A 69,698-nucleotide genomic window follows, 5' to 3' on the forward strand; every position below is an offset into this window, starting at 1 on the left:
GTCCTTTGGGCACTTTGCATTGACACCAAGAAACTTTTGAGATATCTGTGAGCCAGACTTGGAATTTTTACCCCCACTTCTTAACCTCATTTTTCATATCCATCAATTGCATTGGTACCAGGGTGGAAGGCAGCAAGAGCATTAGAGGCTTTATTTTTCACTCTTTCTGTGATTACGTGGACAAGCTTTTTAAGGACAGTTCAGATCTTCTCTGTACTCTGGAAATTAAACCTAGACATCTTATATTAATGTTTTGGTTTGTTTTTTTTTTACAAACTGGAACAAATTACCACAGATGGTGGTAGGTTCTCTATCTCCTGTTGTTCTCAAACCCTGTCTGCCATTCTGGGAGATGAGCAAATAGTCAAACACACATTACAGTGTGTTTGCAAAGGTCAGTAGAGATCTGTATTGGCCAAAGGGTCAGATGGGATAATATACCAGTCCTTCTGGCCATAAAATGTATTTTAATGCTCTCTGGGCCCATTTTAGGAAATTTACAGAGCTTTTGTTGGTAACAATAACAAAATTTGAGGAACATTATAAAACAATTTTACATCCCATTTCTTTAGAGAGTACCTCATAGAGTCTATTAAACAGCCTTTGAGAGCTATAATTAAATGCTTTGAAAGATGTTTGGGACAGTTTTGTTTCAGGCTTCGCCTCCAGCCTCTTTGGCTTGAAAAAATGCTTGTTTCCAGGAAAGTGACTATTGCATTTAATTGAAATTAGAAGTTGACTGGGGAGGCTGCCGGCTCCAAAGCACCCTGGTGCTGCTGGTGCTTCTGTGAGCTTGGAGGAAGGCCTGGCTGCCTCTTGTAATAGCTAATAAAAAAATAAATTCCTCCTCTTTATTTTGGATCCTCCTACAATTATTTTTTTCCTCATTTTTGCAATCCCCTTACTTAATTTGTCTTGGAGTAAACAGAAATACCTCACCCCAGCGAACCCAATGGTGTCCTTCCTTTCCAGTTGGTCAAAACATGTCTGAAGGATGGCATGATTTCAAAATGCTGTCGCTGCTGGACCCAAGGAATGAGAAAACTCCAGTTCAAGAGTCCTGAAACAGACATTTGGAGACTTACAAAAAACAACTGGAAATTCTTCTTCTTCCTGCCATCGGAAATAAATGTCAAGTGCAGGGTGGCAGCATCCCCTGCATCCCACCAGCACTGTTGCGGTGGGGCTGAGCCCCCATAGGGTGGGCAGCCTCTCGGCAGCCCCTCAGCTCCCCCGGGGGCAGCATCAGCCTCTGCAGCTGCTCCCTACACCAGGTCTGGGACAGCCTCTTCTGGCAGGGAGAGCACAGCCACCCCCAGTACTTGGACTAGGCCACCAAAACGGTTAAAGTGTGCTAAGCATCACAGCACTGAAATTCTATTTCAATATAATAAATAATAATAAAAAAAAGGGGGCTTATTTCCCTCACCTTTCAGTTTCTGGGGTTTGATCTTCTACTAGATAGATTTTCAAGCTTTTTCTCAGTGTACGTAACACCTTAGTTTTTAAAATGCTCATGGCTCCAGGAGCTGGGATTTTAATTAGTGCAAATACCGTCAGCCTTGCCCTAATAGGATGCGGCTGGGAGCCACAGCTGGCCCTGGGATCAATTGCTGGTGCCTGCATTTTCTCCTCACCTGGGTGCTTACAAACCGCCCAGTCACCCCCCAGGGCGAGGGGTCCCCCTGGCTGGGCGGGCAGCGCTCTGGGCAAAGGTAGCCTTTTGCCAGCGGTGCCCTGCGTGCTGTGCCCTGCTCGTGCCCGGCTGGAGCTCCCTGGCTTGGGCAGAGCCGGTCTCAGCATGGGATGGCCAAAGTCCGGCTGAGAGCAAATCTCTGCCAGGCAGGTTTCCCTCCCCTGAGACTGCACGACCCGGGAGGGACTTTCATCCACCTGAGGTGGCCCCAAGCAAAGCTCAGCCTCCAGCCAGCCCTGCCTGATGGCTCAGCCACAGGGTCTTGCTCCCCTTCAAATCCTGCCCGGGTCCAGCCCTTCTGCCTGGCAGCTGCACCCTGGGTGAAATGAGTTTGATTGGTCTCAGCCCACGTTTTAGCTGATTATGTCCACAGCACGAAAATCAGCTGTGCTGTGTGGAAAAGATGCTCCTATGGCTCTGGGACAGGGTAGCGCAGCTGGTCCTGTTCACCTAGGGCTAGTCAGAGGGGCTGTGGTGGGCAGTGTGACAGTAACTGGGATGTCCCACGTGGCCAGGAGGCACAGGCTGGATGCACTTCTAAGTAGCTCCAGCAGCTCTTGGCCTGGGATAAGCCCTCACTGAGAGACTGCTGACCCTCCCAAACCAGACCCCCTCCCATGGACTTCGAAGGAAACCCCAAAAGCAAAAAATTAAGGGGGAATGGGAAGGTTTAGTCAGAGGCCTTTCTCCTGGGGTGAGAGTGGCGTGTTGCAAACAGGAGGTGGGAAGAAAGAGCAGGTCACCATGATGAAGGAGGAGCAGATGGAGGTAGGAACTGGCCCTGATTCCACTTAAATTCCTGGGGGAGACTGAGGCAGAGGCGATGTTCACATATCTGTTTCCCAGCCTTCTCCCTGAAGCACGCTGCATAGCCTCCAAGCAGCGGGCACGGGCAGCCCAAACCCAAGCCCCCCATCCCAGAGCACCCAGCGCACCCTGGCCCCAGCGATGTCTCCAAGGCAGGAGGAGGCGAGGGCCGCTTTTGCGGGGGATGGAGAGGCAGGGCAGTGCTGGTAGAGATTGAATCTAGTGATTACTTTAAGGGATTTGCTGTCTCTTTCTTTATCCCTCTCTCTCTCTCTCTCTTTTTCTTTCTTTTTTTTTGTTTTCCCCTTTTCCCTCCCTCTTATCCCTTTCGTGGTGCATTTGTCTTCGAGGAACCTGGGGTGTTCTTTTCATCAGTTCAATCTCTCTCTGGCACTTGAGTCCTGATTGGCTGAAGGACTTCGGGAAAAAAAAATCTTTAATTAAGTAGATAATCTCTTCTTAGGAAGTTCTGCGGCTCCATTTCACCAACCCCCTTTAGCTCTTACTTTAGGATTGGTTACCCTTTGCAGAAGTTGGGATTCAGGGGGCATACGCCTCTTCATCACACCAGGACCGCCGGGTGGAAAATAACTCCATCCCTTCCCTAATTTTGTTGTGGTTTTTTTTTTCTTTTTTTTTTTCTTTTCTCTAGTGGTGGTGGTACCCAAGGTTTTTTTTAGGATCTCTTTTCTCCCTCTTTATTTGGATTTTGTATTTCACATGGACCCTTATCTGGGCATCTTCTTCCTCACTCCCTTCTTCCAATCCTGCTGTGCCTGGTGAGTATCGAGAGCACCTCAGTCTGTGTCACAGGCAGGTGCTCTTCCCGGACACCCTAAGGAAATTCCTCTTCACCTTCCTAAATGTCCCCTCTTTCCCACTTAGCTCAATTCTGGTCTTTAACGGGACCAGATATTTAACTAAGTCCCAACACACTCATTGGCAGAGAGGTTAGATCTAAGAAAGTCCCCTTTTTCCCCTGCACCTCCCAACAATAACTATATGGGCCAAATCCTGAGCTGGGGTAAAACAGAGTAGGGGAGAGCGGATGTGGAGGATTTAGCCCCTCACTTCCGACTGGGAAGATAACCCAACGGGAGACCCAGGGATTTCTGTTTTTCCAGAGGCTCACAGTCAGCTTGTCTCTTGTCTTAATCAAATCAAGTGGGGCTTCTCCCACGCTCCCCGAAGAGGACAGTCCCTGATTAAGAGCTCAGAGCCAGCAGGGGTGAGTGAGATCCACAGGAGTGTCACTCCGGATGAGCAGCCTGAGACCCGGGCTCCTTGGCAGGCACAGGGTCAGGATTACACGTCTGAAATGCATGTATTAGAATTTCCTGGGGAGAAGCTTTTGGTACAGAGATTGCTACAGCTTGGTTCCCAACCACCTGGGTCCCTTCAGACTGGTTTGCCCGTGCACAAACCTGCGGTCATCTCCTGTGGGCCTCTTGCTCTGTGCTAAGGGAGGTTTTACATTTATTTCCAGAAATGTTTTGTAAGGGTGAACAGAAAGAGATTACACTTGCATCAAATCTCGTATCATTCCTTGCGGAGTATATCTATCCCATGCCCAAATGGAGATGGACTCAAATAACCTGGCTCTGTAGGTATTTTTTCCTATGTGATTTTTATTGAGTACCCAAACTTTATTCTCCATTTCTGTGATGCCCTGGGGAATCTGCTCAGCGGGTTACAGACTTATCTCTAACAGCAAGGAAAGTCTTTTCCCGTTCAATTACTAAAATCCCCTGCCTCCCCCATAGCAGATCTCTAGGGTTATTACCACGGATGGAGAAACCAAAATTATAGAAAGAGAAACTCATGAGTAAAAGGGAACTCATTCCTGTTAGGCTGGGAGTGAAATGTATGTTCTTTCAGAGTTTTTCTACTCCCTTCATTAAAAGAATGTGCAACAATTTGTGTATGTCTAAATATTATATAGTAGCAAACTCAAGATAAATCTCCCTTCCAGAACAAGGGGAATATGTATGTTATGCAGTGAGGCTAGGCAAGAACTCTTGCTGATTTTATTTTTATTTTTCTGCTCTTCCTGTGTATATCTCTTGCTTTCCTCAATATAAACAGGTTTAAATACATTAAAAGATTAAAAAAAAAAATCAACATTTTAAAGAAACAGTTCAAAGGGGAGAAATCTCAGAGCACAAAGTAGAGTTAAATACAGAAATCCCAGGCATTTTCAATGGAAGTTGGATGTTTAAATTCCCCGTCTGCCTTTCAGAAGTTTTTATCTAAGAGAAAAGTTTACAGATCAAGATAGCCCTGCTTCTCTCTGCGTGTTGCTCATAGGTCATGATTTCCTGAGAGAAAGGAAAATTGCAAACTTTATTCGAAACGATCGTATTACAGACCCTGTCCCTTAATTCTTGAGGAGAAAAAAGCAAGGTTTGTGGGAATCATACAATAATCCCGCTTGCAATTTTTGCTGGTCTTCTTTATCTGATCCAACAGCTTAAAACGCAACAAGATTCTTTTTTCCTGTGATTTAATCACGAGAATTGGGAGTGGGGGGCAATATAGATGAACAATAATTTTTTTTTTATATGTATGTGGCCACTTCCCTTCTCTGAGTGTGGATTAGATTCTGCTGTGTCAGCTAGGTTGAATGGTCAGCATGTTTCTAGATGAGCAAAATTTCAGGGTTGCATTTAGGAACTAAAAAACAAATAAATAAACAAAGAAAAAAGTAAAGCTCCAAATGTTAACGAGTTGCCTCTCGGTCTCCTATCCAATGGGAATAATGTAACAATCTCTAATGCAGCAGCTTGTTTCTAAATGTTTTTTTACACTTCAGGTGTGGGATTGCCTTCAGTGTCCAGTGTCACTGGTTTTCTAATAACTTGGGGGAGTTTGTACTTGAGAACGAAACTCAGATCCGAAGTGAAATTGTATCCATTTTCTGTATTTAAAATAATGACAGTAAAGATCTAAATACAGCTTTATAATTTTCTAAAGAGCTGAACCAGCAGCACAGGAGCATGAGTGAGTCATAAGATATCAAACAAATACTTTAATGGGAGATTTGATAAGGCTCTTGGGGCATATTAAAGTGCGGAGTGGGGTGCTGTTATTGGTTAAAGTTGTAACTGAGCAGAAATTATCAGAGGCTTATTAGTATTTGATATGTGTAAAATATAATGCGACAGCTGCTTGGCAGGGTTATTTGCTTTCGGGTTCAACAAAACTACGATAGAGAACTCCTACTATAGATATTCATTAGCTTTGAGATAATATCCTAATATTGGATGCAATGAAAATCACTTGCCCTAGATTTGCTTTTTACTTGGATGCATAGAGTTGCAGTGAGGGAAGCAGCGTGCCCTGCCCAGGGCCCTGCATGGGCTGGGGACGGGGCTGAAGAACTCGGTGGGACTCCTCTCTCTACCTGCTGAGGTCTGTCTCTGCTCCGCTTCAGTCCATGTAACACTGTCCTGGAGTTTGAAGGTGAAGGGAAAGGGGTTTAGATAGCTAGAAACCCTGTGAGCTTTCTTGGAGAAGAGAAATAATTTCAAGCGTTTCCTTTCATGTGTGTGATTTCAAAAAGTTTTAAATTTTGTGGTGTGGCGACACCGAAGTCATGGGAATTGGGCTGATTTACACCCATTGTGGATGCAGCTAGCTACTTAGTTTAGGACTACATTCTGCTTTCCTTTACAGTGGTATGGAAAATTAGTATAAATAAATAAAAATCACACTACAGAGACAAAAATGAAGAGAGATTCATTTTCATAGTGACTCCTATTTGCAGCACAGAGTTTACTCTAGTGGCATTGTCAATGCTGCACTACATCTGGGAACAAGTGGCTTAATTACTCTCTGCCCTTGCTGGAGACTATATCCAGAAGAGAGATGCATTTTCCTTAGCTAGATCGTATGAGCAAAGACAAAGCGCACAGATTTTGTCTCCATTATTATCTTTCCTTCCCTCTCAGCATAAATAAGAAAAATTTCAGCTAGCCTCCAGTCATGCGACAGTCCCATCTCCCCTTTTCCTGAAGCTGCAGGAGTTAAATATGGGAGGTCAAGTGTACCAGTCTAAATGAATCCTTTACTTGTCTAAGTCCTACAAACCCGCACAGCAGCGTGCCTGCCTGTTGATCAGAGAGCTCAGGGAAAATGCCTTCTGTCTCTCCGACTTAATAAAAATGTTTAGAATATCCTGCTGGGAAATTGCTACTGTACCATTTGCTCAGCTGCAGATGGTGAATTGGCATATCCTGAACTTGGCCTTTTTGTGAACCTTGAGGTTTATCCCGGGAGGAACAGATCCTCTGCTTCAATGCAGTTATGCCAATTGACACCTGCTAACAGGCTGGTTTGCTGTAAATCCTGAACTTGTGGATTACTGTCCTCCTCCTAAAGCCATCCTTGCAACTGCTCAGATGTTCCTAATCCAAGATGAGGCCAGCAAGGGTTTGAAGCAAATCCTTCTTGCACACTGTGAATTTGGCTTTTCCTACCCAGGTGGGAAGCAATGCAGCTAGGGTGTATCTCTTGTTTTGGCCACAAAAGCAAGATAAGAGAGGACTTGCAATTCTCTAGATCTTGCCTACACAGGGGCATTTTACCAGAGTTTTCTCACAGCTGCTACCAGGGGCTCAGATTCACACTGACACCATCCTGAGTGTGGTCCCCATAGCAAAGCGCTTAAGGTCAAGGCAAAGAACAGGAGGGAAACCAGATGGAAAAATAACTTGTTCATGCTGCTACCCAGTTGCGTTAGGATGGGGACCCATGGAGCTTACACAGTCTGAATAGCCCCAGGTTCATGCCCCTGTGTGATTCAGGTCACCCGATGCTCTAATCACCCGGCTACAGATGCCGTCTCTCCAAGTCCCAGGAAATATTTAATTAGCTGTACAATGCAGAAGCAGCTCCCAAAGGAAAATTCCTCTGCAAAACAGCCATCGACTTCGTGCTAAAGTACCCACGGGGGCTGGAGCGCAGCCGGGTCTGAATCCCAGGCCTGGAACAAAGGGAAAGGATCTCCTGCTCTCACAGTGCCCTGGCACAGCCCTCTCCCTCCCGTTTTGACCCAGGGGAATCTTTCCCAAAGCAAGCTTCATCAATATGGACACAGTTCCACCAAAGAAAAAAAAAAAAGTTAGACTTGCCAGAGTGAAACTTTGCAAACTACTTCTCTCAACTCTTTCTAAACTGTGAGTAATAGCAAAGATCAGGTTTCTTGTGATTTTGACCAAGCTAAAATAACGAGACCTCCTTTTTGTGGTGTACCTCAGCGAGGATCTCCATGAGGGCAGTTCTAGCAGAGGTGCAGTGGGCTCGCTGACCGCAGGAGCAGTTTTCCAGGGCAGGGAAACATCCTCTCTAAATCTCTCATGTGTCTGACGCCTGGGCACCGGTCCTCCCACCCTGTCTGCCCCTGTGTCCATGGCAGGGCTGCAGCATGGCTACACTTTGTTCCCCAGCTCGGGACAGCAGTGCCTGCTTCTGCCTGTGCTCAAGCCCACCCTGGGATGCCCCCACACTCTCCGTCCTGGATTTGTAGCACAACAGGACAGTGCCTTTCTCTCCCTTACTAAGGATACCTGTGGCTCCAGACAGCATCGCTTGAAAACACACAGGGAGGAAAAACCATACCCTAACCTGTGCCCTTCTCCCCCGCATCCAGCCACGGTCCACCCAGCTACTGGGATTTTCAGAGAATGGAGAGGAGCTAGAAAAGCAGCAAGCATCACTGCATGCCAGGTAGCCCAACTGCAGAGTGGAGCATGCCGCTCTGCTGAAGGGACAGAGTATGGATTAAGGGTCTGTGAGGGCTAGCTGAAAAGCAGAGGCATCCTCCACTGGGAGACATCCAGCATTTGAAGCAGAACATCATCTCGAGAAGAAGCTGAAGAGCCCAGTTTCTCTCAGTGCATGCTCTAGCTTTTTCCCGATCACTCGCTCACTGCAAGGTCTAAATCTACTCATGCCACCTCTCTGGCCTCCGTGTCCTCCCCTGGGGATAACAGCACTCACCCATCTCTCTGGAGTGCTGGGGTACCGGCAGGGGAGAGGCTCCAGAGACTCACCAGAAATAGCGATGAGGGTTCTTTTGCAAACGTGGAGAGACTGGAATGAGGTGTTTGTAAGAGAAACCTCCCTCTTCTTGCTTCATTTCTAGCTAGGGATATTTGGGGTTGGCTCTTGGGCCTGTTCAAAGCCTCAGTCCTTTCTGCCATGACACAGCTGAGCTGGATTCACCCAGCCATCCTCCAGATTCCTAATGGTGGTCACTGCACCACATGGAGTCCTAATGCTGACTGACCATTTGCACTGAAACAGTCTTTCTTGCTGGAGAAAGAGACTCAGACCAGCCAGCATCGGCTCTGCTCCGCAAGCCCCTGGGGAGAGTGATGGAGACCAGCCACGCTGCCTTGTGGCCCTTGGAGATGATCCCTTCACACCTTCAGTGGGAACACCAGAAAGTTTAATTTTGCCTGGACCACCCCCCACCCCGTGCAGTGCCCAGCAGGATGGGGAGGACAAGTGTGTTTGTGCTCAGCCATCAGCATAACATGGCCAAGAGGAGAGCGTGGGCAGCCAGAGCTGGCACCGCAGGAAAACAAGGGACTGTGATCTGGGGGGATGCTGCCGGGACACACGCTGTGAAGGAGCAGCAGCGTGACCTCCTCCTTCCCTCGGCATGGTCCCGCAGGGAGAGCGGTGCTGGCACATGGTCCAGCTCCTGGGGCTGGGGGCAATGCTACCCTGAGTTAAGCCGAGCAGCAGTTTGGTAAGGTAAAAAGCAAGGCTGGGGGAACAGGAAAGCACTAAAGAAATGGAGGGATTGATATGAAGGGCAGCTGTGCGGAGGAAAGCAAAAGGAGGGAGCAGTGAGGGGGTTGCAGCCCAGTACAGCCTGCCTGGGGGAGCGGGGTGGGGGGAAGGGGAAGGCACCATCCTGGCTCGCAGGGAGCAGGGAGGGGAAGAGACCAAAGGTGCCTGCAGCCAGGAAGCAGGCAGGCTGTGGGCGGTGAGAGGAGAGCCCCGGGATGCCAGGCATTCCCCAGGCCCCTCCGCCATCACCCCCTCCCTGCTGACACTGTCTCTGTCTTCCAGGTCAGTGAATAATTTCCTGATGACGGGCCCCAAGGTAAGAGAAATCCTTTTGATCTCTGTCCCTGATTCCACTAAACCCAGGGAGGGAGGGAGGGAGGGGGTCCTCCTTCCCACTCCTCTCCATCCAGCCTCAGCCAGAGCTCCCCTCACCCCCAGGCTTCCAGCAACAAGGCAGAGGGCCAGGAATGACCTGCTGTGAGCTGCAGCTCCTTGGGCAGTGTCAGCCCTGAGCAAAGTTGGCCTAGGGTCCTTTTAAGCTGGTTGGGGCCAGATTTTGGAGATTTGTCTTTTGGCACCAGCTGAGGCTCTCACCTGTCATCTATTGCTTCCTGATGATCAGGTTAGCATCAGGACCCACATTCATCAAGCTGGGAAGGTACTTTCTGTAGGCCCTGCAAAACATACTTCCCCAAGGAGCGCAACTGGAATTGCCAGGACCTTGTTCAGTATTTTTGACCCCCTGCCTCCTTGCACCCCTCTTTCAGAGGCTTTTTTTCCTAGCCAGGACCAGTTGTAAAATTCACCTGATTTTTGTTCTGGCTATTCCCCAGGAACACCTCCAAGCCCATCTAGCTCTTTCTACAGCTCTCAATGCTATGGCGGAGCGACCCTGCCCCAAAGCACTGGCTGTCCCCTTGGGGCTGTGGTGAAGAGGGAGGCAGGCACCTGCTGGCCTGGAGCTCCCTGATCTCTGAGGAGAAGGCTCTGCCTTCTCTCACGCTGGAGAAATAAGGGGTTCCCTATTGCAGGGGCCGGCTGGAACATCTCCTAACGTGGCTAACAGCCAGCAGCTCGGCCTTCTCCCCCTGGGAGGCTCAGGCTCCGATCCAGCACAGCAGAAAATGTATTTGCTGCTGCTGGTGGCGAGCTCCATTCCCCGGGGGAGCCAAGCCTGAGAGACCTACTCAGCTCTGTACCTCTTGTCTCTGTAAGATGGCATGCAAATTATTTTCAGATGAATGCCAGCCTCCTGGGGAGCCTGGGGCCATGTTCTTCCTGGTGTTTTGCACTGTGCTTCTCCATCCATCTAGACCCCAAAGCAGCAGGACCCACGATATGCAGCGCAGGGCAGGAAAGCTACGCCTGCATCAGCCCCACCGCTGTGTGGGAAGTGGCTGGGGCTACACCAGCTTTGCACTACCTTGCGATGGAAACTAGAGCTGCTGAGTGACTCCCCTGGACCCTGGGAGTAGCCTGGGGACGTTCCCAGCCTGTCACCCATGGGGCTGTCCCTGCATGCTGGCCAATGCATCCTGACTCAGTTTTGCAAATTAATGCTGGGGGGGCTGAAGCGGGGCACACACCGTCCCCCCTCCTGACCCGCTGCTCTGCTCCTAGGCCTATCTCATCTACTCCAGCAGCGTGGCAGCCGGGGCGCAGAGCGGCATTGAGGAGTGCAAGTTCCAGTTTGCCTGGGACCGCTGGAACTGCCCCGAGAGGGCACTGCAGCTCTCCAGCCACGGCGGGCTGCGCAGCGGTAAGGAAAGCATTGGATACCACTACTGGGACCCCCTCGCTACAGGTTAGAGCCCGTGGGCCCCTCCTCTCTTCCCAAGTGCCTCCTTTTCTTCCCCATCCCCACCTGGGATGTGCCTCTCCCAGGAATGCCCCAGAGGGATCTTTCCAGGAGGCCTCTTCACCCATCAACTCCCAGACACATGCTGGGATCTAGCTTCAAGACAAGGCAGCCTTGCAATGCCAGCATCACCTCCGGACCCGCTGAGCCCCAGCTTGCGCAGGACAGCAGCATCCCACCAACCCTCACACAACTGGTTCTCCACAAGGATGCACCACCATGACCTGCGGCATGGGCTGCTGGACACGCCATGCCTAGGTGGTGTCTCTTGCCAGCGTGTCCCAAGGAGGCTGAGAACCAGCATGGGGTGGTGGGGTGGCAAGCAGAGGGATACGGCTAAAGGGAGCAGGAAAGAGTTCATCAGTGGCTGTGCTCTGGCCAAGAGGCAGGAGAAAAGTCTTCCCACAGCTTCCAGATGTCAGAGTCACCTTGGGCAGAAATCCAGCATCCGTGACCTGTGCCACTGCAGGGCATGGGGCTGTGGTCATTGTCACTGTATCCCATTCCTTACCTGTTTGCAGGTGCCAGGAAATGTTTCAGTGCATACTTGGTCCTCTAGACCCATGTATGATGCTGGACTGAGCTCATACCTGCCCTGTACTGGCAGGACCTGGGTATGGAGGAGGGCCTCAGGCCTCTGGTGGAGGGACCAGGGCCCCAGGCAGAGGTGGACAGAGGTTTCAAAATGGGGCCTTGAGGAGGCAATTGCAGCACAAAGTAACACTCTGGGACTGGGAGCAGGTCCCTGAATTGTTCCCGTCAACGTCATCTGCTCAGATCCAGACCTTGCTGGTATTAAATGAAAGCCAAAGGCTCAGTGAAGTCAGCTGGTGATCACCACACCGATCCTGGTGGGTAGGTATGGTCACTGCTCTGAGCCCTGGACAGCGTCCAGCAGAAGATAAGGCTCGAGGGAGCTGTGGGGAAGGAGCTCTTTGATCCTTGGAGAAGGCCCCTTCCCCTCTGGGGTATATTAGTGAGACGTGGGGGACATTTGGTTGTCTGTGCTGTATCCCCACTGCTGAGCTCCCACAAGGACAGCCAAGTGCTAAACTCATCCACACCCTTAGAAATGGCATGAGTCAGTCTGGATCAAATTTGGGAGCTTCTGTCTTCATGCAGTTCAAGCCAAAACTAAGCTAATCTGACATGTAGGGCCTCCTCTCCACCCCACAAAGCCCTGCCCATTGCAAGTCTCTTCCTACGCAGTCTCCTGCATGGCAGGAGCCGTTTTTAAGACTGGTCTCACTGTGAAATCTTTAGCACATCTGCTCTCCTTGTATTCCTCCTTGACAGCAAACCGAGAAACCGCTTTTGTCCATGCCATCAGCTCTGCAGGCGTCATGTACACGCTGACCCGGAACTGCAGCCTGGGGGATTTTGACAACTGTGGCTGTGATGACTCCCGCAACGGACAGCTAGGTAAGGAGAGACGAGCTGCTGTCCCTCTCTCGCGTCCCAGGCGGCAGGAGACAGTTCTTCTCCTCTCCTCCACTGAGGCCTGCAGAAACAACTCCTCCTGGTCCCCACACCTGGAAATAATGCCCAGAGCAGAGCTTTGCCTGGCTCAAACCAAACTAGCTCTGTGGAAGATAATGGGGCTGCCTCCAATTTACACCAGCTGAGGCTAAGCCCTTGATGTTTTCCATTACTTTCTAAATGAGCAGGAAAGTAGAAGGGGGTTGCAGTTTCCCTGGTTCAAATCAAGAACAACTCTGTTTAAGCTGCTGGAGGGAATGACTGTATCATATGGGCAGAGGAGAGGATCTGATGCTGTGCATCTAAATGGCAGGTCTGGTTAGAGCAGCACTGATCAGGGACCTGGGGGCTCCCAGGGTCTGCAGGACCAGGGTGGCCCCAGAGCAGAATTACCAGGAGGGAAAGCAGGGTGGCATTGATAAACCCCTCCAGCATTTGTCAGCGTGGCAGGCACATGAGAGCACAACCAGGAGAACCGCTGTGGCAGCACACAGCCTTCACCCCGTTCCTGTCACAACAGTACCCAGGCCCGCAGCCACTAAGCACCCCTGGGTGGGGAACCCCAGGCTGCATCACTCCAGCTCTCCGCTCAGCTTTCACAGAAAACATTGACATTTTGGTCTTTTGTTTTGAATGGAAAGAGGTCAAATTTCAAATTATCAAAATCTTTTAAAAGCCATTTCCCGCCCAGCTGGGGAATGTCAGTACGGTACGTGTCAGTTTATGACAAACTCCTCTGGAGTGTCCAGTATTTAGTAATTTGCTTTATTGGCTAATAGTTTTTAAAACAGCCACTGCTTCTTAGGTGTCCGAGGCGTGGGATAGCCCATCTCTAGCAGAGCAAGACTTTTGGGCAATGACACACCAAATTTTATCTTCCCTTGAAAACTGAGTTAGTCATGCTACACTTCTTTTCCCCAAAACATATCTGTTTTTCATGAAAATTTTCCATTGTGAACTTAAAACCTTGGAAGGCAAAGGAAACTTTTGGGCTTGTCCAAAACAGAGTGATTCAATTCTAAATGCTGTTGCGCTGAATCCAAGTTGGTGAAAGGTTTCCATTCTCCCTTTGGTCCCAGCTTTTGATTTGGACTTCATCATTCGCTGCAATTACCCACCTCCCATGAGAGACCCCTGCCTTTCCCTGGGAGAGGGGACCACGATGCTCTGGTGAAGTCCGGGCAAGGGCTGGGCCTTTCAAGAGAGTCACAAGGCCATTAAACCACAACTCCCAAGATGTACCGCCAAGGCACGTTAGGGTCAGAATGTTCCAGATTTCAAATCTTCATAAAGAATTCGGCATTTTTCTCTAGAAGGAAAAGAAGCAAACTGCAAGACATGTTTCCAGTCAGCCGAGCTAAGTTATCGAGCTCCCACGCAGTTAGGAAAAGTACCCTCCACATCTTGCTGTGCAGTTTCCCAGTTCTGTGCTGACTCCTTTGTTACTTTATGATAATTAGAAAATCAGACTCTTCTGAGATGCCAAACGCCCAGGATTCTGGGTGCACCAAAAAGAGGGCCTCCTCGATACATGTGTGCCAGGCTTGGGTTGTTTCCCGGCAGAGGGGAATCTGTTCCCTCTGACCAGGATGCCTCCACCAGTTCACTAATCCACGTTAGCAAGATGCTATCCCTGCAAGTCAGACTGAACCAGTTCAAGTCAGGGTTTGAGGGAAGGTGATTAAAGACCCAAAGCCTTATCTATATGGTTGCTAATGCACGATAATTAACAGCTTCTGAATCCTGCTCTATAGAAAGCCTGGAAATCCCTGGGTTTGTCGCACAGGACATACCCCTTCGCTGCCTGCATGAGCCACTTACTGTCCAGGCCTCAGTAGAAATGGCATGAGCCCAAGGGGAGGGAATCGGGGAGTATTGTGAGGCGAAAGGCTGGATTTGCCCCACAGCCTCCGTTCCCTCCCATCACTTCCGAGACCCCTTCTTGTCCCCAGAGCCACAAGCCAGGCAGGCGAGGGGCTGGTTCCCTGACAGCACACATCTCATCTCCTTTCCTAGGGGGGCAAGGCTGGCTGTGGGGAGGCTGCAGTGATAACGTGGGCTTTGGGGAAGCCATTTCCAAGCAGTTTGTGGATGCCCTGGAGACCGGACAAGATGCCAGAGCTGCTATGAACCTGCATAACAACGAGGCAGGTAGAAAGGTGAGCCCCTCTCTCCCTCCAGACCTGACAGCGCATACCAGATTGGCTCTGGCCATTCACTGTGGAGAGTCACAACTTGCTGTGGCTAAAAGCACGTGTCCAGAAGAAACAACTACCTTGCCGAGGAGAAGGGGATGGCAGCAGTACTGACATCATGGGTGGTGTTTGTTCTAAGATAGCAAACCTTCCATGATTACACTATTAATGGCTTCCTGCTGTCCTCTGTCTCCCAGTTCAAGTAGGGGAGTACCGTGGAGAAGCAAATCCACGAGCTTTAAGCCAACAACCCCTGGGCGGGACTACTGCGCAGGGAGGGTTAATGGCAAACCCCTCCACAGGCCTGGAGGCATGTTTCTCCACGCGCTGCAGCACAGAAATGACCCCTCTGGGCTTCTTCCTGAATCCCCTCTCTCTCCTCGCCCTGTAGGCCGTGAAAGGGACCATGAAGCGGACTTGCAAATGCCACGGCGTGTCGGGGAGCTGCACCACCCAGACCTGCTGGCTGCAGCTGCCTGAGTTTCGGGAGGTGGGCACTTACCTCAAGGAGAGGTACCACAAAGCCCTGAAGGTGGACTTGCTGCAGGGGGCAGGGAACAGCGCTGCCAGCCGGGGCGCCATCGCCGAGACCTTCAGCTCCATCTCCAAGAAGGAGCTGGTCCATTTAGAGGACTCTCCTGACTACTGCCTGGAGAACAAGACGCTGGGGCTTCTGGGCACAGAGGGCAGGGAGTGCCTGAAGAGAGGCAAGGCACTCAGCAAGTGGGAGAAGCGGAGCTGCCGGCGGCTGTGCGGGGACTGCGGGCTGGCGGTGGAGGAGAGGCGAGCCGAGATGGTGTCCAGCTGCAACTGCAAGTTCCACTGGTGCTGTGCCGTGCGGTGCGAGCAGTGCCGCAAAAGGGTCACCAAGTACTTCTGCGTCCGCAAGGAGAAGCGGGAGCGGAGCGGGGGTGGCGGGGCCAGCCGCAAGCTCAAGAGAAAGCTCTAACTTGCTTCTGCTCCTCCATGGTCCTGTCTGCCCCTCTCCTCTCCTGCCCTCCCCATCAGCCCCCGGCACCATTTCCCTTTGGCTTAGTTTTGTCTCATTCCCAATGCCGCCTCACTGGGGCTTGGGCAAGGCAAAAGAGCTTGCATGAGCCCCTAGGCCTTGGCCATACAGGGCATTTCCCATTAGTGCAGTGGGTGATGACTTCTGGGAAGACCCTCAAGTGTTGACAAAACAAGGTGAGATTTGGTCCCTTCAACTCAGAGTCACTCTATCCAGTGACTATGGTTTTATTGCTGAAAACACAGGTGGTCTCGGTGGCTCCTGCTCTTTTGAGCTTGTCTGTTCCCGAAACAAGCACCTGCTCTGGGCTTTTGAGTAAGATCAACACTTAGGAAAGCACATGGAAGCTGAGATGGCACCACCAGAGTTGGGCAACTCAGAGTGGTAATCCCAAAACCAGAAGAGGCTTCTAGTACCCTGAAAAAATAGAGGCACTAAAATAAAGTTGTTACTGCCTTTTACTAAGCACTATACTATGAGGGAATAGAAAAGGCGTGCAACTCCTTCCTGCAGCAAGCCAGCCTCCAGGAGGCCCACAGTGTCACTTTCCCATCCTTTGACAGCTTTGCTAAGCTCTCCAGTGCTTTACTTTGCATTTGAGATGGCAGCAGCAAGATTGAAGCTGCTGCTTGACCTGCCCATTAAACAGCTGTCCAAAAGAGGAGTCCTATCACTTGATTTTTACATGCTTTCTCTATATCTTCTAAGCCTCCAGGTCTGGTCTCCCTTTTCACCCCAGGTTCCCTGCCAAAGCCCTTGATTGATGCCATAAAGATGCCCTCACACTTCTCCAGTCCCTCTTACCTCCCAAATCTCTCCCAGACAGGAGCTGCCAGCTGAGCCCGTTCCCCACCTCCTGGTCTACTTGCCAAGCACTCTTACCCTATCAGCTAACTAACTAAATACTTCCTCCTAGTCTGAGAAAATAATGTCAGTTACTATTTAATGGTGTTGTAAATAGGAAAGTGAAGCACTTTGAAGTTTAATTTATTGCACAGTTACTGTGATGTATACATAACAGTTTTTCCTCTACCACTTATTGTATATATTCTATAGGCTAAGCAAGCAGCAGGAAGATTTGGTTGATGCATCTCTGTTCCCTTGCAGTGGCTGGGGTAGGGAGGGAAGAAGCTGTCAGCTGCAAGACCTGGGAAAGCTCACTGCACCATCACAGTCATCTCCCCGGGGCTGTGAGGTTATCGTCTCCTTTGCTGTTTGAAGTGTCCTTTAGCCAGATAAGAAGCCAGTAGAGCTAAGTTACTGGCCATTAGACCTGTCTTGTAGCCACTATTTGTAAACCAATAGCCAATGCAATAAATCAGTAGCCAAGTGCTTGCAAAATGCTGTTGTGTCTAAGTAGTTGGGTGGGTTTTTTCATCCAATTGCGTGTGTGGATGTATGTAGTTACAGTTCTGGAGACTAAAACGCAGCCGCTTACCCATCTGTTGAGCATGAGAAGAGCTGACCAGCTCCCTCCACGCAGCACAGCCTTAGCCCCTACCAGGAGGGAAAAGGGCCTGCTCTCTCCTTGAGCTTGCTTGAGGTTGCATATGCTGCAATGCAGCTGCCAGGAGGAAAGGAGGTGGGAGGGGGGCAGACAGAGGCCCAGCTGCGCACTTCAGAGATGATACATTAAAGACACTCAGCAGTCTGTATGTGTCTCTTAGTTATCAAATACCCCCTCAATCCTAGAACTGCTTCATTGGGGGTGGGAATTTGGACCTAGGGCAAGCTGGGGTCTCACCGGAGCAAGAGCATTCATGTCAAGCAAAAATAGGGCCCTTCAAAAATTGCAAGAAAAAATCTTGGCCCATTCTCAGGGAAACCTGAAACACTTCCACTTCACACACAAACCACCAGCTGTTTCCGCAAAGGTTCTTATTAAGGCAGTGACCCTGCACTTGGTCTCCTTTGCATCTCCATCAGAAGTTCCTCCATCTCCCTGCGATGGGAATGCATCCTTGGGCAGGAAAGCAAAGAGGTGGCGAGAGCCTCTCACCCAGAAGGGAAAGCTCCAGCACAGGCTGGCTTGAGGACCACTGCAAGGCAGAGAGGACAGCTTCTACCTCCTTGTCCCTCTGTGCCCCCCATTCCACGGCCAGCTGGAAACGTTAAGAAAAGGAGAAGACGTGGAAGCTGTTTCCCCATTTCCTCCCCCTCCTCAGCACATGGCAGGCTGTGCTACCTCGTCCCTCCCCTGCTGACATGATTGCTCCACAGGGTTGCCCCATGCAGGCCGTGGCACAGCCCAGGATGTGCCCGCTGGGCACAGTGACGCCTGTTGGTGAAGGGGACATGCGGGGAGCATTACAAGCGTGAGCCCCACCGCCACATGCTTCTTTCTCTGGGAGAAAATGGCGACACTGCAGCTGCAAAATGTGCTGACCTCAGCAGCGGGTCGGGGCCGGAGGGGTCCCCCCTCCCCGGCGCAAGGAGCCCTTAGCGGTAAAGGCCCTGCTGCCATTGTGCGGCAGGATTGGATGCTTCCATGTATTCATTTCGGTTTAATGAAGGCGCATTCCTCAGAGGAGAAATATTTACATTCAGCTTCCCAGGTGGTCACCTTCGCCCAGATGACACACAAACAGGCAGCCCCCCGCTCCCTTTTCCAATCCAAACCTCTTTAGAGGGCTCAGGGAGGAGGGGAGCAAGGGGAGGGGGGCTGCTGGGGGAGCAGAATAGAGAAGGGAACAAAATGCTAATAAATCAGCCAGCCAGCCCTTTTCCCCTCCCCTCTGTGGAGTCAATGGAAAGTGTCATTTCACATGCTAATCCCCCTCCGCTCTCTTCACAACACCTTTTCCGAAAAGTGTTTGGGAAAAGTCCTTGTGGCCCGTTTACAGCTCCCTGCCGCTTCGGATTCCTTCTTGTCTAAGGCCGCGGCCCCCGTGTGGGTCTCTCCCTCCAGCAGGGCTCCTTACAAAAAAAATCTCAACAAAGACTTTGGAGTTCATCAGCCTCCCACTGAAATTCACAGCTGCTGAACAAACTAATCCCCTCTCTTGGCCTTTCTTCCTTTCAATGGGTTCTTGGCTTCAAAGACACTTTGGGAAAGGACTTTGTGGGGACTCACACTGCTCCCTCAATAGAAGTTAGTGCAAGCATTATCTTCAGAGCAAGTGGCTTTACAAACAAATACTGCCTAACAATCTCTGCCCCTCCAGCTCCCCCAAACACACACAAGCCTAGCCTGCAGACATGATGTTATCTGCAACAGGATTAGAGCTCTGTTCTCTGTGCCCAGAGATCCTTTCCTACCACCCCCCCCCGCCCCAGTTCTTTGTCAACCCAAAGGCCTTCTCACCCAACAGAAAATGCTTTCTCTCTGTCGAGCGGTGCAGAGATGCTGTGGTAGCATGTGCCCACATGGGAGGAGGCAACACTGAGAAGCCACTGTCCGTAGACCAGAAGCTGTTACCAGCCAGCAGAGATAGTGCTATAAATGGAGAAGCGCTTTCCAGTGGGGCTTGCAAGGACATATACCACACCAGGGCCCCAGAGACAAGGCTTCCACCACAAGCCTCTCAAAGACCCTCAAGTAGGTCACCTCACTTCCCCCTACCTGGTTTCCCTACCAAGAGTTTTAGGGATGGTGCTCGCTGGGGTAAACCTGAAGCAAAACTGAGCAACAGTGGGACAAAGGGGCAAGCAGGAAGGACTCGCAGCAAAGGCAGGATAAATAGCCAGTCTCTGCATGAGTCCATGGGTAGGGGGAGCTGTGCGTGCTGGAGGGAACTAAAGTCAAATGCATCTGAGAAATACATGGAAAATCCGTGCTTATTTCTCAGTGGTACAGTGGCCTGAGTTAAAGAGAGAGGCTGGATTGCACAGGGTAATATAACTGGATCCAGAAAGGCTGAATGTAAGAAATACCAGGCTTGTTAAATGATCTCAGAAAGCTAGGACTTTCCTCATATACTCATTAAGCAAATGTATGCCTCTGGGGCTACTTGCTCACTTGTACAGCATCAGAAGGGGTCATAACACAAGTGCTGCCTTTAAAATCAGCTTGCATCTCCCTGATGGGGGACAGCTGGGAGGCCAGACTGGTTGCTAACTGCTCCCAGACCAGGCTGCAAAAGCTCTGCAAGACTCCCTTACACTTGATGTTTGCCTCTGCCAGCAGCAGAACTAACAAAGGCTGGTTTTCCCTGAATGCGTGTGCTGTGTCCATAACACCCCAGAACTCTCATAAACCCTGGTCCCTTCCCAGCAACGGCCCTTCAGATCTGCCCTATCTAAACAATCTTTCTCAACCTTTACTTCCTCCCAAGTCCTCCAACCACAAGTCAGGTAATACAGTCCTGCGTATTTCAGAGTTTCATGTGTGCTGACTGGCTGGCTTGTACATACATACTAGCTAGCCAGCTGACAGCAAAAAGAAAACAGAAATTTTTTGAGATTACATCAGTCTTTTTGCAGAAGCTAGTTTGATTCCCTCCCGACTTTATCTCAGTACTGATGTTTCACTGCAGCCTTCTTACCTCCTTAAAAGCTTAAATTAAATCAGCCAACAGATTCAGAAGTTAACTAATGGTAAGAACTGCCAATTCAATGGTATAAATCTGATTTCCACACAGGTCAGATCCTCATCCTAGTTTAAGTGGCATGGCTTCAGTGGTGCAACATTGATTTCCAACAGGAGAGGATCTCATCAAGAGCTCTCTGTTTACTTACTGACATACTTCCAAATCCCAATGTCAAGTGTAAAATCCCCAACACTGCTGTGATTCCCCAAGAGAACCTCAGCCCTCCCGGGGACCTTCTTGTGTCTGATGCAGATGAACAGTCACAACTGAGGCGTGTGATCTGGAGAAGATCAGTTCTCTGACCCTGCACCCTTAGGGAGTGGGTAAGGCCTGAGGTCTCACCACACCAGGACAGCTGCTACCCACACCAGCAGAGCCCAGAATCTGGTTTACCCCACACCGTTCTCAATTGCCGCCCTCACCAAAGCTGAGAACTCAGCTCTCAGTGGGTGGCCCTGCAGACTGAGGGAAGTCCCCTGTAGCCAGAGGTGACAAGTCTATGAAAAAAAGCTAGCAGCATCACAAAACACAGCTTTTATTTCACTGTTCCGTAATCTCTCAGTGCATCAAACTGCAGCAATAGAAACAACACAGCAGCAACAAGGAGGCACTTTGACCTGGAAAGGAGAGAATGAGACATGTCCTCTCCCTCCCTTCTCTGATTCTCCTCCCTCCTAAGTCTCATGGTAGAGCAGGCTGATTTGTATAAGTCACTGAACCACAGGCCCACGATGGCATTATCACTCAAGCAGCAAGCAGAGGAAGCAGGGGCTGGCTGCAGCCAAATGTTGGGAAGAAGCCTTGCTCCCAGCTAGGGCCCAACGATTACGCTGCCTGGTTAGCATGAAAGAGGGTGAGAGAGGGGAAGGCAAGGAGGGAGGAAGAGAGGGAAAGACACACACACACAGATGTGCCCTAAAATCCCATCTGCCTTCCCAGACTTCTTCCCCAGGACAGATATGCTTCATTCATCTATTTTACCCCAGAGGAAATGCCACAGTGATGAAAAGCCTCAGCACAGCCATATCCTCGAGACCTGACAGCATCATCTCCTGCAGCATATTCCTATCACCATAGTGCCAAGGGGCCTTTGAGAACCACCTTTGCATGTATCTGTTACTGTAGACAGAATGAATGCACCACACTTGGAGCAATGAGCTGTCTCCCCCTGCTCAAGTCTGGCTGGTCAGAGTAGCTCCAGGGGATTCGTTATGGGACCTGAACAATCCCTGCTGCTCTTAGAGCCCCTAGACTGTCTGAAAAGCCCGATGTAGGAAGCCTTTAGATAACACCAGTGGGCAGAAGACCAACTGTGCTAACATAAAGGACGTGAAAAAGGCCAGGAGCCAGAGAGGGTGGCTTTTAGCCCAAAACCAAGATGCAACCGGCTCTGGGGAGGAGCGCACAGAGCAGTCCAATCTGCTAGCATTCCTCAATGGGAGAATCCCAGGAGCTGGAAGGGGGAATCAGCCCTGGGCCTGAAACATAAAGGGCTCAAGCCTGCAGCTTATGGGGGAAAAGATATAAAGGAGGGGGGATAGATGGTAAACAGGAGAGTCAACTATGAAAAGAGAGGGCTGGGTGAAGAAGAGAGAGAGAACCAAAGCTAGCCCAGAGCAGGCTGGTAGTTAGCCCTAGCTGTAGCAGGATATGGGTGCAGAGGGGTGAGAGGGTGAGTCAAGGATGAGAACGAAGATAAAAGAGGAACCAGAGGAGAGATCCCCACTGCAGCCCAACAGAGCAGGGGCACCCCAGCTTAGGTCCCAAGGGAGCCCAGCTATCACTCAGGCAGTTTACACTGCAGCAAGGAATAGAGCCTGAGGCTCTTCTGTCTGGTGGGGCTGCAGGTGCCAGCCCTGTTTGTCTCCAAAAAAAAAAAAAAAGCAACGTCAGCCTGGGAGGGAAGGAGTTTCCCCTTTGTGCCAGGGATACAGGGAAGAGGGAGGATCTCTGTGCAATCTGGGCAGCTTGAAATTGAGATCCCTGGGCTGGGAAGCGACCTCAGACTAGTAAGAAAGAAGAGAGAAAGAACTGTCTCCAGGAGTCCCAGGCACCAGTGGGCTGTCTGGAGAGTGAATGGGGCCAGGCGTGCTGGCCCAGCACAGGTCCAGGCACTGGCACAGACTTATTTCTCCAGAGTCTGAAGGAGAGTCCACAACCTGCAGCACATCAGCAGGTGAGGGAGTCCACCAGCTCTCAGTGTGCACTGTTCCAGCTGCTCCACACTTCACACATTCAGCTTCCCAGCAATGGTCATGAGGACTTTCAGGATGGGCATGAAACCAGACACCTCACTGAAACTACTGCTGCTCACCACTTGGGTGTGAATCAGGAGACCCTGTTGGTAGTTCCTAGCCTCAATGCAGCGGGCAATTTCATGGAGACCCATGAGGATGGTTGGAGAGAGCTGTGGGGAGGGAGCAGAAATGAGTCAGCATGCTCAGCACTGTAACACAGGCCCCCCTCCCTCCACACCCTTCCCTCCTGTTCTCCACCTCATCCTGACCAAACAGCACCTACACAGTCAAGCACTGGCAGGAAGGATAGCCTGCTTCCTCCCTCGGTTTCCCAGCCTACAACAAACTTTAATCAAATACCCAGGCTGGGTTACAGTGAATGCAGGTCCTAAGTAATGACATTTCAACATTAACTGAATATCTGATGCATCTGAGGAGGTCAAAGGTCCATCTAGCACAGAATCTTGTCTCTGTTCAGGCCTAATATGGACACTCAGGGAAAGGGTGTATGTTAAAAGCATTCTTCCCTTGATAGCTATCCCTCCAGCAATTGGCATCAGCAGCTTCAGAGTTTTCTAAGCCAGAGGTTACACTAGGTTCACACTTAACAACTACCCCCAATTGCCCCTTCCCATCTAGAACCTGTCTATATGCCAGTATACTTCCTGGGGGTAAAAGCACCCTGCAAATACCTCCCCAGCTTTTCCTTACACTATGTCTGGGCCAAGGTTAAGGAAGAAGAGGTAAGGCTGGCTGGATTCAAGGTGCGTTATAAGGTTTGGCACTCCCCTAGCTTTCTCAAGAGCATATGTGCTGGTTACACTGGGACAGAGACCAAGGCCCACAACCCAGTGCAAAGGTGGGATCAGGAACCTGGCTGAACCACAGGGAATGGCAGCATCTACTTACCGCCTGCTCGCGGAGCTTCTCATACAAACACTCCAGCCGCTGCAATGCATCCTCCAGCTTCCTTCGGGTTTTCTGAAGTGAAACAGGTATTGCTAGCTCTGCCAGAGCTTCAAAGCCACCTCTCCCAGAACCAAGTTGTTCTTGCTCAGGCCCTCCCCTCCTCTGTTCTTCCCACAGCACCTTGCAATTCAGCTGCATCTCAGCCTCTGCCAGCCAGGGACTGTGATACAAGCCAGCCATGCCCTCACTGTGCACATATACATGCACGCGTTCTCTCCCCAAGACAGGAAGCTGCATTTGCCCCTTTTCCCATCTCCCAGCCTAGGCGTTCCTCCCTTCTGCCAGTGCTTGCAGACCACAGGACAGAGTCACTACTTCCAAAGCTTGAGAAACATCCACTAGTTGACCCACGGGGCATTCAGACAGCCTCACCCTGGCTGACCGAAGCAACAACTTCTTCCTGGTCTCCTTGAGGAAAAGAGGGAATATCCTTCCCGCTCTAGGTAACCACCAAGGAAAGGGCCTGAATACTGAAGCTCTGGTAGGACTGACCCCATTAACCGCACCTTGGATAATCCACTCACAGGTAAATTATACTGTGGATAGAAATGCCTGGCTCTGGGCAATGCTGGGACAGGCCTGGCAGCCTTAGGAGCTCAGGTGCATCGCATTGCTGTACCGCCACAGCTATTCAACCTCCATGTAAGCCGGGTGCTTAAGCCCAAACCAACAGACCTTTCTTCCACAGAATGAACCTCCAGGTTATCTCCCAGAAATTGCTACACTGCACTCTTCAGAAAGCACAGAGCAAACATGCCGAAGCTGCTGCTACACACAAATTGTCTGACTCTGGGATAGCAGTTTGGGCTCAGTGCTCATCCCAACACCCATTAAGCAGAGGTATTCTGGAAAGCTTCATGGTGCCCCTAACCTCTGGGAAGACTTAGCAACCCAACACGATGCTGCAAACACTGCTTTTCTGCTTCCAGACTGGCCCGATACATTCACACAACATGGTATGTATGCCAACAGCCTTCCAGGAACCAGGGTGGAGAAATTACAGTGACTCGGACACAAAGATTGTCTGGCTTTCTCTTCCAGCCAGGATATCTCAGCCTTTCCCTCTAAGCTCTGAGGATAGCTGGTAATACCAGCTCTGCAGGAACTATCTACAGATCAAGCCAGTGAAAAAGGAAGCTCAATTAGCTAGGTCATTTCTTCTAGTTTCCTCAGAGAAAAGAGCCAGGAGGACAGAACCATTGCTCCAGAGAGGCAATGAAAAGCAGTGGATAAATGCTAGAGAATGCATCTCGGTTCCCAAGAGATGGACAAGCCTATGGCCTAAAGGAAGGAGGCAGATGAAGATTAACTTGGTTATAGGGACAAGACTCTTCCTCTCTTTTCTCAACCAAAAGAAGAAAGCACCAGTCAAATATCTATGAGGGCAAAAAAGCCAAAGATCAGAGAAGGGAGAACTTACTGGATCAGTGGCGACAGCAGAGCAGCGTTGCACCAATCCTTCAAATGTGGCCTTCAGAGCCTGGTGCTCAGGGGGCACCTCCTTCCTCTCAACCCTCTCCACGGGTAGCTGGTGATACTGAAAGAGAGAGAAGCAGCTGAATGAATGCAACAGGAGCATGAAAGGCTGGAGCAGGTAGATTCCCCTCCTGCAACTATGAACAGAAAGAATTTCACCCCTTCACAAACCCAGAGAATACCTGGAAGCACAGAGTTAGATTATCACCTTCAGACCGTGGTATAGCTCCAGGCCTCTGTGGATTCCCAACTCCCAGCAGGCTGACAGCCTGCCTGGCCTCCCTCCCTCTCTCCCAGCCATACCCCGGTGTCATTTTCCACCCTGGCAATTCTTCTAACACTCAGGCAGAGATGTCTTATAAGGGCTAGGGAGCAACACAAGCCCTGCAGCTGCCAAGTAATAAGAATCTCAAAAGCTGAGTTGTTTTTCTACTTGACAAGGAGCTGGTGGCTGAGGAACGCCCCACTTTCCCTGGGTACCTGCAGGCTGCCTTCCTTGGGCGCTCCCGGGGGTGACTGGCCAGATTCTTGCAACCTGGACAGCTGAGGATGGATCCCTTGGGGCTCAGCGGGCAGGCTCATTACTGGAGCTGTGATGGGGGCTGGAGGAGTAAATTTCTCAGGTAACTGTCAGCAAAAAGAAAGAAAAGAAAAAAAAATAATCAAGAAACCAAGTCCAAGGAAGGAGGGTTGGTTACATCCTCAGCAGTCAAATTCAACTTCCTTTCTAACTTGCAGAGTGCCCAGTTCTCAAGACGATGTGTAACACATCCCTGTTCTTTCAGCCCCCTGACTCAGAGCATGGGGCCCTTCCTTTTGCATCCTAGATGAACAGTCAAAGCGACAGCAAGAAAACTCCTCTGGAATTGTTCAATCAAACAGATCCGTTGCCTCTGAAAGCACTGGTCCTCAGAAAGCCGCCTTGGCTCTGCGATGGCACGAGTCCTGAATGTAGAGATTAGCAGCAGTAAAGTGTCCAACAGAGCAAGTGTTGGGGAAAATCCCACGACATGGGGGGAGAATCCTCTTGCAAACACTTCATCGTGCCCCTACTAAGCCAGAGAGTCAGGATAGATTCGCTCCGACGGGGCTAGATCAAAAGGAGATGGCTTTAACAAGAGGCTAATCCTGTTGTAGTGAGCACAGCCTGAAGCAGGTTCCCAGCTATGCTGCCAGAAAAAGGGCGAGAAGTCTGTTCCAAGCTAAAGAAGAGGAGTGGGGGGTGGGAACGGTGCCAAAGAAGCTTCTCGTCACACCTGCCAGCAGGCAGCAGTGATAGAAATGGGGTACTGAGAGCATTTGTTGCGAAAGAGCTCAGCTCACAGGTTCTCCAGTGCAATCACTACAAGGCAGAGAGCAGCAGGGCCAACATGGCAGGCAGCTCACAGCTACACCTGTCCCAACTTCTTTGAGCAGAAGTGCCTTATCAGTTGGTATTAGCACCTGAGGAAAATCACTGAGGGTCTCACTGTGCTAAGGGGAAATGCTGCCCCCAGCTGTCAGGTGTGAAGTGAGCGTGATCTCCCCAGCCACTATAAAAGAAGGTGTGTGGGCAAGGGGATAAGATTAAATCTGTATTTCTAGTAACAAGTGACTGTAGTCAGCCTGGGAAGTACTGACAGAGAATGCAGCATCACAGATGACAACCATGTTACAAAACAGCCACCCTGGAGAACAGCGTGTGAGTTTGGATGGCAAAGGGTCGAGATGACTTAGACTCCAGTCCTAGCTATGCATGTAATGCAGAAGTAGACAGATCAACGTGGAATGAGACCTCCTGAGGGTGACAGGGAGCATTTATAGGAATGTATCTGTTGCATGGAGCTCCCTGGCTAAAAGACAACCAACACATATTGCAGCTGAAAGCTTACCTTTTTCTTTTGAAGGCCTCCTCTTACAGCAGAGGGATCAGTCCAAGATTCCTGAGCTGCCAGGAGAGAGAACAAGACACAAATGTCAGACTTTGAGAAGGTGGCCACAGCAACAATTCATGGTTGCTTGCATGGTTTGGGACTTTCCTCAGCAAAAGGGCCCATGGCTCCAATTCCCCCATCATTGCACCTTCAGACCATTTCAACCGAGGAATTTCAGGCCCAGCTCACAGGCCCAAGGACTGCTCTTGCTTCCCTTTCTCCTTCTTAATTACATTCTTAGCATCTGAGTATGTGCACAGGCTTCATGAGGTGATGTCTGATCAGATTGAACTGGCACACGCCCACTCCCACATAGAAAGCTTTTTCGCAACTACCTGAAGCTTTCTGCATTCTGCACAGGCTGCAGAATTCAGCCTCAGCGTCAGGCCTGAACCTCGGTCGGGACCTGCATGTGTGGCCACACCAGGGTTCAGGGAGTTCCCGGGGTTCCCCAAACAGAGAATCTAGGCTGTGGTACCACAGCGAGGGCTATGTTATGGGTGAGAGAGGCCTTCTCACCAGCACTCGCAGGAGTGCCTCACGGTGGCAGTACACAGCAATGCAGGTTGCTGTGATAAAGGGGGGAAAAGTTAGGGGTGGGTTGAAATTTTCCCCTTCCAAATTCATGTTCAGAACCGAAGCTTAGCAAAACTTGCTGGCTTCCCAACTAGAAGGGAATAGACTTAACCAGTAAATGCCTTGGGAGCAGAGGACTGTCTCAGCAGATGCTTCTGTGGTACCTAGCCTCTAACCTCACTCCAGGTAATTAAAAATCCATCAGACAACGTGACATCAAAGGACTTGCAACCACACTTCATTCTGCAAAGGTCAAATTCTAACTACCTTGTCTGCTTCTGTCCTGTAAGGGTACCTGCATCTCTAGACAAAACCCCAGTGCTTCTTTTGTCACCCCAGTATTAATAACCTCAAGCCCATGAGACAGGAATAATCTGTGAGAAAGTGGCATAATTCTAAGAGGCAATATCAGAATTGCTGGAGCTCAGTGCCACACTTAATGAGCCACTGATCCTGAACTGAGCTTTAAAAATCACAGGGGAAAGATGCAAAAGGTGCTTCATTACTTTAATTACCTTTATTATTAAAATTCTGGCAGCCTCTTTTTGCCCTCCCTTTTCCCATGATTTCAAGACTCGCTCTCTGATGAGTTTGGATCAGTAGTTTAATTAAGTTGGCACTTATTTCTAGCTTGGGGATTCTGTGCCCTAGAACTCTGCTGGCCCCCACCGAGCCTGTGGCCTAGCAGTTCCTGGCACTACTCCAACCCAGTGGCACTTTGAATCCTCACAGGAAACAGCTATTTAAATTATAGTCTTTAAGCCAGGCACTTAATCATCAGACATGAGACAACAGGACCCTGCTGCATTTTGCTGGGATGAAACTCTGACTATCTTGCCTATGCTACTTGTGAAAAAGGATTTCTCACCAGCCCTGAAAGGAGTGCCCCATGGCAGCAGTCTCCAGCAATGCCTGTCCTAGAAAAAACAAGACTGTCACAGGCTGGAGTCAGGGATTATCCTGGCCAGAAAGGAGATCAGCCAACATGCTGCTGTCCTTCACCCTGTCCCTGACACTCCCCAGGAGCGTGGGATTTCTGCAAGTGGAGATCTCTCTTCATTGCGCTAGTGAGAATGCGTTCATGAGCTGTTCAGATCATATTCAGGAATTTCCAAAGCAAGCAAGTTTGGCCAGTCAGATTGAGTGACCTTACAGTCCCTTTCCAGGCTAAAGAAAAGTACCCATCAAAACCAGAACAATAATAGCAGGCAAGAAAGCACTCTCAAGGAAGCCAGTTAGCACTGCTGATCTGGGCATGCCATATGCTGCCATTAAAACTGTGGATAAATGCTGCCAGGAGAAGGGAACTTCCCAGCAGTGAATTCCCACAGGGCATCTTCAGCCTGAGAAAGTGCTTGAAATCCTTGCTGTGGAATCATCTTTCCTTTAAAATGGACACATTGGGGTCTTTTGTTTCTCTGCTGAAGGGACAACTCCCTTTCTAGAGTCCTACTCCACACAGCAAGGCTTGCTTTGTGGTGTAAGTGGCTACCGAGTACTCGGATTTCCTAAATAAAGCTGAGACTCCCTAGATAATCTTTTGTGCCTGGCAGATGGTCTTTGGCACAAGCAGGAGTCACTGTGCAGAGACAGCCCACGAAAACATTGAACCTTACCCCACTGACAATGTAGACTGGAAGATACCTACTCTCCATCGTCAATGAATCCCAAGGAGAGAAATCCATACAAAACATCAGTCAGAAAACCTCTACGGTCCAAATTTTCCTAAGCAGATGGACTGAGAATCAAAGCCAAACCTTGCCCTGTAACTAAAGCCAAAAGGGCTTTCCAGTTCCCCTTGGAACAGAGCCCCCAAATTCTGCATGGGAAGCTCTACTCCACCACTGCTCATGCTGGGACCCACCTCTTCCAAACCACCTGGGGAAAGCACAAGTGCAAGTAAAGCCATGCATAAGGCTGGGAGCGTAACAGGGAGAAGACAAGAGAAGAGTTACAACCACTGGCCTGTTCCTTGCCTGGAGAACCAATAAAGGAAAAGGGGCTGCTTCCCTGTCCTGCTGGCCCAGCAACTGCCTGAAAGGACACAGAGACTGAGCATGCTCTAATTCCTCCAGAACTGGAGGAAAGTAGAGGAGGAAGAAGCTGGAGCCCCTGCTTTCTGTACCCAAACTCATCAGTAAGAGCTCAGTGCTTTCATTTCACTCCCAACATCCCAGCTGTCACTCACTAGTCCTCAGGACAAGTATGTCCACTATCCCAGCTGTATAGCTCCTCAGGCATGCAAGGAACAACAAATAGCAATGACCATGCACGCATGCACACACAGTAAAACATGCGCACACCCCCCACATTTCACTGGAAGCAGCAACATTGCCTCCCCGACAGGTCTGGAGGCTTCTCTGGGTACTACCTGCATGATCCACGTGGGGATCTAGCCAAGGGAAGAAACCTGAAAATCAAGGCAGGGTGGGAGAGTCATCATCACCAACAGCTTTTACTCAGTGAGTAATGTCCCTGGATTACTACCCCTGATGGCTTTTCAGAAGGCATTTGTCCAGCCTTAGCTTAGAGCTTTTGTGCGTAGTCCCCACAGGCTTCACACAGTGGGATTTGCTATCCTTGGTTAAACACAGCTCAGCAAAGGATTCCAGGTGGAGGCAAACCTCAAAGCCTCAATTCATTCACTCCCAGAATACGCATGGCTTGGAGAAGCATCTGCTCAAAAATCTAAGGATTGTCAGCCTTGTTGTTAGGGGTCTCCACAGCCTGGCTAAACCTGTCCCCTGAGACAGCAAGCAAAGAATTAACAAGCACCAGATGTGGTGATGTTGTGGGAAATAGAAAGAGGGAGTGCCCATCCACTGGGAACTAGGTCCAACAACACTCTCTTTTTCTTCATCATGCTAGCAAGGACTTCACAGTACTTGCAGGCTGGGCTGGATTCAAACTACATACCCAGAGGGGAAAGGCTCCAGGTGTAGAGCGCTGCAGAGAGGAATCCAGAAGTGATTCCCAGGCAAGCACTTTATGGCAACAGGAAAAAATGGGGAGAACTAGAGCACAGCAGAGAGAGGAATTTTATCCTGAAGCTAAGCAAGGGGTATCCCATGGACAGAGAAGCAGCACCCTGCTCTCCCAGCATTTCAAATGCACTTCTTGTGTAAGTTACATGAGCAAGCCTTCCACCAGGCATTCCCTGGGAATCACCACCCTTTCAGTCAGAGCAGATGCCTCTGGAGTAGATGACTACTCAGGGTGCACTGAGTACCTGAAGAGACAGCATCTTGTAACCACAACCTGGGGGACAGAGCAGCTGAACAGGCTGAATGAAACTGTCATCATTGCTGGTGTTTCACCACCTCAGCACAATGTGCCTGTAAGGTTAGCCTCAGCACCACATCCAGCCTTTATGGTGACAGACCAGACCTCAGAAGGTCTATGTCCATTATGTACTGCAAACCCCATCCAGGAGTGTCCTGGACACACAAGTCACACAAGCAGTACTTACCTGTGGGAGGAGGAGGAATGCTGGCTGCTGGCAGAGGCTTAGTAGATGGAGCTCCAGGACCTCCCTGAGGGTAACCCATGTTCATGGGGCAGTTGAAAGGTGCTGAAGAGAAACCTAGAGGAGACTGGCTTGCCACAGGGAGAGGACAAGCTGCAGGAAGCTGAGATGATGGGACTGAGGCTGGAGTAAAGAGAGCAGGTCCAGGTGGTAGAACACCAGGAGATGTCATGGGCATGGACTGTCCTGGCAGAGAAGGCTGGCTGGGGAAGGGAGCAGGACCAACAGGTCTGACTGCCGCTGGTCCGAATGGCTGAGACTGTGACACAGCTACAAACGAGAGAGTGTATCAGCATCGCTGGTTTCATGTGCAAACTACTCCTGATGCTCTCCTTCATGCTAGTAAGTCTACCCTTCTCCAAGCCATACCCTAGAATATCCATGCCAGGTGTATCCCCCATAACCCAGGCTACATGAGTCAAACTCTGCCACAAAGTTAGCTGTGGCTTCTCCACCCCTATATATGCTTAATACCAGTGGGCGTGCAGCAATAGTTCCTAGAACTAGATGTGTCAGAAGCACTGAGAAGCCTCTCAGACAGCTGACTTGTTCTTTGCAAGTACAATAGGCCTGTCAGGAAGAAAGTAGAGCAGCCATCCATGTTGAAGGCTTTAGTCTAAGGAAACCTGGAGAATGGACACGACTATCAGACAATGCTTACCTGGCCCTGAAACGGTTGCTGGAACCAAGCCCAAGTTGTACTGTGGGTATGGGGGCCCTCTGGAATAGACACCTGCTTGTGGACCCGTGCTGGCCTGGGGAAGGGCAACGTGGTGAGGTGTCATAGACATCGCTGGCACTGGCTGAGGCGGGAAGAGGGAAGGCACTGAAGGCTGAGAAGGTGCTGAAGGGGCAAATGATGACTGATAGTTGGGCTGCAATTAAAAAACAAAGAACTTGCAAATGGCCAACAGAGTTGTGCATACACACACAAGCAGATGCACTTTCTATCCCTGTCACTTCTCAGGCAAGAGAAGATGCTGCTGCTGTCGGTGCCCTGGATAGATTGGATCAAAGGCCTTTCCCACCACATAACTGGCTCAACAAGCTGGGCACCACACTCTTCAGAGTATTCTCTGGCTCTCACAAGGATTAGTCCTCAGGAGCCAGTTCCCATACAGTGACTTCCTGGAAGCAGAACCAGAGGAAATAATGAAGGAACAATAATGAAGTAATAGAGGCTGGAAGCAAAACTTCCTGAACAGTCTTGTACAAGAACTGAGATTAAGCCATACTACACTAATTTTACCAAGATATGAGGGTGAGATGGGCACAGGAGAGTGAACCACAGCGCCCTTTTCCCTCAGCATGTGAGATCTCAGTGGATCACTACACTTGTAACAGTCTCCTCCAGTGACTGCATGTGGGACAGGGCTTTGTGAAAAGATGCCAGACAGCCTGCTTTTGGATTATCACAGAGCTTGCGTTTGCTCCAGTGAAGGACATCACTGATGAGTTCCTCAATGCCTGCAATCTGTGTCATCTCATATTACTTCATAAGCCTTCCACAACCCAGTAAGCCTTCCTCCCTCTCCCCAAGCCATGAACACCTGAGTTTAAGGCCTACCTTCTCTGGATGTCTGGGACCTGTTTTGTGGGCTGCTCCTTCAGGAGTGGAACCACCCTTGCCTGCTGGAGATGTGTGTTTAATGACACCTACATTGACACGAGCGTAGGGAAAAGGGGGTGGCTGCTGATCACCCACATTCTCTCCTTGAGCATGGAAAAGCCGGTCTCGGAGCTGTTCAATCAGGAGCTGAAACAAACTATGCTTTAGGAGAAGTGCCTTGAGATCCTCAGATGCAAGGTGCTGGGGAGGCATTCAAAGCAGACCCTGACCCAGAGCACTGAGCGTCAACCTGCAAAACTAACCAATTCCCCAATAGCCACCAGGAAAAAAAAAAAAAACAACAAATCTGTAAGCAATTTGGGATGTCACCTGCCATATTCCCAGGCAGAATCCTTCCCCCAGTTTTTAGACTTTTCCCTCCCCAACCCCTACCCATATTTGGGCACTAGACAGATTTGTTTCAAACTACAAGGTGATCTCCCCATTCCCTTCCTCTAGCTAGTTTCAGGAATAGATGCAGCTTCTCTGGAGAACTGCTTCACAGTATTGTTCTCCTGGAACCATTTTACAGTTCTATAGCTCCCTTCCTTTTCCCTGAATATAAGGCACTACAAAGACAAAGCAAATGAAGACAAAAGCTGTGTCCCAGAAAAAAAACCCCACACCTCTACTCTCAAGTTACCATAATTAAGGTGAAACCTTAAGTCCTGATGCATGTCAAAACCCAAGCTCTCTCTCGTACAAAGTATCATTTTTCCCCATATACTACTCTTTCCCACAACAACTCATTTCTCACTCACCTCTTTAGAGCTGCTGGGTAGGTAATTCATTGCGGCTGCCAAGCATCCTTGTGATGCCAGGAGACTGGCGTATTGGGTGATTCGTTCTGCCAAGACAGGGCCTGGCGCTTGTCCTGCTGTGCCTCGGAGCATCTCAATGGACCTGCTCAGCACCATCACCTTCTCTATGAGATCCTGAATAAGTCAGGGGGAGGGAGGAAAAAGACCACTCAGAATCTGACTTGCGTTACTGGTCCATCTCATGCTGAGACAATACCAGATGGCTTTCCTCACTTTCAACTGACATCAGGTCCAACGTGAACAGAAGTTACTCCACTCTGCACCAGATACTACCACTGATTACTGTTTCCTCAGATGCACTTTGTGGAGAAAAACAGGAACCAGGAAGCAAACCCCGAGTCTGCTACTTTTATGGTAAGAGAAAAAAGAAAATCAGAAGCCACAAGGACGTTCCAATCAACTGTGATCTTTTTACTAGGAAGTTACTACTGTAACTCTAGGAGTTACAAGCTATCAGCTTGGAAGAGGAAGGATTAAAACCATACCAGGAGAAATTCACTAGGAAAAACTACTACTGCTAACAAACAGACCAGAAGGCTTTTAGTTATTCAAAGCTCCTTCAACTCCTAGAAATCAAAGTAATGTTTATATCTGTAGAATGATATATGCATCATTGGCTGACATATGCATAACTGATAACTGGGAGGAGGCCAGTTTCAAACATAACCAGGAATACTGAAGATGCCTTTTTGTTGCTGTTATTCACTAGTGGGGTTGCAAAACCAGGGAACTCTGTAGCAGAGGGCATTATCTGCAGATACCTGAGTGGAAGACTTGTCTAGTTCATTCTAGCGACTGGTGGACACAACAGGGGTTAGTGACTTAGCCAAGACTGGTTTAAGTGTAACAGCTAGGTTAACAACGCTGACTTAGAAGCCCTGATTAATCTGCAAGCTGTGACTTCCCATACACGATCATTCTACTTGCAGTGGGAATAATACAGTCTAGACTTTATTTTATTTTGCTGGAGGCTGTTCTGAAGGTACAGCCAGATAACTGGAGCATTACAGTTAGACATGATAAGCACAGCAGCAAAGGTACTCCCAGGCAACTACCAGTAAGAAAACAGGTACAGTCTAAACTTCCCTGACCAAAAGGAAGCTCAGAGATGACATCAGTACACAAAGACAGGCAGGTAGGCCATAACTCCTGTCCATGGCTGGATTTATGTGCAATGTAATCAGTACTCTCTAAACACACAAACCCATAATGTTTAAGACTGCAAGTCTCTTTTAGATGTAAGCCTGTAATCCAGGCTAGAAGGAGATACCTTGGTGACTACGAACAGGTCTCCACTGTCTGCTGGAAGCCAGATACTCGGTTTGATGGGATAATGCAAACAAATCAGGGCTACCAGACTGGCCTAAAGAGGAGTCAAACCAACATTATAGCACCTGTACCTGCAGGGCAAGGGGTGACGAAGTCTCATGGTTTTTTACCCAGCATTCCACCAACCTCTCCACATTGCCTGATGAGATATAGCAGAGGCAAGCATCATTGGACAGGGCTGCATCTCCCTCCGACTCTAGGCGGGCACCCAGCATGTCTAGAGAGGAAGAAATACAGCCAACATTTAACACACTCTCTTTTTGAAGAGCTCATTAACCCCAGTGCTCATCTTTTAGCAATCCTCATCTCTTAGCAATCTTCCTCTGGCTTGGCATGAAAAGGTGTTGACAGCTTTGGATGTGCACCTAATTATTGGATAACACAGAGAAATGGGCATCATTAAGGAATCCCAAAGCCAAGTTGGTTGAAAAACAGAAGTAATTTTTTATATATCTGCCAATTTTTATATGTCTGCCCAGACATATAAAAGAAAGGAAAACCCTTAAAAATGACAAGTGAATTCAGTGAAAAAATCCAATATTTTTTTTTTTTTTCAAAGAGGTGTGGGAATCTCCAGGCAACAGTAGTATGCAGTACCAGGGACAGCTAGTAATCTGGTAGTTGTCAATGTTTAGCACATGCTAGGAGATAAAGGCGAGCTGGAGCTATCTCACTATCGCCACTGCCACTTTCCACCCCTACAATTTGGTCTGTAGAAGATGTCATGTTTTCGTGCATTTCAAGTTGTGTCATCTTACTTGTATAAAGTGCAGGCATTTCTCCAACAGCACTTAGCTGTTCCCATCAGCCAGGAGCTAGCTCCCAGCTAAGCAACATGAGTAACTTCATCAGATTCAGTCACTAGATTGTGCCTGAACTCTCACTCTCAGAACAACCAGTTGCTGAGCATGTTGGACTATTAACAGGACTGAGGAAACTACTGAAGCCATCAAACATTCATTAACCCCTGTTTCTGAGCTTAAAAGGGAGGGGAATGTGCTGGAATGGTAAACCTCTTTCAGATGGAGTGAAGCCACCTGACCTTTTACTGTCAAGGAAATCCCTTTCTCCCCAGAATAAAATAACAAATATCCCCCACTTAGTGTCTCAGTCTAGTGCCTATCCTGTTTTTTTCCATGCTATTGGTAGAGCTGACAGGAAATATCAGCATATATAACTTTACACTATGATTCTCAGCTACAGTGTACATATATCATTCTCCTAACTCAACAGTCCACACTTATTTAATAAGTTCCAGCTAGCTGTAATGAGTACGGAGTGCTTTCCTTCCTCAACAGTATCCACTTCTTTCTGTAAGCAGTCCAGAGTCGCTCTCCCCTAAGGGAAATCATATCAAAACATAGTACGCGGCATACCACAGAGCTGGGTATAGTCCTCATGCTTTGAGTATGTTAACAAGATGGCCAGTGCCTCCTTCCAGCTCTGTAGATCACATGTGCAAACAATATCTTGCCAGTTCTGCTGCACAATGGAGGAAAGCAGCTGTAAGGGAAGCAGAAGGCCTGACAGTCACTGAAAACAAAGATAAGCTGACTGCTTAAGCAAGTGCACCCACAGGGATAGCTCACTTTCAGGCACACTTCCTAATATGCAGCAACTACCTCTCTGTACATTAAGGTCCACCAATCCCAGCATACCAATGTTAACAGTAATTGGAACCCGATACCTCTAAAGAAAGTAAAAAAGCCCAACAAAGCACGTAAGAGAATATGGAAACAGCCGCACTAGGCAAGACTAAAGATCTGTCTAACACATATCCTGTTTCAGAACAGCTAGTATCAATGACTGGGAATATAGTGTTAGGATATCCCAACCCCTGTTACACTTCCTCATTTGTCAATTAATAAGCTAGGACCTTCCTAGCTGAGCTGTAAAGCAGCAGTATGCTCCACAGGTTACAAGCATGGGGAGGCTGAGGCAGAAACCATTAGATTTAAAAAAAAGGAACAGACATTCTAGGGCAACATGAAGTTGTCATAAAACTACCAAGAGATTAGAGTAAATGTCTAGCCAAGAGGAGATGCACAGATTCTGCTGACATTCTACTTCCTGCCAAAGCATTGCCACATATATTCAGACAAACATCTGCCAAGATATCACACACCTTCCCCTGCTCAGTAGGTACACGAAACTGTCACTTACCAGGGAGAGTTTTGTCTTACGCTTGGCAAAGTAGCGCTTCTGTGTCTCCTTTAGGAGGTTCTCCCCACCAGCTATAGCTAAGATGATGGCATCAGCAAAGCGCTCTGCCCGCATGCACAGCTCCACTGCACCCTCAAAATTCCCCAACAAAAGGGCTTGGCTGATGAGTCCATCTGTATCTACACAGGTGAGAAGCAGAGTTAACCCACAGGGGCATCATTCAGATGCATTGATGATGCTCGTTTTAAAGAGCAGGCAGTAAAAAACAATAACATATGGAAGCTCAGCTAAAAGAAGATTTGGAAACCCAAATCAGGTTTTGCACTTTAAAAAAAAACAAACCACTGACTTGACAGTAAGTCTTCCATCATCTATAAGATTCTTCTATACTTTTAATGAGTCTCTTATCTGCAAAGAGTATTTGCTTGCACAATGCTGAGACATGTTGCATGACACTGGGAGGGGTCATGTGTTTTAAATGTATTCATCTGCTGGAGTGGACCAGATTCTTCCTGGTATCTCTAATTTTCTGGTTTTCCCTCCTCTCCCCTTTTCCTAAGAGGGTAGAAACACATTTCATGTAACGTACCTTCTGTGACAGGAATCTCCAATGTGCTCATATTCTGTGGGATGAGGTTGTCAAAAAAGGCCGAAGAGGAGGAAGCAGCAGCTACATCATCACTGGAATTTATCAAAAGCTGTGCAAAGAGTGCAAGAGGTTAATTAATTCATTGAATACACAGATCCTGCCCAAAACAGTTTAATGGATTACTGAGTGGCATGAGGCTGCTCTCCATTTGGTTGAGCATGCTCATATAAATCTGATTTCAACTTGGAAACCCATCATGCCTCCTGTCACTGCTCTATCAATCTGCACAGTTTCACTGGGGCAACAACAAGAGCAGTACTGCTATTGACAAAGCTTAGGAGATTGACGGTAAAAGACATGCAATGCCAACAGTATCGCTGGCCAGCTTTCATCAGCTCAACTGCCAGCCCTTGAGCAAGCTGAACAGTTTTGGATGGAACAGGGACAAGCCCAACAAGTGATATCTGTAACTAACAGGTAGGATCACAGCCATGCTTGGTGCTCCACTGAAATGCAGGACACAATTGCTACCCCTAGAATATTTCAGCAAGTGTTTAAGGTTTGTGAAGAAGATTACTAATTTGAGGATAGCAGTTTTAGATACTTTAGAGGAGGAAAATTTACAGTGCATGGTGAACCTGGCCTTGGAAGGCATCTGAAGATGGACATCCCCAAATCATGTGAGAATACATTTCAAAGGATAGAGGTGAAAAGGAAAGAAATGCAAAAGAAATACCACAGCAGAAGCTTCAGAGAGGAAATCCAGAACTGTAGCAGGAAGGTAAGCTGGGGTGAGGCTAACTCTATCACTGAAGAAATGAGCACTGGTGAAGCAAGCCTTCTTGCAGTGTTAACAGCCAGCAGTCCGTCTTCATCATTTGCTGATTTGTTTTAAAGCCAGAAGGGACTGCTACGATCATTTAGTCTGACCCTGTGAGTGTCTGACAGGACTGTGAACTTCCCTCTGCGATGCCTGCATTGAGCCCAACAACTTGTGGTTGGAATTAAACCCTCCTGTTCATTCTGCCCTCCACTGCTCTCCCAGACACGCACGATGTATAGGACATACCTGATCTGGCTGTGTAGCATTTGTCTCATCTGCCTCAGGAAGGGGCTGTTTATCTGGGATCCCATTACTCAAACATGAAGCGATCTAGAAAAGTAACAGACATTCACAGAGTGAAGCCCCTATCAAAGTTAAACGCCTGGGCAGCAAAGCCACCAAGTGACTGGGCAAGCCCCAGACCCAATTCCCCTGGCTCCTTCACCTGTTTGAAAAGTTCCACCTCTCCCTATTCCTGGCTGGCTGCCTATCAGAGGTTATTTATCCTTTTCAGAGCATTGTCCATGCTGCTGCAAGAGTTTCCTCCCCTACAGCTCCATCAGTGCTATGCCAGACTGTCTTCATCTGTCACCTTCTTCCTGGCTGAAGAATCCCCTGAGATGCAGAGAGCTGGATGCTAGAAAAAGCTCTCACAACTGCACCGTTCTTATACACTTCCCAGAGCACCAACAACTGGAAGCAAGATAACTGGGCTCAAGACCCCTTTGGTTTGATCCAGTACAGCTACAGTTATACCCTTAAAAGTGCCCGCATTTGCTTTTTAATGGGGGATACTTGAGGTGCCTCTCAGCTGACATGTCATACAGTTTGGTCTTTTGTGTGCTGTGAGATCACTCACTCATTTCCAATAGGGACTCTACAACTCTCCTGCAGCAGCTTTAGTCCTGTAAAGGTTTCTCTCTATTGGAAAGACCCCTTACCTTTTTTTGCAGATCCTCTTTACTGTAGCCCAGCAGCTTGAGGAGTTTAGTCCTGGACTCCTGCTCCAGATTCACCTGAGTCCCAAAGGATATTGAAAAAGACAAGAAAATATGTAAAATCCTAGACATCTACACACTGCCAACGGTTGGCTGCTTCTGGCAGCAGCAAAGTTCAGAGCTCACTTTATAGATAAGGAACTCAACTACGACAAGTCCACCTAATGACTACTGTGGGAAAATCTATGGAATTTAAGTTACAATCATGATAAAAGTGTGAAATTCAAGTTTGTCACAGTTACAATTGAGGCACAACTGTGTATCAGGGCTATGACTGCATGCATACTTAGTGTACTTGGTCATTAATTCCCTGGATGGTCTAGGAATTGCCAAGCTAATCTCTGCACAGAGACAATGGACTGATTTGAGCCTGGATGAAACTCAGACAAGGTGGTTGCCTGAACTCCTAGCTGGCTTCACAAAAATTAGTTAACTAATTGTTACAGAAGCTCCCCAGGGTGGGGATTTCAGACAGTCCCAGAGATTCCTACAGGCTGCATGCAGCCTAATTGATAGGCACTATTTGTATGCTCTAATGCGTGATTAACATTCTGCAAGGAGAATCTGTCTGTCTCAGTAAGTCTCAGGCTGTTCCTACTATAGAACTGACCAAACTGTACACGGATAAGATACTTGTAAACAGTCAGTTAGAAACTGTTCTTGCAGATGCAGAAATGGTCATGCAGGACAGTCTTTTGTACAGAAGCTTGGTTTGTAGTTTAAGACCATCAATAGTAATAGATCTTGTACGTGCTGGTGTGGACTCACAGGACCATGGGCCAGCTGGATTATAAAAATTCACTAGAACAGTTTGACGTATCTCATCCAATGCAGCTGAAGACATTGTTGCAATGACCCTTGCAATGGAGACTACTGCCAACACCTGGCCATCCTATTCCAGAGATATGATTCCCCATGCAAATGTAATACTATGGAAAAGATCCCAATATTTCGCTCCACACGCAGCCTGCCTATGAGTGTCTGTCAAACACTACCAAGGCTAAGCCCTGCCCCTCCAGAAGGGCGGCCACTCTTCATTACTGAACTCTTTCATATTACCAAATTGTCAATGAAACCATTGTCCTATGTAGAGCTACAGCCGGTCCTCATGCCACCACAGCTCTCTCCCTTATTACTGGGGAATCTCATTGCCCATTTGGACTTTGCCTTGAGAAATAATAACAGTAGAGCTCCACAGGTAGCAAGCAGATATAGCTTGGCAGTGGGTTGAGATGAGAAAATCTTGTTTAGCGCTTTGACAGGAAGCCCAAACAAGTCCACTGAAAAGACCATTCCTACTGAAAAATAAGGCAACCTCCAAGACCTCAACTGCAAAAACTTTTCTTTAGACAAGTAACTAACTAGCCTATTCAGTTCCATTTTATATGTTAAGTAACAGGAATATAAAGGGCTAAAGAGGATCATAACGAACACATTCCACCCCAGGACTGTAAAAGAACTGACCTCAGTGTTTCACCACAGCCATCCTACCTTCAAGAAGTTCCAAAGGTTCTCATCAAACGTCAACTTGGCTGTCTGGATCTTGCCCTGGCAGTAATCAAGGAGGTTCCCTGACTGCAAGGCCATCTGCAGTTCTCTGGATCGGAGCAGGAATTCAGTTTCAGTAGTGACTTGACTGATGAATACCTGGTGTGGGTAAGTCTGCTGCATTTGCTGTCCAGGAGCTTTGGTAAGACCAAAGGAAATAAGTTTTCCTCCAAACTGAGAAAGACAGAGGGAGACACAGTAAGCATTCTTATAAATGAAGGTAAAAGCAACTCACTTAGCTCTTCATTCAGCAAGGTGGACTCAAGCTCCAGCTATGATCACAAGGAACCCAAACAGTTTAATGTGTATGGATGGTAGGGACATCAAGGGAGTTCACATCACAAGCCCTCCAGCTGAAGACTGATAACCATGACACTTGTGTATGTGTTATCAGGCCTAGCCAACTGCAAATGCCAGAGAGGCACAGAGGAAAAAGTACCATTTGGAACTGTTTGCTCTGTTCTGACATGGAGAGGCAGGCTGCAGTGATAAAAACTATCATGTGAATAGCAGGCCCTAGACAGACAGAACAAGTCAAGCCACAGGCTAAAGAACAATTCAGCCTTTTGGTTTAGGAGCAAAGAGGCAAAGAAAATGAAATACCTGGATAGGAAGGAGAAAAACAGAGGAAAATGGGAATGCATGTCACAGCCTACAAGGACAGCTTTTTTAAGTCTTCCTTAGCTTTGTTAACTCTTTCTTATAACCTCCCATTCTCTGCCGCAGGACTCTTTCTTGTTGGAAATATATCTGAATGTTGAGCAAAAGAGCTTTGCTCCATGGGACACCGCACTGCACCTTGAACAGGCATTGAAACAACTAGCAATGGCAAGATAAAAAGGTTTCTCTAGTGAAAGAAAAGGATTGTGTCACAAGACGACACACCTATTGCATTTTAAGCTAAGGATGCTCCATTCACTTACTGCAAATGAAACCCCCACAGGTCTGCGAATCCACTTGGGTGGCTTTTTTAATGGTGGAATCAAGGTGGTCTGAGCTACTTGCTCTGGCACCTGCAGAGGAGGAAGGATCTGTCCTGTGCCAAAGGGATCCAGGTTGTTGAAGGAGGAAGAGATCTAGAATCAGATGGAGAAAGGAATAAGATATAATTCAATTCCTCTCTGTATGGAGTAAGCACAAAAAACTATTGCTTAGTAATTAGTTACTTTCCTCGCTTATGAAGAAAAAGGCTATTACAGCACTTCTTCCTGGAATACCACCAAGCCTCTATGTGAGAGAAATAGTATTTCCAAACAGTTCCAGAAATTATTTCTCAAGAAAGATTCACCTTGAGAGATTTTCAAGTAATTTTTCCTTAGCAAGATGCAAATTCCCTAACAAACACTGTCTGGCCTAGCACCCAGCTCATAAACACAGGAGTTACAAAATTACTTGTTTTATGCAAGACAGTGACAACATATGGTCAAAAGTTGTCCAACTTATTTTTTGTTTTGCTCACAAAGGAATGCTGACTCCCTTTCTGTTGCTAGGGTCTTTCAAATGGGTTAGTTTTAAGGACTGTCTCAAGCTTTTATAGTTCAGATGAGGCTGGTGAAATAATCTCCCCAGACTTTCTTGCCTAGACAAGAGAATGTCAGAAGTGGCCTCTGATCTGGATTTCTGACATTTAGGAAGTCAGTGAGCATACATATAATGCTGTTCATAAGCATTCTTAATTGTTAACATTGTTGGCATAGATTTGTTGTTTGCTAAAGATAACCCTGTTCAAGTTTGACTGGACCACAGGGCATAGCTCCAAAATACAGCTGACCAGCATACCTGAAAAGAAGCAACACAAGGCTCATCAAGCTAAGGTTGCCAAACAAAGAATCACAGGCAAGACCTACACGTTTTGTCTCTCAAGTCTTTCTTGAGGGGAAACCAAATCCAAAGAATGACCATTTCCTGGAGGAACAGCTTACACCTAACAGATCAATCACCCTAAACCTTCAAAAAATAAACACACACTACTAGGGTACCAGTAACACCAACCACCAGGTCTTCAACACAGTTTCTGTCCTGATACCATGGAATCCAGAGGAAGGAGACCTCTTGGTCATGAACTCCCTGCCTCCGTAATTGTCATTATCTCCTCCTGTTTTTGTTCTTACTTGTTATTCTATTTACCTAGGAGTTATTCTACCCTACTGTTCTCCAGTTTTGAAGAGTGGAAGTGTGGCACACGCGTGCACATGAAGAACACACAGAAAGAAAATACTCCATGGGTTAAATAAATCCTTAATCTCCTACAGCTGTTGCTTGACAAAGTATTTTCTTTCTCTCGCCAATCCTATGAAACTAAACTCAGTCAGCTGTAAATGACTATATAAATAACACTTAAGCCAGCTCATATGTATTCTCTTAAAACCTATATTGTAAGGCATTTCTTGGCTGGGAGGGAGGGAATTAAAAGACTAGACACCAGATTAAAACTAAAATTTTAGACAGTACTGACATGTAATCTGTTCAGAGTTTGCCCATCTATTCATTGGCTAAGTAACTGGTTTCAGTATCAAAATATTAACATGTTCCAAGTTATAGTTAATTGACTCGAGGAAAATCGCTAATAGCGGCTTACAAGCTACTTTTCAAAATTCTCTTCTGAACTAATAAAGAATAACATGTTGTATTAATTAGTATCAATGTATTTAATTTTAACCTAATGACAAGACAAGCTTGTTGCTCTAACAGGTGTGCTGCTTTATTTTTAGTCTAGTAGTAATAACCATAATATATATATAACATCAAAACTACACTTGATCTTGGTTCTCTACACACTTTAATGAATTTTACAAGAAATACTGACACACCTTTGTCAAGAGGCAATGTAGTCCCTTTGGGACTTGGTGGATATTAAGTCCCCACACCATACAGCTATACATCCTGGTGGGTGGGACAGACTGCATCACTTAAAAATCATACTGTTACACATGTGTGCTTCTAATGCTCTCAGAAGTCAGGTGAGTAATTGCCAATCTGTCAAGCCGTAACATGTTCACAGGACTTTACCTTGTCAGCCTGCGTCTTCTGCTGAGCTTGTAAGTTCCCACCCATAACAGAATAAATGTTGATCCACCCATCAAAAGTGGCAGCAGAGAAGACTGAAGGATTCCTAGGACACCACTGGACATCAAAGCACCACTGACTCCGAATGGGCAACTCGTAAACCACCTATCACAGAAAGACAGAAGGCAGAAGCACAACACGAATAGTCCCCTGCTTTCCCCAAATTACTTGCCCACAGCAAGTGTGTCACATTGTCTCTTATTTTTGCTTCTTGAAGGACGCATTGCAACCGAGTTACAGCGCATTGAGCCCAAAGAGCAGAAAGCCAGAAACCTGCTATACCACAGGATTCTGGTTGTAGAACAAAATGCAAAAGCAACAAGTCAGTACTGTCACACCTGCTGTTAACCAAGGGAGACACACCAGAAAACAACACAAGAAAACCACAAGCCAAAAGGCAAGAAGGTGTCATGAGCAAGAACGTGTTATTCCAGGCTATTCTTTCTGTTTGCACATTTGACAAGGAAAACAAAAGCCTACAGAAAAAAGTAGAACAACAAAAGAGGACTGTAATAGCTGCAGATGAACTATGAAGGATATTGCAGCCAAAAAGTTTCTGGTCCAGCATTCAAAAATCCAAAGTTCAATTCATGGCCCAGTCACAGACTTCCTGCCTGATGTTGGGCAACTCACTAACGCAACCTTGACTTTGAACCTCCAGTCTGTAAAATAAAGAGATTTCCTTTATGCCTCACAGGCACAAAGCACAGAGAATCACAGCTTCCTTCTCTGTGGGAACATGATCTGCGTTTTCTGTTCCCAGGTATAAAACCTTGCATTTGCTTATATTAAAATTCAGATTGCTAAATTAAAAAAAAAAAAAAAAAAAAAAAAAGACCAACCCCCCCCCCCAAATATCTCCCAAAACCAAAGAAACCAACTCTTCCCCCAAATTCATCAGATCAGCCATTCTGTATAACTGTACTGTCCTTCCTATTGAAAACCTCCCCAATTTTTGTATCACCTGAAAATTTTCTGTTCATTGGTACCAGTCAAGAACAGCCCCCTAGCAATAGTTTGTGCATAAATGCCTAAGTGGAATTTGGACTTTGCAAATCTACAGCAGCATGCATAAAGATGAGCCAGCTGCACTAAAACTGTTTTTTTTTTTACATTTTTCTGCTAAAACACAGTGAAAAGACTTTAGTAAAAATTAGACTTCAGGAACGTTAGAGAGTCTGATTCTCTTCTAACCACTAGACATCTGTACAGAGTAAGCATCAAATCCCATGAAACCACAACAGCAGCATTTCATGCATTTTATGAAAATGGATTAATTTTTTTCCATGCTTCCAAGGCAAAGGTGGTCAGCTAAGTGAAATTGTCTCATGAAATGAATCCAGCCTGGTGCTCCCAGCTGGACTTTGTTCAGTATTGCTAAGAGTACTTTCGCCATGCTATCATCAAGATCAACTGCATGAATTTTGTTCAAAGTTCAAAATTCAGTTTTATCCAGAAATTCAGCATTGGTGTGCAGAAAAATTTTTTACACAGTCCTATTTTAATTCAGGTGATACAAAGATATTTCAAAGGTGGTAATTTTGAGATACATGACTAGATAAGCATATAGATGTGAAAACACTGTACTATGAATGAAGTTTACACACGTATTTAATTACATTGTTCCCCTCTCAATGACCCCAACAAATGCTCCTCATTCTCCTTCAAGTTTTCCCCCTAAAACTTACTACCCTAGGAGAAGAAAGAAGAAACAAATGAACACAGAGAACACTACATATGTGAACACAACAAGAGTAATCATAATTAGCTGAAACTAAGTTTTAGTTAAAGCTTTCTTCCCTCTATGATCTCTGGACACAGATATATCAGAGAAAATCTCTGTCTCTGTTGTTTTCAGTCTGGATATGGACAACACTCTCATTCACTCCAGACAGGAAGAGTGCAGAAGACATACTGGAGGAAATCACACTGGCACTCCACAGGGACACAGAGAAGGGACACATACATAGCATAGCACACAACTCTGTATAAGGCAGACCATGTGTACTTATAGCTGTGGTTATGTACCTCCCCCATACTTGGGTTCCAGCACAAAATCCGGTTGTCTTTGGCGCTACTCAACAGCAGTTCAGGGTCAGCCTGGCACCAGGAGACAGAGAGAACTCCCCTAAAATAGATCAGAAAGAAATCAGTCATATTTCATACCCAGTCCACTCTCCCACCCTGTCACCAAGAAAGCAGCAGAAATGCTGCTTAAGCTCAGAAATGCTAGTTCTCATCTCTACCCTCAACCAGATTCACCTGAGAAACAAAGCAGGCCTAGCAAAAAAATCATAGTTCTCCTAACTCCAGGCTCCCAGATGTCTGCCTTTTAAAGATGGAGATCCTTGAAAAGGCAACAGAACAAGCAGGCCCTCACCTCGTGTGCCCTTCCAGCTGGCTCAAAGGAGAGGTAGCAAAACGTAAGTCCCATATTTGGATCACTGGCAAGCGGTCATCCTCAGAGGAAAGGACTAGCTGGGTTGCAACTTCTGGATGCCAGGCCATTCCTGAGCAATGCATCTAGGGACAAAAATAGCATAGGCTGAGAATTCAGCAAAGCAAGCTGGCAATAGCAAAAATGGCCCAGAGCCACATCATTTTGCACTTAACTCGTCTAGAATGCTTGACATAAAGAAAGTCTAGCAATGTCTTGCTGTGGGAAGCAAGTATTTCTACCTTCTCTACACAGCAAAAAACCCACTAACCATACAGAAGTTGAAGGACTAGTTCAAAGTTGATCTAGGAAGACAGCTGGGATTAAAACACAAGAGGCTTCTCATAAATGAGCTGTGAACACAGAAATTGAATGCAAGGGTGCCCTAATTTTAGGAACAGCTAGGGGTCTTGTTTCTCCGTTTCATTAGGGGAAAAAAAGAGAGAGGTGCTTTGATGCTACAACTCCAAGAGAACCAGCCCAACAGCTCCCACAATAAAAACACTTGATCCCAAGAGCCCGTGCCACTGCTTTGCAGCCACATGTGGCATGTTGTAAGCTAGTCGGAATCATAGTCTTTCCTCCACTCACTCTGTTGCTGTGGTCACTGACTTTGATGATAGGCTCATTCTTCCTGAGGTCCCAAACCACAGCCTTGCCGCTGGGGTGAGCGGAGGACAGGATATGCTGCACCTGCCGATTCCAGGACACCACACTGATGTCTTCATGAGGCTGCCAAGATAGGAAAGGCCACACATCCATTATTCCCATGTTGAGGAACACTAATCACAAGATTCCGTCACTAACTTAACTAAGTGATTTGAGGATATATAGATTCTTCTCTTCAATCACTGATCAACTAACTGGAAATAGCAGCACTGACCAGAAAGACTAGGGAGCATGGGAAGTCCTTTACTCAGAATGTACAGTGGACAGCCAAATTCTAAGGGGGAATGTCCCCTGGAAAAGCACCAGCAGGTACTGGATTCTGCATTGGCCAAATGTGTCATAAATCAGTTCAGAGAACCGCAGCTGAGAGAACATAGATGCTTCTACCCTGACTCCTGGGATGAACTTAAATGGAAAGATGACCTTGTGCAACATTTCAGGAGTGCAGTGAGATGGAAAATGATGAAGCATTCAAGGCTAATTGCTGTTACTGTATCTACTGCAATGCAGGAGATAGGCAAGGAGACAAATGGGAGGCTTACTGGAGGAAAAACTTGGCCTGCTTTTAGGCAAGTTTACTATGATTTTTTCACTTTCAGGAGTTGATTGCCCTGAATAACATAATCAGCATCAGAAGCTTCTTCGTCTTCAAACTCAGGAAACATTATCTGGGACTAATAGCCAAGATGCATTAAATGGCTCACTGGCTCTGCTAGGGATATTACTTTCATGAGATATGAAAAGCTTCAGCTGAAGCCTGAAGTAAATTCCTTCCTCAGAGAAGGTCCAATAAGCCTTCTTAATCCATCACACATGCCCCAGCTGGATCACAAGATAAACTGGTCAGTTACTTGATTCAAATCCACAGAGAGCTTACCCATCCATGCAAAGTGCATCCTTCCAGAGCTTGCCAGCCTACCTCCCCTCCCCTTATAACACTCTTTCCACCTCCCCAGAATGAAGCTGATCAGTCAGTTCTGATTCATCCTTCTCCTGATAGACGTCAAGGTCATTCCCCCTTCACAGACTGACTAGACCAGGATGACTCCACACACTAACATATTTTTGCCTTGCCTACTGAGATATAAAACTGCAGAGGTATTGTCCAGAGGAAAACTCGTTTACCTGTGATTTAGCCCCTGGAGTCATAGGCACACTGAAGTTATTCAAGTCCCAGATGAAAATTTCAGAATCATTGGCTCCAGAAGCCAAGAGGTTACTCTGCAGAAAAAAGAAAAGCTCAGCTCAGTTCCACAGGGAAAGAGGATGGATTTCTTAAAAGTAAATGTAAGCAAAAAATGCAAAAGCTTCCGAAGTCAGATGAGAGCTGCATTTCACAGCCACTGGTAAGCAGAAAGATACTAACCAGATCATAAACCAAGCACATTTCTGGCCTCCGTGCCTTCAGCTGTGCCATGGTATAGACCTGTTTAAAATTTGTCTAGCAAGCTGCACGTGCAGGTGGCTGGTGTTACTCATCATGAAACTCTGCCACAGGCCTGGAAGACGCTGTCTCTGGCCAGCTGAGCCTTTGCCCTGCACCCTGGCACCAAGGACATTTCTTCTGAGAAGGTGCAGGTTTCCCACAAGGGTCTGCAGACAACTTTCAATTTGCCTTTGTGCTACCACAAGAACTTGTGTTCTGTTCACTACTCACTTATGTTGCAGTCCCTTCAAGCGTGATCAGAGCCCCACTGAATTAGACACCAACTGAACAAATAAAAAAAGTTCCGATTTCAAATGGTCTAACGTAACAGTATTACAAGACATGTTTTTACAGAGAGGTAAGAGACTTGATCAAGGGCACAGGGGAATTCAGTGGCAAAGCTGTGAACAGAACCCAAATCTGAGTCCTAAACCAGCCTTGTGTCACAACTACCACGCCTCTTTCAGGTTAAAAACTGTTCCTTCAGTTTATAAATCTCTATACACAAGGGAAAAAGATATTTTTTTAATATGGAGGTTAATTTTCATTTGGTTATAAGTATCTTTATGTTGCATACCTGGAAAGGGTTGAAGTCAAGAGCTCGAACAGGACCTGAATGCTTCTCTGTCTGCCCAATTACAGGTTCACTCTTTGAAGCCAAGATGCGGTGCACACTGTACATTGTCAGTACACCATTATCCCCTCCACCAATGATCACACCGGAGGACTCCGGGGACCCATTTCCAAAGTTACCCCAGATCAGCTTATGAAACCTAAAAAAGAAGAAAATAAAGCTGGCGTAGGCCACAACACTTGGTGGAATTCAAAACACCCTCTGCATTACCGAAGACCATATCCATGTTCCAACCTATCAAACATAACCATCAGTCTGCACCTCAAAATAACCATTTCCCTTTGAAGATGACTGTGGGTCTTACACGGAAAATGAGCTTACTTCTAAAGACTTTTAAAGGGAACTTACAAAGGAAGAGCTAGTTTGTCTCTCTCTTTTTTTGCCGTCCCCCCCCCCCCCCCCAAACATTTAGGACCTCATAAGGGATTTGGAGGGTGAACTCCTCTAATGGACACTATAAAGAAAATTAGATTACAGGACTATATGCCTTCTTTTCCAGAGCTATTATCTGAAAAATATGTTTACCCACTGTAAAAGCTGCTAGTTACAAATCAAGGCTGTGTTTTATGCTGGGGGCAAATGTCACCCACACTGATGAGCCTAAGAAACAGCCTTGTCTTAAAAAGCTGGAAGACAAGTTTCACTCTTCCTCTAGTCTCTTTATTGCAAATCATTAGCCCCAGCAAATTCACATGATACAGAATGACTCTCCTGACTGACTACCATATAAGTCCTTTCAGACTTCTACAATGGTCCATCTGCTGTACTTTTACACCCAACATGATTTGTGTCAACAAAAATGTTCAATTCTTGAAGACAGAGGTCAACTGATCTAAAAGATCACTTTATACCCCAAAAATATGATCTCCTTCTCTCCTTTCTAGTACCAGAAAAGCCCTTTTCAGTTCCACTGACTGATATGTCAGTATGAGCCCCTAGTACCTGTTTGAGGCAGGAAGTGTTCCTTTCTGCTTCATGTCCAGGGAGGGATCCCTGAAGTCAACCTCGAATATTTCCAAGGTGGCATTTGTACTGAAGGATGCATCCAGTTGTTGGGCAGATGTTCCTAGCAGAAGTACAAGGGCAAAACAAGTGGGCACTTTTTTCAAGACCACAAGACACAAAAAGAGCAACGCACTGGAAACCTATTCTTGATAGTCAACACAACCTTGGTTGTGCCCGTTCAAGGAGAGGACATGTTTGAACACCTCAGAAAGAGGAACCAACAATTACGACAAAGATTTTGAAAAAAATCAGAACCTCTTCAAGAAATTCTGGGCACCAGGGTCACTGTTGCACAAATACCTTTCTCTCTTGGGATAAATATAATTCATATACTGTCTTCCAAGCAGCCACAGCTTCTGATATTAATTCCTTATCTAAATTACAAATGCAGTCGCATCATGAAACCCTGCTACGAGTATGATCCCAAATACTTCTGTATACTGCTTCTCAACCGTGACCATATGTCTTGATCAAACCTTCTAAACCTGGTCTACAGCAAAAGTTCTTCAACCTTAGCCAACTAAACATTCCCCAATGACCCACAGACAGCTAGCAGTCACACAGTGGTGGCTTCCTTCCTTCTCCCTAGCTTACAGAATAAAAGCTAAAAATAGATTTAACATTGCCTAATGGGACACTGCCAGGCAAATAGTCACCCAGTTGCCACAGAGGTACCTTGTAACTGCCTATGGCATGCAAAGTGCCCGAGAGACTATCAAAAAGCAGTACAAATTATGAAACTATGCAGTTTCTGACTTAAAGCAGACTGAAGCCAAGACCTTTGGTTCAACCAAAAATCTGTCCTTATTAGGGAAACAGAAAATAGACTATCTACCCCAAAAATGGTAATGTTGCTTTTAAGGCAACAGCCGGAGTTTTGTCACTTTATTTTGACAGTTACTGCTGAAAAAAAAAGCAAAACAATATGGCAGTGCTGCACAATCCAGGCAAGAGACAGAGCTGACTAGTTCTCATGTTGGGAAGACAACCCAAGCTGTTGGTTCCACACAGACACTAAACTCACTCACTGCCAACTCAGTGAACAGGCTGACTTTGTGCTTCAGGAAATAAAATTATTATAACAATAGTGAATAATGAATAATATCAACAAAATGCAAATTTAAGGTTTTGCAGAAATATTGAAAATTGAATGATAACCAAAACATGCAACTTTAGGAAGAAGAGATTTCTATTATTTGATTGTCAAACCACATGATAATGTCTGCAGACCAACAAAGTAAAAGTGAGTTTAAATGAACATGATTAGAATGAACTTTTTTTTTTTCCACAGACATACCAAGTAAGTAACTTTATTTTGTTTTAATTTTTATAGCAAGCAGGTGTTGGAGTTCATACAGACTTAATTAGAATTTAGATCAAAAAAGCCATGTATTCACCCTCTGAAAAAATCACTGGCCTTTAAGGTGTCCAAGCTTGGCACACAAATAGTCCTCTATAGGTCACTTTAAAAAAACTAAGGCTGTAATGTTTTCAGTATATTGCTTGTAAGTTTTCCAGAGATTATTAAGGTGGGAATTGTAAAGCCAATACAACTCTACATAAAATCTCTCTGTGACTCATTCTTTAATTTTCACAAATTGTGAAGAACTTTACCTGTTGCTAGATAAATGGGGTGGTTGTTTGCTGGACTCCATGCCTGGACAGCTGTTCGCTCAATTTCCTTTAGCTTCATTTTCTAGGCTCTAGAAGAAATTTCACACAGTGGTTAGAATAGCTGGATAAAGTCAACATGAAAATAACCACACCAGTAACAAAATATCCCCCTTACAAAGGCACCCTGCGAACAAATTGCTCTCAATAGAGAGAAGTTACTTCTTACTTCCTGAGCTAGTGAATACAGTTTCACAGGAATAAATTAGGGTATTTTAGAATTCAAGGGAAAAACCCAAACAATCCCAGTTGTCTGATCCCAGACTGTCTTTCATATGTAGCTCCCTTTTTCATATACCCTGATTACAGGACAGTTTCAGTAAAAGGAAGGGGATCTAAATTAAACAACATACGCAAGTCTTCAGTCCAGGCTGGTTCAAATCAGCTGCAGAAATTAATTTAAACAAATATATTTGCAAAGCACTAGTTGCTCTCTCTGAACAAGCTGATGCTAGTATATACATAGGCAAAAAAGGAGCAGAAAGAATCTCAGGGCAGGCTAAATTCCAAGCAGAAAAGTGACGTGGCAACAGAAAATGAAGTGTAATGATATCACATGCCAATTCAGTTAATGTACTTTGTTCTCGTTCCTCTGAGAAGTGAAAGGAAAAAATTCATTTGACTTTCTGCTTGAGTTTGTAAATGGTAGAAGGTGAGAAGAAGTGATCCAGAAGTAACTACTGCGTTTCAATCTCAGCTCTGACAACAATTCTTTTTTATTTACTCTGGATAGATCTACTGACACCTGTAAAATGGGAACACAACTTCCCCATGTCACTGGAGAGAGATTAGTTGGGCAATAATGTAGCGGGATAATTGAAAGTCAAACAACAGCAGGCAGCCAGGAGGCTGCAAAACTGAATATAAATACAAATTATTGTTCCATGTAGGATCCCGTTCTTGCTGAGGAGAAAGCACCCAGGACCTCTCCATCCCAGACTATGCCCAGGCCTTCTAGGCATGTCAGTAACATAAATGATGTGTGGACATATCATTCACAGGCTAGCAGGGTCACTCTCATGAGCAGTTCCTAAACCTTTTGAGCCTGGCTGCAGTGCAGTCTTTTAACTCTAGCTAAACAGAGCTGCTAACTATGCACTCAGATGATATCATGCTGAATAAAGTAAAACCGTCAGCAGGCAGCACAGCAAAACACTCTGCATCTTACCAGCTCACTGTGATTAACCTCTCCTGGTTACATGACATTGTGCTAACCGGGCTGACAGTTAAACCACAGTCTGCACCACGTGGCCCTCTCTTCAGATGCAGGGCTACAAGTGTAAGTGCTTCAGAGTTTGGCCTTACTTAGGCCAGAGTATGGATGTTCATTTGTAACCAAGTTCATAAAGGTAGCTTGCTGTGGCCAGCCCACTGTCTGGCCAAACCATCCAAAAAAAAAAAACAACCCAACCCAGTTTTGAAAAAGCCTTCCCGTCATCTTGTGGCTTATATGAAGCTATGGCCTCCTGAGGCCCACAAAAAGGGAAATCTGGTCAGCATTACTTCTTGGTCTTGGACCTCCTGGCTAATAACTCCACGCTATTTTTAGGGTTTCTCCTCCATGACCAGTCAGAAGCTAAGGACATCCTCTCTCTCCCCCATACACTATCAGGACATGCTGTTTGATTAGAATTTATTTAATGCTTTTTAGCATTAGTCTGCAGTGGTATCTCCCAAAGCTCAAAGTGCCTATTGCTATTCTCACATTAACCTTATCCCAACTTAGCTGAGGCCCAGAGCAATCTGAACAGAGCTCTTGTACAATAACACAAGTGCAACTGTTTCCTCATGCAGCCCAGGAACAGAGGTGGAAAGGTTATCTCCTCCTCATCACTGTAACAGACCTCTAAAGCTTACTTTCTTATCTTCCAGCACACACTTTGCAGAGTACTCATTAGGGCTCCATCACATTCTCTCTGCCGAGAAGTTCCAGTGTCTACTCATCTGTCTCCCATACTAGCGCAGGAACACTGTCCAGGTCTCCTGTCTTCAATGAAAACATCCCCAGGAGGAGTCAGGTGAACCTGCTAGCAGCGGTCTACTGCACAAAGCACCACTTGTCTCCACTGATGTGGGGGAGCAGGACAGCTGCTATGTTCCTTACCAGTCCCTTTCTTGCCTCTTCCTCCTCCAGTTACAATCCATCAATTGTAGGAGCTGGCTGTACATGCAGGCCTCGCTGCTTCTTGGCTTTTGAGAGGGCAACTCCCCTGTGAACATTATTAGACAATGGCCAAGTGACCTCTTCCCTCTAATAAATTAACTGGTAAGGAAGCAATGAAGAGCACAACCATCACAAACTTAGCCAGGTGAATGGTACAAGCTCCCACTCCTTACCCTCTGTGCTGGACCAGCTGCATGGCTGGCACAATTTGCATTCAACACGCAAACAAAGACAAGCCACAAAAAATGTTCAGAACAGTATTGATCAATTGCCAGCTTTTCTTGTCAGTAGAGCATTTTGCATAAGAAAGTCAACATTACTGTTCTCTTTTCACAAACTTAAGTCAGGACAGAACGTGAAGGTAAAGTGTCTTGCCCATGATAACTCACCCAGACATAGGAAAGCAAACAAGGCGCCATTTAGAGTGGCTCAATATCAACAGAACAACCGTAGAAGTGCTGCATCATAGGTATTGAACAGGTACACTGTGTCCCTGGTCCTCAAGGCAAAGCAGCAGTAGTGCCAACAGACTTGAGAAGGCCCACAGGAGATGCATAAGAAGCCAAGATCACAGTATCACACCATCTCTTAAGCACCTCCTATCAGTTCAGCTCCATTGCAGCTGAGGTTCTGCAGGGATGCAGCAGCACCTACTCCTTAAATCAGTGGGCTCTGAGTTCGGAAGGAAAAAAAAAAGCCTGATCTGAGTCTTACTCTTAGAGAAGCATGTCTGGATCCAGGACAGGACTCACGATCCTTAAGGCAGGAAAAGGCCTTTCTTCAGCAGCCTCTGGTGGCTGCCTGAGAAAAGTTCAGGAGCACCGGACTCCCACAGGAGCATTTTCAGGGAGCGATTGCCACCTGCTGTCATCTCCCAAAATAGCATCTAAGACTTCTGAGAAAGCTCATGCTTTTCTCAGGACCTCTAATTAATTAATCATGACAATTCCTCCTCCTTCTACAGACATCCGATTACAGATCTAACGTATTAGCGAACCCCAGCCCCAACGGGGGTCAGAGGACAGAAGCAGCATTTCCCTGCAGCCTCCCCCAGCCATCGTTTCCTGCACAGTGTCCTTAAAAGGTAACACTTTGCAATGCAAAACCCAGCAGGTCAGAGCACTCCCCACCGCTGGGAAACGGAGAGCACACAGCTAAACAGTGGAAAAGTAAAAGCACATGCTCTCAAACCATGACGGACCACGCAGGAAACGCTGACAGAGGCAAAAATCCCTCACCTACGCTAACTTGAAACACTTGTGGCTTAGAATACCTCCTAAAAGACTGTCGTTGTTGTTGTATCAGCTAACTGACCCTCAAAGCTGCCATGATAATCGTCCCTGGTATCACTCTAGTAAGGCCTTCTCTCTCTTGCACCACCCAAATACTGTCAATCAGAAATCCCCTCCTACTGACTTCCCCAATCCTCCTCCTACCACTGGGCACCCAACGTTCCTCTTTGAACAGTTCCTGCTGGGAACGGACTTCCAGCACAGCACACAAAGGAGCTGATAGCCTGATCCCCCTTAGCTAAAGGTGAAACTTGGGCAGAACAAAAAAGACTTGTCCAAGGTCACCCAGGTGACAAGCAGCCACCCTAAGAATTGAAAAAGGCCTCTCAGGCATGACACAATGGTTAAGACACAAACCATCCTACAGCCTCCACACCCCAGCATCAATTTAAAATCTTAGTACTGTCCCTTCCCTTTGCATTGCTCTGACACTCTCCTTTCGCAGCCCCCCAATATCCTATAGCCACGCTGTTCTCATAAGTGCTTATTATAAACCCCGATTACAGAAGGCACAGAGACACTAATCTCAGCTAATCATTGGTGTTTGCAAGGCGGGGTTGTTGCAGGGTAGGGCTCAGCACATTCCTCCACGACAGCTCCCATGGTATATAAAGAAACTTCTTGTGCTCCGAGTACTTTCAAAAGCTATTGTTAAGTGCCACAGCACTGTACAGATGGGAGTGTGCATACACGTAGCCAGCTTGCTCCACACAACAGCATTACACTGTATGATAGTGAAAAAGAGGGAAGATCTAGGAAGGAAGCATTGACCTCAGACACCAGGTGTCACAAAACAGGCTCTCGGCTACGCCAGAGGCCTCTCTACGGCCCAGGTCAAACAGCCTAGCTCCCCCCAAGTGCTCCCCGCCTGCCGGTGCCCACAAGCCGGCCCGCCGGCAGAGGGGAAGCAAGCTCCGGGGCTCCCGGGGTAGAGGAGTAGGGACGGAGCCACGGGATCTGGGGACGGAGCAGGCACAGCGACACCGGGGCGGTCAGGGCAGCAAAGCAGGCCGCGGTTGGAGGGGGTCGGGGGCGAGGGGTCCGTCCCCGGGGCGCGGCAGGGCAGGGGCGCCGCAGACAGGGCTGGGCCGGCCCGGGGGCAGCTCCCGGGCCCCGTGCCCGCGGCGGCGGGGCTGAGGGGCGCGAGGGCCGGGGCAGGAGCAGCCGCTCGCGTGAGGCCGAGCGGAGCAGAGGCGGCGGGGGAGGAGGGAGGGGGAGGCGGGCGGCGGCCCTTACCGGCTCGCTGGCCGTCCCCGCCGCGCCGCCGACCCAAGCCCGAACGACTCCCGCAGCCGAGCCCTCGCGACGGTGGCCGCCGGGAGCCGAAAAGCCCCCGCCCGCGAAGCGCCGCCCGTGACCCCGCCCCCGCGGCGCCGGAGGGAGCGCGCCCCGCCTCCCCCCCCCGCCGGCGCAGGCGCCAGCCTCGGGCGGCGGCGGGAGCCGTAACGGCTGTGGTAGCACCGGCGGCTCCGGGGCCGCTGCGCAGGGCGGGAGCCGTCACCGCCGACAAGGGCGCGGGAGCCCGTCTCCTCAGAGAGTTTGGCCACTACCCGCCCCACGGGGCAGGTGTGGGGGGGTTTGCTGCTTTCAGTCTTTCCTGCCCACGTTTGGGGTGTCTCTTCCTCAGCCGCGGCACCACGAGCGGGGGCCTCAGCAGCAGCCGGGGCTCAGCACGGGGCTCCCAAACCATGAGGCTGTGGGGCACCTTTCCTGTTTTTAAGATACTTGAAGTTGCTCCATCCACTGGTCCGAAACGGTTGATGCTGCAGGCCAAGGAACACTATAGCTGGGGCCGGGGTCTGCTGCCTCTGAAGTCACCCCCTCAGAAGAACTTTGCCTCAGCAACGACTTAAGCCTTCCTGAGCGGGCACGCAGAAGGGAAAGGCACACGGCTTAGGAATATGTTTTCCTAAAAGCATTTTAGTTGCCATGGAAAAAAAAATGCAGAACGGCCCAGACCTCCTTCCCTCACCTCTCTCCTGTTTTGAGAAAATCTGCCTACACTACAAACCCCATTTTTAAGGATTTCTGAGCCATATTCTCTGCCCAACCCATTATGCCTTCCCCATGAAGAAAAACATCATTAAGTTACTGGTTAGATACTGACTGGGTGTGAAACTCCCCAAAGGAGGAGGCAGCAGCAAACGATGCCAGGGCAGGGCAGCCGTGTGGTATGCTGTACAATAAGCTGGATAGGCCTCAACCTGCCTCTGTGCAACTGCTGCATTACCATTTTACATACACCAAGATAAGGTTCCTATTACTGCTCTGATTATTTCCATTTTATTTGAAGACTCTTAAAACTCTCACAACATTGTATATAGTGCTGTCACATAACTGCTGTGGAATAGTAATTCTTACTCAAGTATCCCTAAGGAGTGTTTTCCCCTGCATGACACTTTGTAACAGAATTCAGTTTCAAGGTCCCCACAGCTCAAAAAATACTTTAAAAAAATCCTTCTGGGGTAAAACATCATTGTCCATAATTTAAAAGTAAGCATTTCTGTAACTAGAAGAGAAGGTGGCAGCTTACAAAAGCCAGGAGGAATGGTGATTGTTCAACACCTCTAAAGAGGTTAGTTTTATTTACACATAAATATTTGTATGTTATAGCATTCAGTCATGTAATTCCCCTGAACATACACCCTTACAGAAAACCCTACACAGAGATCAAGCTAACTGTCCTTTAGAATCCAGGGTTAAAAATCTTTATAGATTGAAAAATCATGAATCATTGTCTTCAAATACCTGCTTCTCTTAAAGCACAAAACTATGAGTCATGACAGGGTGTTGAGAGCAGAACACAGAATCCACTTTATAGGAAGCACCCAGAAGCACCCAAGTGCTTAGCTTTCTGTGACCACTCACTCCTGCAGCCAAACAGCAGGGTCTAAGACCTAGCACAGGGGAGCTGAGAGAACTTTCACTGTAAAGCAGTACTGAAGGTACTGCCTCCTCCAGTAACAAGGGGAAAAATTTATGTTAAGGGAAGAGCAGAGCTGGAAAAATCTAGGCGCTTAATAAAATTGTATGTATAACTTTCCCAAGCAAACTGCTGATGAAGCCATAGGAGGCCCTAGACCAGTGGTTTGCAGCAAGACAGGCAGACTTCATGGGTCAGACGTTAACTCCAACCCTGGTGGATGAGCTCAGGCCATAAAGGAGCAACTTGGGCATCTGTGCTCTTGGACCAAAGCCCAGGCACAGCAGAACAGGTCTGGCCAGAGCTGGATTTGCTCATTAGCCTTTTCGTACCACCGCTGTCAGCTTCAAGCTATATGCTGCAAGGCTCCGTGCCTCACTACTGCTCCCTACAGGCTGTGCAAGCTTCACTTAAGAGGGCGTCTAGAGCAGGAAGAGATCAAAGCCAAATCCCAGTAAGGACGGACAGTTATTCACACGGTATGAGACTCCCACGCACTGGCACTTGCCAGTCTGGTTCTGCCTGTCATTTCACATTAAATGATGACACTAGTTCAACTCCAGGCAGCACCTGCAGTAAGCCACTTGGTAACAGGCAATATCTCCTATGTAAACAGGCTTAGCTAAGGAATGTTTGTGCACAAGGTACGTAAACTAGCAGTAGTCCTAGGACTGCACTCAGAACTTTGCCCCACAGATACTAGCCTGTTTAGAAAAATGGCAAAGGTCATTCAGTTTCATTGGCCATTGTTCAGCCTTCTCAAACCAACAGAAGACAACTAGCACAGTAGGTATCATCGATATATTTCACTGCAGTTAGTGGTTGAACACTGAGGAACAAGCATTAACATATGCCACAGTGAACACTAGAGAAGATGCCATCCCCAGCAGAGCTGACACAGGAGAAACACAGCACTTCAACAAGTTTCAGATTTCATAGTGCGTCACCACTGGTGGCTCTTTATTGGGGTCTCCTCCTCTCTCCAGATACAGGTCATTGAAGGGATATTGCTTCGGTCCCTACAAGGAGAGATAAAGAGTGGCAAATTCACCGCATTCACCAAGCAAATTAAGGGGTAAGGGGAAAATGTCTCATCCCACCCCCGCCCAAATCAAGGCTTGTCATTTACAACTTAAATTTCTATTTTAAGTGCTTCAGCAGGAATATTAGAGTACAAGGGAAGTAAATTCAGAGCTAGAGTTCTTTCTATAAACCCATGTCCTTTAACAGAAACATCAAGGTGGTCTTGCATTTAATCTTAACCAACAGTTCATCTCACAGCATGAGGATAATATATTGCAAAAGCTGTTTGTGTATTCAGACGTATTTTTCAGAAGTACATTCCAAATGACCCAGATCATGAGATATAAATAAAAAAACACAGGGCAAGAGAAGAGATAAAACATCTCCCTCGAGCAGATGCACGCAGGGAAGGAGAATACCTAGACCAGAGAAGGGATACTGTAAGAAGCATAGCTTAAAATTAGTTCCCTAGTGAGCGGTTCCTGTTCACTATGAAACAGAACCTGTGAGCTGAGCCAAGCCAGTCAACAGAACAACTCAGGCTGGATGAGACCACAGGACATCCCTTGGCCCATGCCCTGCCAGCAGCAGGGTTTTGCATTCACACTCATCACTCAGCTTCAGCAAAACCACTCTTCTGGGCATCGGCAATGACAAGAAACACAGCTACTTTTCCTCCCTTTACCCAAGGGTGTCACTCACCACAGGCCTGTAAGACGGATAGATCTCTCCAAGAGCAAACATGATCAGCATGGTACTCAAAAAGACAAGGAAGTGTTTGCGCATGGTGTGCCAGGGAACTGGAGTGGGGGATGTATCAACACGGTTCCGAATATACATGTCGAAGTCCCAGTGCATCTAAAGAACAAAGGAAAATGGCTGCACATTTACCAAGAGTGCTCAAGCTGCTTTTACCAAGGGAAGAAGCGCTTTACAACATTCACAAAACTGCCAGAAGCTGTTTCATCTCCACCTCACAAGTGGAGATAAAGCCACAAAAGAGGTAAGTGATCTACCTACAGTCATAGCAAGTTGTCACTTACATAAAACTCAGGACTCCATCCTATGTTTATACCAGGCAATATGCTTAATTACAGGATAGCAGCAGCTTTTATTTATATACATAATCACTCCACCTTAGATTTGTTCCCCAGCACTGTAGAAAAGGCATAGTATAAATCGGTACCCTCATTTATGGAAGTTCAGTCACACACCCAAAGAGAAGTAGCAGTGTTACTTCAAGCAAAGAAGCAACTACCTGCCACTTGGAAGCTGGTTCCTCAAAACAGGTAGAGCACCTGCCACTATTACTCCATGACAAGAGCAGGGCTGGTAGCAAGCTAATGCCTGTCCTGATTGAAGCAGAAGGACATTTAAGCTTCTGCCTTGAAGCATATACAGGGAAGTCCCAAGCATGTTCTGCCTATAGTCTCCTTTCACATTAATCAAAGCAGAGAACTCATTAATTTGCAGCTCAGGTACTGCCTCTAGCTCCCCAGCTTTCCCCTTTGCACACAGAGCTGTTTGCTATCAAACCCTGAGAGGCAGACTGAGCAGAATTTGGTTGCCTAAGTAGAGGCATCTGCTGACACCTGGGATGCACCATTATATTCCACTTGGTCCCCAACTGCCCACGCCATGTGCATGGGTTTCTATAAAAGCCTTCCTCTACCAAGCACCACAACAACACAGAATCACCACAGGTTTTTTCATGCGCTTCTACCATCATTACAACATGCACTTTACTGTGGTACACATGCTATGATGCTCTGGCATGTTTGTACTACAATATATTACATACACATGCTTACATAATCTCTCCTTATAGTAAGGAGAGCTCAAGTCAATTGCCAAGTTCAGTAATCACTGTTAGATTGCAGTCATTCACAGAAAGACCGTGCACTAACTGAAAAGTTACTCCTGACAAGGAGTTTGGGGAACTTAGATTTTGAAAGTTAACGTAAGTGCTCTATTCATCCACTTCTCTTACGGATATCTTGCAAACTTTCTTCAGAGAAGACCTCCTTATTGGTATTCTATCCCAAAGCAACCCTGGAGTAATAGAGCAGCGATAGCTACTTCCATTGTACTAAAAGGACTTTACTCAAACAATGGCTTCTTTGCTAAATGATTCTGAAGTAAGCTCTCGTACTAAGTCAGATCAGGCAAAGAAAATGGATGAGACTTTCCTACTCCTACAGAGAAACTTAAGTTTGTAAAGTCTCCCTCCCCATATGTAATAAGATGTTAACATTCCGCAGCACTTTCAAAATAATTACCCTGACGGCCATAGCCTAAGTTTCCCTCCAACTGACTGTCCCTGCTTGCACAGGCAACATGCACCTGCACTTGGGGATGCAATTACACAAAGAATTAAACAGAAAGCACTAACAAGATGTGCATGTTAGTATTTAATAACAGTAGCATTGATTAGCAGCTTGAAAGGTGCTACTAGCATTCCTACCGGCTCTCCCCAGTTATGCCTCATGTCTGGCTGGTCCCACTGGTACCAGGGGTCTCTCTCATGATGAGACTTATCAGGGAGCTTGGGATAGTCACCATACCTGTGAGAAACAGACAAAAAAACCAAACATACAAGAAGGCTGTATTCATTTAGATACATTTTGTAGGAGCCACTATAGGATAGGCCTATGGAAATGGAAGACTTAAACGTTACTTTGTCTTTATAGCTCCTATGTATATACATTTTTTAACTGCATACATGCAACTAGCACAACAATCATCACCTTGATACCAGTCATTGTAACAAATAGCAGCCCTCCAAGTGGCCTTTTTGGGCTATACCAGCTGGAAGAAAATACAAACTTAACTGAAATACAGAACCCTAGCTGTCTTGCATTTTGCACATCTCAAAGTATTCCCCACCATTTAAACATCTCCTGAAATCTTTATTCCAGAGATGGCTTTCAGTTCATCCCTCTTAGCCTCGCATTACAAGAGCATATAAAGTCTATCATGCAGTATTTTATTCACACAGGCCTCCAGCTCATTCCATTTGTTCCTGTTTTAAAACACTGGTGTGTGCCTTCAGAGCTCTAAGCTCACAGCGCAGCATCTCCAGGCACTCAACAGAGACCACCAGCCTGCAGCACCTCCCCGCAAAGCCGGGAGGTGCTAGCCTTGGCCTGCTCCCCGGCTGCAGGGGCACGGGACCCCCTCGGCTCACCCGAAGCCGTCGTCGGGGTAGGGCTCGTAGTCTTCCACCCGCATGTTGTACTTCTTCGCGGCGGCTGCCCGCTCCTCCGGTGTCCGGGGGTACGGCCCGGGCAACAGGTCCTTGGACATCTCCGAGGCTGGCGGGAGAGCAACAGGGCAGGGTGGGCGCGGGCCCCGCCGGCAGCCGCGGCCAGGCCGGGGAGGTCGCGCCGCCCTCACACCCCGGCCCCGGAGTCACCGCCCCGCCGCCCCGAGGACCCCCGCCCCGCCGCCGGCCGAGGCCCCTCGCTCACCCGCCCGCGCCCCCGGGGGCGCCGCCGCGGCGGCCCGCGCCGCCCACAGCCGGGCGGCCGCCCGCTGCCAGAGGACACCGCGGAGCCCGGCCGCCGCCATCACCTCCACCGCGCAGGCGCGGCCGACGGTGGCCGGTAGGGACAGAAGAGCTCGGGCGGGGACGGGGCTAGCGCGGGGGCGGGGCGAGCCCAGCCACCGCCTGCGCTCCAGGGTACCGCCCCGCCGCGTGCAGGGCATTAATTAGGCAGCATCTGTTATTGTAATATTGACATAAGAGCTAATGGGCGGAAAGGGCATCGGTGCGATATTTCACGCTGGCTGTCATCGTCTGCAGCGAGGTAATGGGAACTTATGGCAGGTATTCCCTTCCAGACACGGGGCAGCCTCCTGCGGAGCAGCCCGGTCGATGCTCAATCGGATCGATGCCGTGGCTGGCGGCGTTATGCAAATTGCCTTCTTTGTATCAGTATCAATATTGTTAAAGTTAATACCCGAATGTCATCGTCTTATTTCCGTGGAGCCAGGGAAACGTGAACAGCTGAAATGGCGTGTTAGTTTAGCGATGCTATTCTTCAAACGTAAGCGATATATTATTGTAGATAAAATCGATATGAGCATTAAAGGATTTTGCAGTTTACTTCATTATGTAAACTCTGTGGTCGTTGAACTCATTTTCCTTCACTTATTCACATCAGCCATAACGGGTAATGTCTCTATAACGATCTACATTATAAACCTTTGCAGATCAAAAACTATCATGGACAATTTGTCATTAAAGTCATTCCTTCTAATAACAACATTAATTGTAAACCTACTAATTGAATGAAGATAGCGATGAACCATAAAAATGTATCTGAGATACAGCGTGCCTGAGGGGGGGGCATTGTCACAGGCTAGAATAGGATCCGTTCATTTATTGCAAAGAAAGGCCTCGTCATGTCGTTTTAGGGACAGTATCTTAATTCAGCCAACTCCCTTACAACCGAGTATGCAGCGAAGTTAGTACGTCAATTAGTTATTTAATAAAGCTGCTCACTCAGAGCCCAGCCCTCCAGTGCAGAGGCTGCTGGCGTTTTCCGTGGAGCAGCACTCGGTACCTGTCCCACCTCTGCAGCGCGCGCCGCTCTGGGGACAGCAGCGTCACACTGGAAGCGGGGACCTTCGGTTCCCGGCTGCGCCATCCGTCTGGGCTCAGACCTCGCCGCAGGCTCGGATCGTGGTCGGCTGCTCCTTACATCGGCTCTTCGCCACTACGTATTTACTTTCTGGCTAATGTTTCAGTCTTCCACAGATGTGGCTCAAGCTTCCTAAGCACCCAAACATGTTTGCAAATATGTTGTAAAAATTTTTCTTAACCTGTACAGGAGTAGTGCTGTAGATGTAAAGGGCGAGGGGGCATTCATTTTCCTAGAAACTAAGCATGTTAATAAATTTTGGAAGGACAAAGGAAAATAGATTGCGTTATTCTCATGAAGGGAAAGTTCTATACAGCCAGAAGAGCAAATCGAGCAAATCCATCTACTGGAAGATGAAAACCATTGAGTGCCAGAGACCAAAATTTTCTCAAGAGCTGATGCCTAACATGGCACTCATTCTTGGGAAAGAGTAATTATCGTTCTTGCTGCTTCCAGATTAAAACCAAAATGTAGACTTTGTCTTATGTAATAAACGTACACTAAGAAAAAAATTCAGTAGCTCCGGCCCTAGGCATGCAATTCATGAAATCTTGCTAAAACGATGTAGTCACGCGATGTCCGTTCATGATCAAAAGGCAGATGTTAGTTATGCTGAGCAGCGCTAGGTACTTTGTCTTGTCGCAAGCGTTAATTAAACTTCTAGTTTTCAGGCACAAAACACGGCTGTACATTTAGATGGACTAAGGACAACGGGCAGTTTGCTGTCTTCATCGGGGACGCGGCAGCGGAGCAGCTCCCGAGGAGCAGCGCTCGTGCCCTGTCAGCTACCGGCGGCCTCGAGGGGAAGGGGCTGTCAGCTGCAGGCACGCAGGGTGGCACGGGGCCAAGCCCCGAGGGCCCCAAAGGCCCACAGGAGGCTTCACAGACGATCCTTCCTGTTTTCCGCAGTGGGTTTTTTCCCGCGTGTACTCCCAGCTCCCACCGACGCCCAAACACCTCGGCAAGGGCCAAAGGGCGGAGAGGAGCGGAGGCCGACCCCCACCTCCCCCCCGCGCGGGGGCGCTGCTCGCCGCCGCCGCCGCTCCCTCCTGCTCTCTCCATGGTGCCTCTCTGCCTCCCGCCTTCTCCCTTCGCTTCCGGCGTTGCCATGGGCGGACAACTTCCGCTTCCGGCTTTCTAGTTCCGGGTTCTCCGGTGGAGGTGGCGATGGCGGCGGCCTCCTCCTCGGCGGCGGCCGCGGGCTACCGGGAGGGCCCGGCGGTAGCGGCAGGGCCCGGCTGGAGCGACTCCCAGTTCCGTCGTTACTCTTTCGAGACGCGGCCTATCCCGCGGCTCAGCCACAGTGACCCCCGCGCCGAGGAGCTCATCGAGAACGAGGTGCGGTGGGTAGCGGCGGCCCGGCCTGGCCCGGCCCGGCCCGGGGGATGCGGCGGGGCCGGGGGGCTTGTGCTTCGTGGCGCGGGGGCTGCCAGCCCTGCCCGTCAGGTCGGGCAGAGCAGGGCCCACAGAGCGGCTCGCAGAGTGCGGGGCTCTCCCGCGTCCTGGTGCCTTCCCGGCTGTACTCACCTCCCCGTCCTGGCTCTGTCCCTCTGGGCTACCGCGCCGTGTGCTGCGGGGCGCCCGCCGTGCCCCCTCCCCGTGCGGACTTCGTTGTTGCCGCTGTCCCGTTCCTCTTAGTTGTAGTGGACATTTCTTTTCGGTGCTACAGTGTTGAGTTGTGAAATTTGCGGGAGCCGTTTGCTTTAAGTGCTTTGTTGTCCGGATGGAAGTCGTGGAAATGTTGTGTAAAACCATGGGCACACGCTTGTTATTTTCTAAGTGAGAGTGAGTATAGCTGTGAAGGTTGCCTTGCAGTAGCAGCTCTTGTATTGGTTCTGGAGAAGCTCAATCTCGTTTTGGTAAGGTTGCTATTTCTTTTTTTTAAAGAAAGCCTGCAAGAAGGGAAGTTGTGCATGCACAGCTTGGAAGTACAGCAGCTGTCATTCTTGTTTAGGTTGCTTACTGTTTATAGGTGAGGAGATAGGTGAAGTCCTTTGTCTTCCTTTTGTAGTGGTTCTTTTTTTGGTGTAGAAGAGATGGAGTAATGTCAGTTTTTTGATGGCTGAAGGTTATCAGCAATCCTCTGAGAAGAGAGATGAGTGCTGTCTCTGTTTCTGGATTCAGAGGTATCCTTCTGCCAGCATTTAGTCCCTCATAGCTGAGGTTGGAAGTGACCAGACAGAATCTACTGTGTCTCCTTGCTACGTGGCAGGACCAAGTAGGCCTAAAACTGTTCCCAGGTAATGTTTGTCTAAGCTCACGTGTTAGAGATTAGCTAAGTAGATAGTGGAATCTGTCCCATTGCTACCAGGAGCTTGCTGTAGGAGCAGGCCACCGCTTTCTTAAAACTTCCTATCATGTTTTGGTTTTCTCCCCAGACCAAGGTATCCGATTACTCTAAATGCCTTTTCCAATTCCCCATTTTCAAAGAGAGTTTGTGTGGTTGTAGTAATAAACGTGATCATTCTCAAGTTCAAGAGGTCCTTGAATCAATAAACTTCCTGTTTCTCTCCAGGAGCCGGTTGTGCTGACAGATACGAATCTGGTTTATCCTGCTCTGAAATGGGACCTGGACTACCTCCAGGAAAACATTGGCAATGGGGACTTCTCAGTGTATAGTGCCAGCACACACAAGTTTTTGTACTACGATGAGAAGAAGATGGCCAATTTTAAGAACTTCAAACCCAAGTCGAGCAGGGAAGAGATGAAGTTTGCTGAGTTTGTGGACAGACTCAAAGAAATACAACAAAAAGGGAGTGCTGAGAGGTGAGTAATATGTGGAATTTTCTCCGTTTCTGCAGGTCTAAGTAGGGGGTAAGTTTCTCTTCAGTGAGTGTTGATGATTAAAACCTCTCAAACTTTTTTTTTTATAGCACTGCTTTTTCTGCAGGGCTGCTAGTTGACAGCAGCCTTGTTACCTGATTAAAAAATTCACACCATTAGTTAATCAAACTGTTCACATTGTCTGCAGAGATTTTTTTTTTTTTCTTCTCTGTCCGAGGCAGGGTTTGGATAGAGAAAGCCTTAAGCTTCACTTTCTTTTGGCAGACTATGGTATTGGTAGAGGAGCTTAGTTACCTGATGAAAAGGTAGAGGCTATGGCACTCAGCCTTTTTTACAGAATACCAAGGCAGCTGGTGCTAAGTCTCTTTCAGAAAGATGAGAAAAGGTTGCATATGTGCTGTGTATTTATTGGTGGTTATGGCCTACACCACTAAGAGAGCTGTAAGTTACTGAGAGGGGCTTCATGTTTATATGGAATATAACTGTTAGCAACTGTACTTAAACCCTCAGTTAATTTTATCAGTCAGTAGCCCTCTAAAACAACTTACGGATGCTTAATTGTGTCTTAATTGGAAGCAACTCTGTGTCTGTGTCCACTTGTTACCTGTGCCTTTCTCTTCTTTCTCAGCTTTGGCTGTGCTTTTTCCAAGAGAGAAGGCAGTCCTTGAGCTTAAAAATGCATTTTTCTTCCAGCATTGCAGACAGTAGTCTGTAATACTGTGATTGTTAATACAGATGTTTGATTTCTCTGATCCTCTATGTCTAAATGTAAGCGTGGCTTTAAAGTAACTTGCTATTGAAACATGCTGGGTTTCTTGAGCCCTTTTTTGCCCTCACGCACTTGTAGTAGAATAGGTAACTCTTATCACAGGTGAGTTAGAGTGGTGGCATTTATCTGGGGATTATTCATGAGTGTGTTTGATAGTGGCCAGTCTGTTTACAGTTTCCTCCTCCTGCACTGCAAGGGGGTTGTTCTTGCTCTAAAATTCTCTTTTTCCCTTGTGATTGTTCAAGCAGAACTGAGTTCTGTTCATTTCTGTACCAGGAAATCTTTCAGCAAAGTTTGGGGACTTTTTGAAACTGTTTCCTTCCACAGGTGTTTATGGTGTGTGGCGATAGGACAGAATCTCTAGGAGTTATGTCTCTTTGTTTTGAAATATTTCTGAAGAGATGCAGATATATGTCTTTATGTTCATGACAAAGCTTAATGCTTGATTTCTTCTTGTCTCTGGGAACATACAGGCTATATCTGCAGCAAACCCTGAATGACACAGTTGGAAGGAAGATTGTGGTGGATTTCCTTGGCTTCAACTGGAACTGGATTAACAAGCAGCAAGGGAAACGTGGCTGGGGTCAACTGACTTCTAACTTGCTTCTTATTGGCATGGAAGGTAAGCAGTTTCCTCTGACTGCAGGAGAAGGGGGGAAGATTTGGTCAGCAGTTCTGTATTTCGGTTCCAGAAGGTCTTTCAAATTAAGTGTTCCTTCAGAGCAGGCAGTTTAAAGTTTTGGGTTGCGAGAGGACTGTTGTCACAACTTAACTTGGGTTATAGAGAGGAAACAACCAAAGGAATAGCCTGTATTTCCCCAGGGACGTACTGTGAATGCCTGGATGTAATCTGCTCATGGAAAGGCTCTGTGTGATGCTGGTAGGGCTGTGTTTTCAGTAATTGCTAATCATATTCTGAGACCTGTTTATTGTTTGAATGCTTCAGATGCTGTAGATTTAAAATGAGCAGAGTCTGCAGATTTAAAATGCAAAAGGGTTTGCAAGTTGAGCAAAGTTAGTCTTCTTGGCTTTTCTTAGCATGTCCAATGTCTGCCCAGGAGGAAATGTTGATTAGTCTGTGAACCTTTTGTTCTTATTTGAGCTGGTACACTGTGGGGAGGAATTCTCTTTCAATTAGGAGCTGAATTTCTTCTTGGGAGGTTAGAGGGCACTGGAGAACTTGAAGATGGATAAATCCTAAAAATATCTGGATAGAGTGGAATTCCAAAGTCATGTGGAGACTGACTCATAGGCAAGTGCCTTAGAAGACAGAGATACTACTACACTGTTGACAAGGAGAGCATTCTAGTAGAAAGTAATCTCAATAACTGGGCAAGGAACGTACACAGTTTTGTGAAGTGGGATGGCCTATAATCAGTGCGGCTGTAACATCCAATTATAATTACTTGGCAATTCATGGCTGTTCAGTTCTGACAAATGTTTTTTCCCCTTTGCAACAAGTCATACTCAACTTACAGTAGTTTGTCTTTGCCACTTGTTTTACTATCTGAGAGAAGAGAACTTCACATAAAAGCACTGCACCAACGCTTCCCTACAGGTCATAATATGGTCACTAAAATCCTGTTATGCACAAGAACCAAGGAATTGTCTTGAACAAATGTGTGCTAAGAAAAGGAGTGTCTTTACAGGAGCATGTGATTGTATGGTCTCTTTAATGAAGTTATGGGGTTAACTGTTATCTTAATTCTCTTTAGTGAAAATACATATAAAGAGCAAACTAAAAGAGTAATACCTGAACTGGCAAGCAGCCTGAAAAATGTAGCTGTGAGGGGTACAAAATGCCCCACTGTATTTAAAGATTTGATTAAATGTAAGATCTGGTGGTGACAGTCAAGCTTCAGAACTGTTAATCAGATTGAGGAGGTGCTATTGGGAGCCCCAATGACAAAGAGATTTCTTTACCTGTTTTCTTGCAAAACTACTAGGACGTTTTTCAAAATCAGACTGTTAGACTCCTTTTCTCTTAGACTAATAATTTTTGGAAGTCCGTACCACAACTTGTCATCTAAACAGTGTTTTATGAAAAAACTGCCTGTCAACATTCACCATCTGCTGTTCACGGAAACAAGCTGGAAATCCTAATCCTGTAGAGCGTAAGTTGCTGAATATGGATTTAGAATGGAAATTAAGTGGAGTAGCAACTGCTTAATAAAGGCTGACTGATATAGTGATCAGTTTGTAATGTTCCTGTGGTCATTTTCCTTGTTTAGTTTTCTG

At 47.4% G+C, this 69,698-nt stretch overlaps 4 protein-coding genes across 4 annotated transcripts in view; 2 read left to right on the forward strand and 2 right to left on the reverse strand.

The window, feature by feature from the left end:
* The first annotated feature begins 3,223 nt into the window (after positions 1–3,223).
* WNT8B (Wnt family member 8B) lies at positions 3,224–15,785 on the forward strand. The gene is made up of 6 exons (XM_050899057.1): positions 3,224–3,282; positions 9,587–9,620; positions 10,925–11,063; positions 12,459–12,584; positions 14,658–14,800; positions 15,228–15,785. The coding sequence occupies exons 1-6, from the start codon at positions 3,224–3,226 to the stop codon at positions 15,783–15,785; spliced, it is 1,059 nt and encodes a 352-aa protein (XP_050755014.1).
* A 5,108-nt stretch (positions 15,786–20,893) lies between these two features.
* SEC31B (SEC31 homolog B, COPII coat complex component) lies at positions 20,894–54,797 on the reverse strand. Its single transcript, XM_050899310.1, has 26 exons — positions 54,738–54,797; positions 51,803–51,891; positions 50,126–50,249; positions 49,127–49,322; positions 48,249–48,344; positions 47,046–47,186; positions 46,398–46,540; positions 46,046–46,145; positions 43,961–44,122; positions 41,875–42,027; positions 40,895–41,125; positions 39,347–39,421; positions 38,652–38,735; positions 37,583–37,691; positions 36,994–37,172; positions 36,207–36,333; positions 34,902–35,047; positions 33,442–33,615; positions 32,639–32,827; positions 31,733–31,946; positions 31,015–31,341; positions 26,928–26,983; positions 25,537–25,683; positions 25,001–25,117; positions 23,521–23,592; positions 20,894–22,781 (listed from the first exon to the last, which is right to left on the reverse strand). Exons 2-26 carry the CDS (start codon positions 51,879–51,881, stop codon positions 22,602–22,604), a joined length of 3,621 nt encoding a protein of 1,206 aa, XP_050755267.1. The 5' UTR covers positions 51,882–51,891; positions 54,738–54,797; the 3' UTR covers positions 20,894–22,601.
* Positions 54,798–59,024: 4,227 nt separating this feature from the next.
* Positions 59,025–62,777, reverse strand: NDUFB8 (NADH:ubiquinone oxidoreductase subunit B8). The gene is made up of 5 exons (XM_050899312.1): positions 62,732–62,777; positions 62,449–62,575; positions 61,726–61,825; positions 59,964–60,119; positions 59,025–59,257 (listed from the first exon to the last, which is right to left on the reverse strand). The coding sequence occupies exons 2-5, from the start codon at positions 62,565–62,567 to the stop codon at positions 59,165–59,167; spliced, it is 468 nt and encodes a 155-aa protein (XP_050755269.1). The 5' UTR covers positions 62,568–62,575; positions 62,732–62,777; the 3' UTR covers positions 59,025–59,164.
* Positions 62,778–65,059: 2,282 nt separating this feature from the next.
* HIF1AN (hypoxia inducible factor 1 subunit alpha inhibitor) overlaps positions 65,060–69,698 on the forward strand; it is a 9,953-nt gene continuing 5,314 nt past the window's right edge. The window contains exons 1-3 of the mRNA XM_050899311.1: positions 65,060–65,245; positions 66,423–66,673; positions 67,934–68,082. Coding sequence (XP_050755268.1) covers positions 65,075–65,245; positions 66,423–66,673; positions 67,934–68,082 — 571 coding nt within the window. The 5' untranslated portion in view covers positions 65,060–65,074. The remainder of the gene's footprint in view (positions 65,246–66,422; positions 66,674–67,933; positions 68,083–69,698) is intronic.

The sequence above is a fragment of the Gymnogyps californianus genome, chromosome 6, assembly GCF_018139145.2.
Source record: "Gymnogyps californianus isolate 813 chromosome 6, ASM1813914v2, whole genome shotgun sequence".
NCBI lineage: Eukaryota > Metazoa > Chordata > Aves > Accipitriformes > Cathartidae > Gymnogyps > Gymnogyps californianus.

Excerpts from the sequence above, each read along its gene's own strand:
- WNT8B (XM_050899057.1), top strand. The coding sequence starts at position 3,224 with ATGGACCCTTATCTGGGCATCTTCTTCCTCACTCCCTTCTTCCAATCC. Across the intron at positions 9,621-10,924 it reads TCCTGATGACGGGCCCCAAG|GCCTATCTCATCTACTCCAG; the intron begins GTAAGAGAAATC and ends CTCTGCTCCTAG. Across the intron at positions 12,585-14,657 it reads CTCCCGCAACGGACAGCTAG|GGGGGCAAGGCTGGCTGTGG; the intron begins GTAAGGAGAGAC and ends CTCCTTTCCTAG.
- SEC31B (XM_050899310.1), bottom strand. The coding sequence starts at position 51,881 with ATGAAGCTAAAGGAAATTGAGCGAACAGCTGTCCAGGCATGGAGTCCA. Across the intron at positions 35,048-36,206 it reads GGACTATACCCAGCTCTGTG|ACATGCTGGGTGCCCGCCTA; the intron begins GTATGCCGCGTA and ends CTTCCTCTCTAG. Across the intron at positions 22,782-23,520 it reads AGAAGCTCCGCGAGCAGGCG|CTCTCTCCAACCATCCTCAT; the intron begins GTAAGTAGATGC and ends CCCTCCCCACAG.
- NDUFB8 (XM_050899312.1), bottom strand. The coding sequence starts at position 62,567 with ATGTCCAAGGACCTGTTGCCCGGGCCGTACCCCCGGACACCGGAGGAG. Across the intron at positions 61,826-62,448 it reads TACCCCGACGACGGCTTCGG|GTATGGTGACTATCCCAAGC; the intron begins GTGAGCCGAGGG and ends TGTTTCTCACAG. Across the intron at positions 60,120-61,725 it reads GGCATAACTGGGGAGAGCCG|ATGCACTGGGACTTCGACAT; the intron begins GTAGGAATGCTA and ends TTTGTTCTTTAG.